At 35.4% G+C, this 62,852-nt stretch overlaps 2 protein-coding genes and 2 pseudogenes across 9 annotated transcripts; 1 reads left to right on the forward strand and 3 right to left on the reverse strand.

Annotated features, from left to right (window-relative positions):
• Positions 1-782: 782 nt before the first annotated feature.
• Positions 783-19,616, reverse strand: LOC104592583 (protein S-acyltransferase 8-like). 4 transcript variants are annotated; one of them, XM_010252033.2, is made up of 5 exons: positions 19,122-19,616; positions 9,575-9,760; positions 8,915-9,220; positions 8,569-8,802; positions 783-1,716 (listed from the first exon to the last, which is right to left on the reverse strand). In XM_010252033.2, the coding sequence occupies exons 1-5, from the start codon at positions 19,158-19,160 to the stop codon at positions 1,219-1,221; spliced, it is 1,263 nt and encodes a 420-aa protein (XP_010250335.1). In that variant the 5' UTR covers positions 19,161-19,616; the 3' UTR covers positions 783-1,218. The 4 variants fall into 4 exon arrangements, with proteins under 4 accessions (XP_010250335.1, XP_088757301.1, XP_010250340.1 ...); XM_088901175.1 differs by having other exon boundaries at positions 9,383-9,760; positions 19,122-19,539; XM_010252038.2 differs by having other exon boundaries at positions 9,059-9,220; positions 19,122-19,531.
• Positions 19,617-27,911: 8,295 nt separating this feature from the next.
• LOC104595014 (plasmodesmata-located protein 8 pseudogene) lies at positions 27,912-29,214 on the reverse strand (annotated as a pseudogene).
• Positions 29,215-29,715: 501 nt separating this feature from the next.
• Positions 29,716-32,844, forward strand: LOC104592607 (protein FAR-RED IMPAIRED RESPONSE 1 pseudogene; annotated as a pseudogene). 4 transcript variants are annotated; one of them, XR_016084359.1, is made up of 3 exons: positions 29,785-30,003; positions 30,131-30,205; positions 30,590-32,844. The product of XR_016084359.1 is annotated as a protein FAR-RED IMPAIRED RESPONSE 1 pseudogene, transcript variant X3 (transcript). The 4 variants fall into 4 exon arrangements; XR_016084361.1 differs by having other exon boundaries at positions 29,788-29,925; XR_016084357.1 differs by lacking the exon at positions 30,131-30,205 and having other exon boundaries at positions 29,716-29,925.
• An 11,730-nt stretch (positions 32,845-44,574) lies between these two features.
• LOC104592623 (NADH dehydrogenase ubiquinone 1 alpha subcomplex subunit) lies at positions 44,575-52,646 on the reverse strand. The gene is made up of 3 exons (XM_010252067.3): positions 52,459-52,646; positions 52,268-52,357; positions 44,575-44,910 (listed from the first exon to the last, which is right to left on the reverse strand). The coding sequence occupies exons 1-2, from the start codon at positions 52,558-52,560 to the stop codon at positions 52,268-52,270; spliced, it is 192 nt and encodes a 63-aa protein (XP_010250369.1). The 5' UTR covers positions 52,561-52,646; the 3' UTR covers positions 44,575-44,910.
• Between the last annotated feature and the right edge of the window lie 10,206 nt (positions 52,647-62,852).

Below are 62,852 nucleotides of genomic sequence, written 5' to 3' on the forward strand. Positions count from 1 at the left end.
GTTACCATTGCAAAATGGTGCATCCGAGAAATTAAGTTTGATGAAAAGCCATCGCAGAGTAGCGTTACCCATTTTAAACCACACTGTTAGCACAACTTAAGCATGTCAATGCTCATATTCACGCTTCTTTCTAAGCAGGAATGCATTAAGTCAGTACTAATGGCTGCATTTATTTGCTCTGCAAGTGAAATTTGCACCAAGTAGATGCGTGGGCCTGTAAGTGAAAATTCTGGTTTACTTCATATTTGACCGTCTTGTTTCTTTTTGGTTTTTTGAGAAGGAAATAGGAAGTAAAATAATGTGATCCCACAGTATGATTAAGGTATGAAAGAGGTAATGCAAATTATACATCAGCTTATCAGATGCAAAATTTGTATTCCCAACAAATTGAAATGAGACAAAGTGCAAATTTTGCATCAGGTAAGAATAAAAACCATGGTGACAAACGAATGGATGCAAAACTGAACCAGATACAAAATCTGATTGACAGGTAAGCCAGGCTCTCCGACTTTTCACCAAACATAGCTTAAAGGCTGTCCGTGTAGGCTCCACGTCCACCTCAAAGCAGAAGCCACTGCACTTCAGCCCTCCCAAACGTAGACAACAAATAGAAGGGCTGATCGCAGACTATCAATTTAGGTTCGTTCATGGTCTAAGGAATGGATACAAAGTTTCAGGATGCAGGTCTTCAAGCACCCACCTCATAGTCTAAACTCTAAACTGATCCACATTACAGATCCTTTACTTGACTTAAAGGCGTCCTATCCTAAGACTAAGACAAATTTGTTTGAACAAACTTCAGAACCATTAACACATTTTCTGTAGCGCTAATTTACACAAAGAATCAGGGCCCATCGCTACATGATTCATAAATCCTCCCTATAGCATACAGTTCGACAAAATAAATAAGGCAACAAAAACAAGGCAAAAGACACTTCCCCTACATTCTTCATTACTTGGACACACATTTGCACTGGCTTCTAAAAGAAAAATAAGAAAATGCACCCTCCCCCCCCCTCAAAAAAAAAAATAAATAAATAAAAGGTAGTACAAGATTTATACCTTAAGTGGGCAATTAAATCATTTCCATGGGCTCGTGTATAAATTTCCAATGTGACTGTTCTACCAAGCAGACTTTAGTGAAGCAATCAGTTCACTGCATTTGTTGCTTGTACAGATAACAGGAAATCAACTGAAAAAGACAACACCTAAATGGTGCTATTCCTTCAGTGCTACAGGTTTCTGCTCAGTGACCCCAGAGTTCATGTTCAGAATATCTGGTGAGATCTCCCAGCTCCCACTCCTCCTACCCCAACTGGAGTGACGTGTTTCTGGTCGAGCAACTGGCGCTTGTGGGTCTGAACCCAGAACAAAGTCAGCCCCTGTGGGCTCGTGGTGTTGACCATTGCTACCTCTGCTGCGTACATCTTCAGCAACTTCCTCAAAGTTATGACGCTGGGAGATCTTCAACAGATCTCCACCAATTTCAAGATCATCTTCTACTTTTGCACGTCGGACTCCACCTGATTCATCTACTTCTGATTCTTGGGTGCGAATAGTGGGAGGCCTAGGTACCTCATCTTGTACAAAAGCACGGAATTTGTTCCTTGAAGGTTTTGTCTTTGTGAAGAACACCTCCAAGAAGTTGTTTAGACAACCTTGGTTATAGACATTAGGCCGGTTGTCAGCTCTGTAACGAAAATTCTCATATGTAGTCTGCACAAATTACACAAGTCTTGAGAAAGAAAGACTGAAGTGGTTGATCAATTCAGATCATAGTGTATAAAAAGCAAAGCAGCAACCACAAGAAATAACTCAAGCACTTTCATCTCTTAAACAGGTTAATCTGCAAAATAATTGGGCTTTCTGGTGGCAGCAACAACTTTTCCAGGTATGCACATGTACAGGCAATGGACCAAGATTTGTAATTCACAGAAACATGAGAGGATTCTTTCTTTTCAAACCATGTTCATAGCACTAAAAATGGTTCTTTGTATTGAAATCTAAACTTTTCCCAATGAATTGTGGCAGATTTGTAAATTTGGTTATTCATGTTCATGCAAGATAAGAATTCCCAGATATTTTAGAGTATTGTTGTTGGTATATCATTACACTGGCAACATAAGCCATAACAAATATTGACAACTTGGCTGAACTCATGTTTGATGTTTATTTCTGACTCAGTTTTCAAGGTGCCATGGCGAGGCTAGGTAACAGGGGTGCACAGCAACCACCAACCATCTTTCACTAGTAATTATATATAATCTTCATTAAAAAAGGTATAAACTTCATATTAAAATATAGAAAATCAACATATTCATGAGAAGAAAAATAAGAAAAAAAAAAGAAAATTCCGAAACTACTGTTTCTGCCCTAGGAAATGAAGAAGAAGAAGAAGAAGAAGAAGAAGAAGAAGGATGTGTTGATTAAACAAAACTTTAAGTTCTTACTCGCTTATTGGTCCAGGTTTTGAAGTCTTTGAGGGTTTAAGACAACATATACCAACATGTCTGTTGATTGAACCCTAACAAACAAGAAATAATAGAAAGAATAATTGAGTTTAATAATATGTATTTTTATTATAATCTCAAAAAAGAGATTATATAAAAAATCCATAGTGCCATGTACAAAATAGCAAGGCACTTTAGTGAGGTAACCCTCCATGCATGCCTTGTCGCCAAGGCATCACCTTGACAAATATGTCCTGACTGTAGGTAAATCCTAGCTAAATGCTTCTAGTGAATCACTTGATCAGTTGCTCCTGCTAGAACAGAAATAAGGTCTTGTTGGGCAAAGTGTTTCTTTATCTAGAAATCACTTTTGGAAAATGTGCTGATTGGGCACATAAACATAATCCATATGTCTACAAAATACATAATTTTACTTATAAAAAATATATATAATTTTAACATAAGAAAAATAAGAGAAATGCAAAAGGGGAGGGAGAGAGAGAGAGAGAGAGAGAGAACTGAATCAATAAAGTGATGGTCGGATCAAAGACATGTAGGTCATTGCTGTTGGAGGAAGCTTTTGTTTTTTGAAGATAAAAAAGAGAAATTTTATTAATTCCAAAAGACATTTTACAAGTTCAGGAACGAGGGAATTGTCATTGCATTTTTCTCGGATCCAAAAGGGGTTGGGGACCCTCTAAGGGCTGAAATTATGGCAGTTATGAAAGGGGTTCAAAAGGCAAAGGAGTTGAACATTAGGAAGCTGATAATTGAAGGTGACTCATAGCTATTAATAAGCTGGCTCCAGAGAGAAGAGGAGGCTGGATGGTGGTTCTATATTTATGAGAAGAGGAAAGTCATGAAACTGTTACAAGGGATAGATGTGACTTGTAATTGGGTCAGAAGATGTGCAAATGCCTTTGGTGATACAGTTGCTAAACAAACAAGGGGATGGGAAGAAATAGTTTATTCTGGGCTGTGTTGTAATTTTTATTTGAGGAGGGGTTAAGAGATTTGCCCTTCCCCCTTTCTCTTCATCTGCACTATTTTCCTTAATATTGAATGAATCTGCTTTTGTTATTGATAAAAAAAAAGTCACCCTCAAGATAAACAAAAATAAAAACAAAATCCAAACAGAATGACCCTGCACAATCAACATCTACAGAAACCACTCTAGAAGTCACACCCACCCCAACCAAACAAATGCAAAATGGACCAAACCATCCCATGACTCAATAGACCTCATGAATGCATATCCAATTCACAGAGCAAAAAAAATCCTCCCACACCCTTAAAAATCAATAGAACATTAAACCTCCCACACCATTAGCTGTCCTGTGAATCCAATTGAAGGAAGCATTCAGATCCTCTTTCAGACTGTCTATCTCCCTTAAGGCATGTCTGTATACCCTAGGCACACTGTGACTGGAAGTGGTTCAAGAAATAACCACTTTTTAGTCTCACTCAACTTCCAGGTTTCTAAAATTGGGTTGCTTAGCAAATTTTAAGCCTTGTAACAGTGTCGTCACTTCAGCTTTTAAAGAGTCCCCTTCTCCTATGGGGTTCCTGAGTACATAGCCAGCACTTTACTTGAGGAGTCTCTAAATACACCACCAATACCTGCCATCCCCAGGTTTCCCATTGAACTCCCATCAAAATTTAACTTTATCTTATCTCTTGCTGGTGGCTTCCATTCCATCATCATCCTTTCCTTTTGTTTTGAAGAGTGTGCCACATCATCCCAAGCCCTTATTATATCAATTGCTGTAAACCATTGGAAGATGTCCAAGGTTTTTATCCAATGAGCCACTTTAATTTTTATTAATTCCACTAACTCCTCCTTTGACCTGAGCTTCTCATTAAATATTCTTGCATTCCTCTCCTCCCAAATGGACCACATCACAGCAGCTCTAACTGCCTTCCACATTGTTCTTCCTCTTTTTGTTGGCTGCCTGAGGAAATTTGGGCTAAAATGACTTGCTATATCCTGAGGAGTTATCCACTTGCAACCAAAAAGAGAACAAAAAGACTCCCAAATATAAAACATAAAGGGACAGGAGATTAGTAAGTGGGGTGAAGATTCTCTTCCTCTTATAAAGTTTCTTAAATTTATTACAAGGCCCTGCTCAGTGTTTTAAAAGTGCAAGGCACACCCCTTTTCGAAGAAAGGCACAAAAGTGCCCAAAAATTAAAAAAAAAAGTAAAAATAAATAAACATAATATTCATTAAAAATATGAACTTAAATTTATTTTAAATTTTAAAATAAGTTTTAAAAAAACTATTATTTCAAATTAAAGTACATAAATGTAACATGTAAAACATATTCAAAATGAAAGTTTAAAAATAATGTGATGTTATTTAGATGAAAAACATTTTGCATTCCTAATTCTACAATCCACCTTTGTCCCAATCCCCTTGAGGAGCAAAATGTGCAAATTTTTAAAAGGTGCACTTGGCTTGAAGTGCAAGGCGCACCAGGTGTGTGCCTTTTAGGTGCGCCTCAGGCATACCTTTTAAATCACTGGCCCTTCCCCACATAACCATTCTTTCAATCTAGAAAAACAATCTTGGTGACATGCAACTGCCCTGAATTTGTGCCTTTTGTTTTCTTTTTAATTCAAAAGGAGATTACTTTTAACCTTTTCCTCTTTCATCCTTCTGTCCTTATTTTATTCAGGCCTCCTACCCAAATCTGTCCAATTTCCCTCCATCTATTTCAACAAAACCTCCTGTGTCAAAAGAATCCCCACCCTCAATGATATTCTTATTTTTGTCCAGAATCCTTAGTCCTTCCCTTCATTTGTATCACCCTCTAAAAACACACTTTCCTTTTTACAGTTACTGGCATAGCTTCAGCAAATGCATGAACCCCCGACTCCCTGCCAGAAGCACAAAACTGCACCTCTATATTCAAGTCTCCTTCCTTTTCAAGATACCTTATATGTTGTTCTCCAGTCACTCTTGTGTTTTCAAAAACCATCTCTATCAGGCTATTTAGCTCAAACAACTTCGACATATGTTCCCCATCTTTCCCAGAAGAAACAACTCACTGTCATTACCTTGAGAATCCCCAACATACTTCTATCATTTGAAAATTGAATAGAAACTTCCCCAAACATCCCGCTACAATTTGAGTGTTGCTAAATCTGAGAATCTGATTCCAACCCTGGCAAAGATTTGTCTGGGCTCTCACACGATTTAGATGGAGAAATTATTCCATCCTTTGATCCAATCGGTACCTTACAACCAGCCGATGACTTCAAAACATCATCTTAATGAATATAGTTACAATGCATTCCCATTTTACTTAGTTAGCCTAACTAACTTAAATAACATCAATTAATCACTTAATTTACTTGATTAAGTACTTAACCTGCAAATTAGTTGAAAAACTTAGGCCATGTTTGGGAGTGCTTAAAAATAAGTGCTTATTTGGGCTGGGACCACACCATTAAGCACTCATTGGTGTTTGGGAAATAAGCCTGAAATAAGTGCTTATTTTAAAATAAGGGCTTATTTTTTAAGCCCAATTTTCCAGCTTTTTTGAGTGCTTATACAATAAGCACTCGTTCAAAATTTTCTTCCAAAATTATCCCTAGTTGAATTTTAAAATACCACTTACAAAACTATCCCTAGTTGAATTTTATAAAAGTACTTTCACAAAAGTGCTTTTATAAAAGTACTTCCATAAACGTACTTTTATAAAATACTTTCATAAACGTGCTTTTATTAAAGTACTTTCATAAAAGTGCTTGTGTAAAAGTACTTTTACAAAAGTACTAGTGCTTTCATAAAAGTACTATAGAAGTGCTTTCGTAAAATTTGAAAGAAAATGAAGGACAAAATAGTCACGAATGCTTATTTAAGTGCTTATTTTTTAAAATAAGCACTGGAAAAAGTAGGGTATCAAAATACCAAATGCAAATAAGTGCTTATTTGAATAAGCACTTATTTTTAACACAAGCACTCCCAAACATGGCCTTACTCTGCTCAATTAGCTTAAGTTACTTAATTAAGTTAATTGTGTAACTAATTTAATTTATTTATATACTTTATTTACCTAATTTTCTTAATTTGCTGAATAACTGAATTAACTTAGTTAGATTAGTTGGCTTAATTAATTTAACTACATTAGTTTTATCGCGTAATTTATGATTCTTCCATGCTAGTGTTTAGTTTTATACTTTTATTCTTATTGAATGTCGTTCATTTTGCAAATGCCATGTTTAGATTTATATTTTCTGTTATGCTTAGTTGCCAATCAAGATAATACAAACTTATGTACTAATATCATATATAACTAATAATACTTTAATTACTTTGGTTAAGTTAATTCAATTAATTAATTTAATCTGAAGCATCAAACAAAATTTAATTTAGTTTAGTTTACTAATTAGCTTATTAAAATAATAAGGGTGAATTACTTAACCTCCCCTACATTTTGATTCTTATAGAAACCTCCCTTCAAATATTAAATCAATATGCAAAGACACCCCTTAATTAACATAATTTATTTATTACATTATTTTGAAAGACACTATTATAATCTAAAGTGGACTTGGAAGACATTTACATGCAAGACAACCCAACAATTTATTACATTGATTACATTGTTTACATTGTTTTTGTACTACAAATTAATGAGCTTTATGATGTAATTTCTATATTTTTAATATCTTCTGTCATCATATTGGATATCAGTCTATAACAAATCCTGTGTATCACACAGGGCCCTACTAGTATAAATATTAAGAAGTGCATTTATTACTTATAAATTTTATACAATTATATATAATATCTATATAAGGTGCAAGGCAAGGCACACACCTTTTTGAAGCAAGTTGCAAATTAAAAAAAAAATTGCAAAAATATTAAAAATCCAAAAAAAAATAAGAAAATACTAAAATTAATATCAATTCAGAATGCAAATTCTAATTTTATATTAAATATTTTAAAAAGCTTATTATCTCATTAAAATATATAACCATAACATATAAACATATTCAAAGTGAAAATGCAAACTACAAAATCAAACATAGCATATAAAACATATTCAAGTATGTTGAATTTTCAATTTCTTTCTTTTATAATTGCATTATTTCAAATAGATAATATGATGTTAAACATATTTTTATTCCTAATTCCATAAGCCGCCTTTGTACCGAGCCCCTTGAGGCAAGCCCAAACAAATCCATGATAGGGTCTTAAAATCTTAATCCCTACAAAAAAATGATTTTATAATTTTAATTATCATTTAGAAAATATCTTTTATTAGGAAGAATGAAAGAACAACATTAGCAAACAAGGGGTTCTAGGAGTTTTGGTGAGCAAGCAAAGCGCGAGATTTAACAAAGGTGCATTCCTAAGCTGAGGCGCAAAGCGTACCAGGTGCACACCTAAGCGCAGTAGGTATGTGCCTGTTCAGAGGGGTATAGTTTTAATTATCTTTTAGAAAATATCTTTCATTAGGAAGAATGAAAGGACGACATTGAAAAATAGGGGGTTCTCGTACCTTTGGTGAGCGACCGAAGCACAAGATTTAACAAAGGTGCATGCCTAAGCTGAGGTGCAAAGTGCATCATGTGCATGCCTAGGCACACACCTTCAAAGGGGCTGTGCTTGGGCCTAGGCGAGATGCAGACCCTAAAATCCTCCTAGCCTTTTAATGGGGTCAAATTTGCATACGATCAGATTATTAAACGGATGCAGGTTTTAATATCCAAATCCACAATAATCAGATCGGATTGGGTTTCAGACTTTTAAAGTCCATTGACAGCCCTAATATTGTGCATTGTGTTTTTCCATTCTTAGGTGTATTTTCAGTTTAAGTATTTTTTTTTCTTGCTCCCCTCTACCATTCCTTGTGTTAAGAAGCTTGTCTGGTGTATTACCAGTCTTGCATTGTTTCTTTCCTTTACCCATAGTTTTGGGCTAAAGGGCTAGTATTGGGTTAATATTATCTGAAAGTGGAAATACTTTGACCTGTTACTGATAAAAATAAAAAGGAAAAATACAAGTCAAGTTGGAGAAAATGACAAGAATTCCAGAAAGAGGGAAGAAAAAAAGTAGAAGGGAAAGCAATCAATGTTGTATGTATATATGGAAACAAAAAAGGACCTGATTTGTGCCTATAAGGTATAAATGAAAGCCAGTGAGACCACCAACGAACCACAGAGAAATGAAACAATAGGCCATAAGCACCACCGATGCAGGAGACTCTTTCATTGCCTTCCAAACTGTGCTATGATAGTTGCCCATGAGGATCTTAATGTACAGTGCTGACATGGCAAACACATAGATACAAAGAATGGTCGAAGAAGAAACAAACAGAAAGAAGTAACGGTAATTGCGCTGCACATTAACACAGGTAGTTGGAGTTATATTAAGGCAATTCTAATATGTAACCAAATGAGACAGCCCACTAAATGAGGAAGAGCTGTAAAGTGAATGTCAAACAGAATACCACTCCAATGCATTGGCCCACCCAAGGGCAATGGTGGTCAAATCGCTCCACACAGTTATTGCAGATGGAACAATGAGAGCAACGTGGAGGTCGATAAAGCATGCATGTATCACAATATTTCACCCTCACAGGCATGTCATTTACCATAACTTCTTTGGTCCGAGGGAATTGTAAGCTTGGTGTCTGCCTTCCACCAACTTCAACTGAAGCACAAGATTCATAAGAGAACTCTTCCTCCGGTGGATGTGAATTACGTGGAATAATACCTGGGTCCCCGGATGAAGTAATAAAAAGAAGCCCCAACACCTGTCAATAATAACATAGGCATTAAAATAACCACTGCCTAAAAACTTCAAAAGACTAAACGAAGAATCCAATACAAGGAAAAATACATAAAAGTAGGTTGTAGGCAAATGTTGATGAACACACAAATAACAAAAATGATAAATGAAAAATTGGAGCTTGTACTTTATAGAGAAAATTGGTGTTTAGGTTACCATCACGGAACTGATTTACTGAAGGGAAAGAAACAATGATAATGACCACATAAACATCCACAAAGAGGAAATACTTGGTGCATGATGTTCTAAGAGGTCCATTTGATGTTGAGGTGATGTAAATACCAACTGAAAAATACACAAGAGGATCAAGAGAACTGACGTAGATGGTAAAGACAATTGCTACCACCAGAATTGCATATCCTGCATTATATGATCGAAATTCATGGCGAAGATGCCTTGCAACAAGTGTGCAAAAGATAATCACAGGAACAAGGATAAGCAATACTGTCACAATCAATGACCTTGCATCTGGTCCAAATATTAACCTCCCACCACAGAAGAATTTCTGCAGGAAAAAACAGAAAAGCATATTAGACACAAAATAAAGTACAAAACCAACAGAGAAAACTTTGGCTTCAAAAATATTCGTAGAATAGAAAACCAATTACAAGGATCTTCCTGAATGCTGATAAGAAAATGTGAATGTACACATACCCAATGCATACAAGTGGGTAGGTAGGTAGGTATGTAGAGATTTTATATCATATTTTCCTCTAACAATGCTAAGAAATCACATCCATACCGATGATCCCTTTCTCTTTTTGTTTTTGAGAATACTACCAATCCCCTCATTCACAGAGATGCAAAACAGATTGAATTCAAAGCTGATATACCTAGATCTGAATTTGATTCATTAATATTCATATTCAAATTGAATGTTATCTGTTGGATTCAGAATAGACACAGTTAGGATTCAGATCGGGATTTTATAATATTATTAAAAAAACAAACTACAAATGATTTTAATATCATGAATAAAATCACTTAAAAGTAACTTATATGAGACTTCAGCCTATGACCCACTAATAAAATGTAAAACTCAAACCAATTATCCTAATAAATGTATGTTAGTTTTATGCATTAGTTTAAAATTTTTAGATATTTCCTTATAGTTCCATGAAATATTTTCATTTTCATAGGTACCAATGCAAAATATTACTAGAACCAAGGTTCAAAATATCGGTACGCCCAATATGCAGGTAGGGGTGTATCAGGCGAATCGATACTGTTTTTTTTTCTGAAACCGGTTCAAGGGGGCCAGTTTAGGGCTCCTCCACCCCCTGAACCGGTCAGACCCCCGGATACACCCACTATAGGAGTGTATCGGAGGGGTCCCGGAACGATACGTATCGGCCGATACGTGTTGATACTTTGAACCTTGACTAGAACATATCTCAACATATTCTCTGTTGTGTTAATATCAGTTATATTGTTTTCAACAAGTTCTAACATCATTTCACATCGTTAGTTATATTAAAAGTAATGTTATCCAAATAATTCGATTTATGTGATTCCTTTTTTAATTTATCATTATAGATGACTCTTTATATTGAATATAACATAAGAGAATAATATTTACAACCGACAAGGCTACAATATCAATAGCAGGTATTTTGTATAAGCGGAGGAAGAAAAAATCTTGGAATGATATACTTATTTTAAAGCATTGTTCTTGTTAATCACTTTATTTATAGTGGTAATGTGAATATTGAGATGGATGGATGGGAACAATGTTTTAAAAGCGCAAGGCAAGGCATGCGCCTTTTTGAAGCAAGGCGCAAAATTACAAAAAAATTGATAAAAAAATTAAAAAATGTCAAAATTTTCAAAAAATGCCCAAAATAAAAAATATATATATTGGACATAATATTAATAAGAAATATAAACTTAAGTTTTAAAGTTAATGGCTTAAAAAACCTATTATCTAAAATTAAAATACATAAAAATAACATGTAAAGCATATCTAAATGAAAATTTAAAAATAAAATCAAACATATAAAACATTTTCAAGAGTAGAAATCACTGATTGTAGATTTAGTTGAATTTCTTGTGAAAGGAAAAGGGGAGGAAGATAAAGATTTCAGTAGTAAAGAAGAAAAGAGAGGGAGAAAAGAGTGGGAAGTCAAATAGGATTCTTGAATTAACCCTAACCGCCAACCCCTCATTATATTTATACTTAACTTAAAGGATGAGATATTACAAGGATGCCCTTGGTAGGGCGGCTACTAATGTAGCTGACCAGTCACAACTTAAAAACATAAACTAATGGGCCTAAAGCCCAACAACTTCCTAACTAAATAGCTTAAAATAAGAATAAAAAACAACGATGCCCAACTCAACACTCCCCCTCAAGTTGAGAGTAAATGTCACACATTCCCAACTTGCGTAGATCATGCTCTAGTTTGTTCTTTGCAACACCTTTTGTGAGAACATCCGCAAGCTGCAGATCAGAAGCAACGTATGGAAGACAAACTTCTCCAGAAGTTACTCTTTCTCTGATAAAATGTCTATCCACTTCAATGTGCTTAGTTCGGTCATGCTGGACTAGGTTATGGGCAATGTTAATTGTTGCCTGGTTATCACAGTATAACATCATAGATTTTTCTGCCTGTACACCAATTTATTCTAATAGGGAACGGATCCAAAGAAGTTCTGAAACTCCATGTGCCATGGCCCTGTATTCAACTTCAACACTTGATCTTGCCACCACTGTTTGTTTCTTACTCTTCCACGAGACAAGGTTACCCCCAACAAGGGTGCACACTCCTGAAGTTGATCTCTTGTCATCAAGGCATCCTGCCCAATTTGCATCTGTATAAGCCTCTAGTTTCAACTGTCCATGATTAATAAACAATATGCCTCTGTCCAGGTGTCCCTTCAGATAAGCAAGAATCCTGTCAACTGCCTCCCAATGCTGGACTCGTGGAGCATGCATGTATTGACTTACCACACTTACTGCATAGGAAATGTCTGGTCTTGTCATACACAAGTATAACAGCCGACCACAAGTCTTTGATATCTCCCAATGTCCTTTACTAGTTCACCTTCTGATGCATTGATTCTATGGTTCTGATCAATAGGGGTACTAATTGCCTTCGTTCCAAGCTTCCCTGTCTCTTGAAGAAGATCCAAGACATACTTCCGTTGAGAGATAAAAATTCCATGTTTTGATCTTGCAACTTCAATGCCTAGGAAGTATCTCAGTTCTCCAAGATCCTTAATTTCAAATCTTTATGTAGATTCCTTTTCAGACAATCAATCTCACTTAGGTCATTCCCCGTGACAACAATATCATCCACATAAACAATTAGGGCTGACACCAAAGATACCCTTCGCTTCACAAACAAGGTATGATCGATTGAGTCTGAATGTATCCAAAAGCAATGAAGGCCTTTCTGAATCTGTCAAACGATGCTTTGTTGGTGTTGTCTGAATGTTGGTTTACCTTTTGTTCTTAATCTGGATGGTAGTTTGTGCACAGTAGTGACTGATTGTGATTTGTTGTGAACCTATCACCTGAGTTTAGAGACTGTTATAATGTTGCATTGGCTACTGTAGTATTTGGTTGGTGACTGAGAGTTCAGCATTAGAGATAGTAGTGGGGGAGACATAATGGCAGCAACGGGAGATGGTTCTAGTGATCAAAAATCGAGTGTGATGATCCCCTCTGATTATTTGGGTGTGCAGATGACTTCCATTAAACTTAATGGTGAGAATTATGTGCCATGGGCCAAGTCAGTGAAAGTTTTCCTCAAGGCAAAGAGGAAAGTAAAACACGTGCAGGAAGATAAACCATCAACTGACTCTCTAGGGTTTGATGACTGGGAACAGGAAGATGCCCAAATCATGACATTGTTATGGAATAGTATGGAACCCAAAATAAGTACCAACTTTATGTTCTTAGATACAGCAAAGGACATATGAGAACATGCCAAGAAGCTTTATTCTGGGCAGGATAATACTACAAGGGTATATCAACTCTATCAAGAGTATTTCGATCTGCAACAAGGGAATAAAACCCTAGAAGAGTATTATGCCAGTATGAAGAACCTCAGAAATGAACTCAATGTCTATCATCCCCTCACTCCAAATGTTAAGGTTCAACAACAACAGAGGGAACAACTAGATGTCACTAGGTTCTTAGTGGGGTTGAAATCCGAATATGAACCAGTTAGGGTCCAAATATTGGGAGGCTCTATTCTTCCTACACTTGAAGAAGTTTTTGCACGGCTTCGTAGGATTTCTTTGGGATCTACAGAGAATCCCACACAATCTGACAGATCAGCATTTGTGATACCCAAAGGAGGTGGACGTGGTACTAGAGGGGAAAGACATGCCTCCCGAGGAGGTCGTGGTGGTTCCGTAATTGGTCGCGGTGGTGGTCGTGACTCAAGGGGAGGCCGTGGTAAAGGAAAAAGTAACTCTACAAGGAAGTGTACCCATTGTGGCAGGGACGGACATTCGATAAATTTCTGTTATGATCTCCATGGCCCTCCTTCTACATGGGCTAATCATGTAGTAGCTGGTGGGGTTGATGTCAGTGATAACCAACAGGCAAATCTAACACCTTCTACATCTACATCTGTTTCGGGGAAAGAGATGGTAAGTGTACCGCGCGATGAGTATGAGAGGTTCCTCCAAGCTACTTCACAGCATACTACAGCCACCCTTGCCCACTCAGGTATAGCTTGTCTGGCATCCAAACCCTCTCCTTGGATTATTGACTCTGGAGCCTCTGATCACATGACCGGGACTCCAGGTGTGTTCTCTTCCCTCTCTGAAACTTCCACATCTCAAACTGTTACCCTTGCCAACGGCTTCTCTTCTCCCATTTGTGGTGTTGGTAATGTTGACACGGCTTCTCTTTCTTTATCATCTGTTCTATATGTTCTAAGTTTCCATTCAATCTTATGTATATTAGTAAATTAACCAAGACTCTTAATTGCTCTATTACATTTTTCCCTTCCTTTTGTGTTTTTCAAGATCTCAAGACGGGGAAGAAGATTGGTGGGGGGCATGAGGCTGGTGAATTGTATTACCTTGACGGTGGTGGATCACCAGTTGCACTTTAGACTTCACTCACTCCTCTACAGTGGCATTGTCGACTGGGACATCCATCTCTCAAGGCACTCAAGATACGGGTTTCGTCTTTAAGTCATGTGTTGCCTTTACAGTGTGAGTCGTGTTAGTATGGGAAACATCGTCGGGTTCCCTTCAATCCTAGAGTTGATAGTCGTATGTTGAGTCATTTTTCTTTGGTTCATTCAAATGTTTGAGGTCCGATTAAAATAGAGTCTTATAATGGTTACAAGTATTTTGTCACTTTTATTGATGATTGTTCAAAGATGACATGGATTTATTTAATGAAAGAAATGAGTGAATTATTTTCTATTTTTCAAAAATTCCATGTTAAAATACGTACACAATTTGGTGTTCCAATCAAAGTTCTTCGTTTAGATAACGGTCGTGAATACTTTCTTACTTCCTTTCAACAGTATTTAGAACAGCACGGCATCATCCATCAAACTTCATGTGCATCCACTCCTCAACAAAATGGGGTGGTTGAACGAAAGAACCATCATCTCCTTGAAACTGCTCGGTCTATTCTTCATCATATGAGTGTTCCTAAACGATTTTGGAGTGATGTTGTACTTACCGCGTGTTTCCTTATTAATCGGGTGCCCTCCTTCATTCTTCATGGTCGGTCTCCCTTTTCTATTTTGTTCCCCACCTTGTCTCCCTTTCTATTAACACCCCACATCTTTGGTTGTGTGTGCTTTGTTCACAATCTGAGTTTTGGGATAGACAAGCTGGATGCACGCTCTATTAAGTATGTCTTTCTTGGCTACTCTCAGACTCAAAAAGGGTATAAGTGTTACAATCTCGTTACTCGGGAGTGCTATGTCTGTCCTGATGTCACCTTTTTTTAGTCAGTCCCCTTCTTCTCAGGACCTGGAGCATCGGTGTCTCCACCTTTACTTCCTCTTCCTCTTCCAATCTGTGATCCCGTTCCGGTTGTTCCAGTTGGGGTTAACCCTTCACCTCCTCCAGTGCAGATCCCTACTGAACGACCACCAATCCGGCACGTGTATACTCATCGACAAACACCGGCTCCTCCTCCAGCTTCTTCCTTGTCCGTGGATCCTGTTGTTGCTCCTGTCCCAGAACCTTCAGGACTTGATCTTCCCATTGCTTTACGGAAAGGTAAACGTAGTTATACCCTTCATCCCATTTCAAATTTTGTTTTAGTCTCTCGCCTTTCCGCTTCACATCGCCAGTTTGTTTCACTGTTGTCATCTATTTCTATACCTAAGAATGTCTAAGAGGCTCTTAGCTCACCTGGGTGGCGGCAGGCAACGGAGGAGGAACTCTCTGCCCTTCAGCATACTCAAACGTGGGAGCTTACTACTCTTCCTCTCGATAAGCATGTTGTGGGTTGTAAATGGGTGTATACTGTTAAGAACTTGCCGGATGGTAGTGTGGAGCGTCTGAAGGCCAGACTTGTTACTAAAGGTTATTCACAGTTGTATGGGGTGGACTATATGGAGACCTTCTCTCCAGTGGCTAAGATTGGCTCTATCCGTGTCTTAATTTCCCTGGCAGTTATGTATGATTGACCCTTATTTCAACTTGACATTAAAAATGCCTTCCTTCATGGTGACCTTATGGAGGAGGTATATATGGAGCAACCACCTGGGTTTGTTGTTCAAGGGGAGGATGGTAAGGTGTGCAGATTGAAAAAGGCAATTTATGGGTTGAAACAATTGCCTCGTGCTTGGTTTGGGAAGTTTAGTGAAGTGGTGAAGAATTTTGGAATGAAACAATGTCAGGTTGACCACTCGGTGTTCAGCTATGATTCAGAAGCCGGAAAGATTTTATTAGTGGTCTATGTGGATGATATTGTCATAACTGGTAGTGACAAATTGGGGATCGATAAACTAAAGGTCTTTCTGCAAAACCATTTTCAAACAAAAGACCTTGGGACATCGAAGTATTTCTTGGGTATAGAAGTTGCTAAATCAAAACAATGTGTAAACATGTGCCAAAGAAAAATATGTTCTTGATCTATTGGATGAAACAAGACTGTTAGGTGCAAAACCGGTTGAAACTCCCATGGAGCCAAATGCTAAGTTGAGCAGTGATACAGGGGAAATATTTGATAATCCTGTAAGGTATAGACGGTTAGTGGGGAAGCTGAACTATTTGACTATCACGAGACCAGACATCTCCTTTGCAGTCAATGTGGTGAGCCAATTTATGCAGAACCCTCGGATACCTCACTGGGATGCAGTTCTTAGAATTGTAAGGTACCTTAAGGGAGATCCAGGCCGTGGGTTATTGTACAAACCAAGAGGAAGACTTGAGATAATTGGGTATACAAATGCAGATTGAGCAGGCTCTGTGTCTAATAGAAGATCTATTACAGGTTACTGCACATTTTTTGGAGGAAATCTTGTGACATGGAAGAGTAAGAAGCAAACGGTTGTGGCAAGGAGCAGTGCTGAAGCCGAATACGGAGCCATGGCACACACTACATGTGAATTAGTATGACTGAGGAATCTCCTATAAGAAATCGGGTTCTCCATGGATAGACCTATGAAATTGTACTGTGACAATCAAGTTGCACTCCACATCTCATCTAACCCTGTTTTTCATGAGAGAACAAAGCACATGGAGATTGATTGCCACTTTGTGAGGGAGAAGGTCCTTACTGGAGAGATAAGTATAGAACATGTGGGCTCAAGTGATCAATGGGCAGATTTGTTTACAAAAGGCTTAAGCTCAGGGAGAGTGAACTATATATGTAACAAGCTAGGATTATATGACATATATTCTCTAGTTTGAGGGGGAGTGTTAGAGCTAGCCGAATAAGGGTAGATTAGTCATTTTATTTCTGTTAAGTTATGTGCTTATGTGGTAGTTTTAATAGAGACTTCATGTCCCATACTTAAGTGGGGGGCAGTTTAGTCTTTGTACAACTAATTAGAGGCTAATTCATATTAGGGTCGACTGATAGGGTTTATGTTATCAGATTCAACAGTTTATGGTAGATTCGACCGATAGGGTTTATGCTTCCTCTGGTTCGAACTACTGAAGCCACTGAGATAACATTATGGAAGTTCCTCCATCTATCTCTGTTGGACCGTTTGGAAAGTGAGGAGTACCAAAATACTTGATGAGAAACCTTTGCGGTGGAAGCCACCACTGGACAAGTGGTGAGTCTTATGCGTTGTTGGGCCTCTACTCTTAAGGTTTTCGAGTAATCATCATCTGAGCCTTGCCCCGACTATATGGAGTCAATTACATGAATCCTGTTTTGCCATTGCATTCTGTTCAGAGTTCAGTGCCGTATCCATTGTCAATTTGTAGGTGCTCAAATCATTTCTTACTACTTCCACCCAAGTCCTTTTCAATTTGACCCTAGTTCTTCAAGCCCCCTCAACTTGTAACAGATCAGTTCTTCTAACAGGTGCTGTAAAGTGTCTCCTATGCACATGACCAGACCATGTTAACCACCTGAGTCTACTTTATCTCGTTTTATCACCTGTTGAAGCTACCCCTAGGGTCCTTTGTATCACTTCACTTCTGGCCTTATCCTTTCTAGTTTTACGACTCATCCATCTAAGCATTCTGTTCTGTTCAAGTCATCTAACTACTCTAGGCAATTTGAGGAGACCTTATTTGATGAAAACTTTGTTGTCTGAGTCTGGTTGCCTTTTGTAATTGAATGTTTATGTTTTCCATGTATATCTTTCAACTGTAAGAGGGCCCCTCCCCCTCTTTTCTATTAATAAAATGCTTTACCACTTAATACACACATACACATTTATATTCACTTGCTAGCTCCCTATACATTAAAACCAAGGAAGTCAGTCATCTCTAAAGCCACTACGCATTGCTCAAACAATTATCTTTGCTTTGAATAGTAAGTCCAAATTCACCAAACCATTTTTCAGGCACAAATTGACTTCAAAGAATAATATATCGGAAATAATCAGACCACCTATATTAAAACCAACATCTGGAAGAGATGCACATGCACGTCTAACTACCAAAAATATATAAATATACTATGCATAAAACAAACTCCATACAGATTGATGTTGAAGCCCCGACCAACTTCTGCAACTCAAGCATTATTGAGTTCTTTGAAACCAAAAGGAAGTACAAATAACAAACCAGATAAAAAAGAAGTCTTTCTTGAAGCCCAAGCTTGCACAGTAAAGACTATTACCAGACCAGCCAACGACTTTGAAAATTAGGATTCCAAAACTACTGTCCAAACCAACTTATAGCAACTTAGCAAAAATTAATAACAATTAAAAAATAAGACCAAATCTGTTACTACTTCTACGATTTAAAAGATATATGTTTCGAACCCCACCACCCCCACCTTTCCAGTATATCTAGTATGTGACGCGAGGTCGAGGAATCACTAATGTATGTCATTTTCATTCAGTGGTTCTACGACAGACCCGGTCAGTAACAATTCCATGGCACATTAAAGTTCCCTCTTGAAGAAAAACATCTAAACTGACATGTCGAAAACAAACAAATGGCATCCTGTTCCCGAAAAAAAAAAAGAAGCCAAAAACCAAACTACAAGGTCGCTAAATTTTAGACCCAATTCAAGTAATAACAAAAAGGACCTTCAAATGAACAAAACAACCTTATCCCAGAAAGAACCAAGGAAAACAAAACTTACCCAAGTACTAAAATCTATCAAAACCCCCAAATCCAACAAAACCCAATTCAAATACCACCAAAACAATCAGAACCCAACCTTCCCATTTCGATCCGTAGATACCCAAGTGATTCAAATGCAAACGACCCTGAAAACAATGAAAAATTTAGAAGAAACTTACATTGCTTCCCTTCCAAGCTTCATATACTCGCTTTGCCATGAGAAATCCTTCTGACTAGGCCGGAAGAGAATCGAATATTTGAAATTTCTGCTTGTTCATCTTCTCGGCATCGAAATTTGTGAAAGAAAAGAAAAAGGGAAAGAAACGCGGTTGGGGTTTCAAGACAAACAATTCTCCCTCGCTCGATGGATTGGTGGGGTGTTGGCCCTGTTGGGTTTACTAATTACTATGGCTTTTCGAGCTCTTAAATGCAGGAAAAACGGGAGATTAATTTCCCTCTCGCAGTGCTTTTCCGATTAAATGCATTTTGGATTGTGGAATGTTTTAGGTAATGTTTCCGGGGATATAGCAGCAAGAAAAACAAGCAGATTCTGTCTCTCCCCACTTTCTGTTCTCCATTTAATTAAAACTAAATGACTATTTTAACCCTAAAGTCTTAAGAGACTGCCCTTTTATTTGGCTTTCATTCAACACGGAAGAAATAGTCATAGAAAAATCAACGCTGGAAAGGTGTTTGGGTCCAACGTGTTCTATGTAGCCACCAGCCTGAACTTTCTTCTATTTCTCTTCTGCTCAGCTTGTTTGGATTTTGGAAGTCTATATCTCCTCTCAATAAAAAATCGTTCTGACATTATTTTTGTCCGCACATCTCGAATATGGTGGATCCCAATCTTGGATTGATATGCATAGATATAAATCATGTTAGAAGAGTGTTGGGACAGTTTTTTTGGTTGGAAGGAGATCCCAACTTAGATTTTGGAGGGCAAAATGTAGACTGCAACTTGTGTTGTATTATAGTTGGGGAGTTCGGATCTGCTCCTTACAAAGCTCCTCGTACCAATCTCACAGCATGTTCTAACTGTACATCGATAACATTTTTCCTACTTGTATGTTGTCATTCTTGAAGAGATGTTTCAAATACATGGCTTTTTTATACTGTGAGGTTGGTGTGAGGAGCAAATCCGAACTCCTAATTAGACCCCTATCATGCGCGGTGAATAAAATTAGCCCTCTAACATCTCTTAGCTTTTCATGTATAGACAAATATTAACTTTTTATATAATAAATAAAGTTTATTAAAAAAAAGAAAGGTGACCAAAAGTCACTCAAGAGGAAAAAAAAAAAAAGAAAAAAAAACTCCAAACCCCCAATGAAGAACCAAGCATACAAGAGAAAAACACTGACAATCAAACTATCCAACCTAGGGAGAGCCCTAGATTGATGATTTATTGTTTTCTTGATAGTAAAAGTCATCTTGAGTTTCATATGAATATTTATTAATAATTATTAATAATAATTAATAATAATTACTTTTTCTCTAACTAAATTTAAAGTCAAGTTAGTGTAAATACTAAATTTAATTTAACTTAACTTTAACGTAATTATTTTTCTATTTTAGCTTAATATATTAAGATTAAGTACTTTTAATTTTAATTTCCCAAGTTATAAGTCAATTAAGTATTAATATATTATTTTAATAATATCCTTATTATATATTAATTGTAACTTGTTTGGTATTAACTTATTTGATATCAATATAATTAATTTAACATTAATATTATTATTAATTCAAGAGGTGGTGATCTACAGACCTCCGATAGGATCTACACAAATTGTACCTCTACAACTTCTTTACCATTCTTGCCTCTCATGGTACCATCAAGCATCATTTGGTATTAGATTTGGAGAAATTGATATTTAAGCTAAGAACCAGAACCTCAACAAAGAAACTAATTGCACCATTGTTGAGATTCAATTTGATCGTTTCCCTTCTAACCTTGATGACATTGTTGAAATTGAAATCAATCTTAACATCACTTACACCCTTGGGCCTTGGCCCCAATTCATTGTTTGAGATCCCTCTATTTACTTGGTATAAATGTGGCTTCTTTATTTTTTAACCACGATTTAGTTATTGTATTAGTTAGTACTATATTTATTATTTAGCTAACTTAATTATCTTTAGTTAATTAGGTTAATTATATAGTCATTTTAGTAATTAGTTTTTTAGTTGTTTAAACAATTTATAATCTTTTTATCAATTTAATAATTAATTATTTTTTATTGTTTAACTATTATACTCCTTATTTAATTAATCATTTGTATTTCCTAACAATTTTATTTAAGTTAATTAAGTTAAAATGGGAGATGCTAATGTAGGGATTTTCATGTTGTTACTTGTTAAAGAAAATAAAGGAAAATAAAAAAAGACAAAATTTAGAGGGGTCTAAGGAGAGAAAAGAGGGCATGTGATGTGGGTGGGACCGGAGAATAGAGAGGGTGTCATGTTGTTACTTGTGAGAGAAAGAAAATAATAAAAGGATAAAACTTGGTAAGGGACCTCTAACATGGAACCTTTTGCTTTAGTATATAGATATAGATTATACAATAAGTTTGGAAACTTAAAATCCCACCTAGATTCAAAGTCTTTATTGTGAAAGATTATTTAGGATTTTGTGCTATTGAAAGACAGATGTCTTGTATAAAAGAAGCATTACTTCTAATAGAGTTGGTCTTATGTATAGTTCCTCTCATGAAACATCAATTTGTTTGTTTTACTCATGTCCTTTTACAAAAGCCATTTTGCTTACAAGCCCTTGGGGTTTTTATTTTCTTGATGTTCATTTTTCTTTTGTACCCCAAATTTTACTCCCAATGAAGGGATGTAAAGCCTTACCCCTAGAGAAGCAATACAAAGGGCCATTAGTTCATGATAAAAAAAGATGGTCACACCCAAACCCAGGCTCAAATATATACAAAAAGTACCTCATTTGCAAGAGCAATACCCAATCTATTTATATACATGAGAGTTTCAATCCTGTCAGGAAGCTTGGCAAAAGCTATGAAAAGTCCTATGATGAGCAATGTCACTCCCTAACTTTGAAAGGGCATCTGCTACTTCATTTGTTTATTTGTAAATATGCACAAAAAATGCCTCAAGACTTTATGTTGTCCCCTTGAATCTCACTCTTCGATACTATAAGCTCCATGGTAAACAATAAACATCTTGAATTATATTGTAGAGAACTTGGGAATAAGTTTCCACCACTAACTTTTGAATTCTCAAGGTTCTACTCAGCTTTAGCCATCCAACAGGCTTGGCAACTTCAGAAAATAAAACTATGTTGTTTGGGAGAAGTTTTCTAGAGAGGGTTATGTACATAGGTTAAATAATCAAATGTGAAGGAATATGATAGATGAAGGAAAATGGCATATACTTATTTTTTATCCCTCCTTTAATTTTTATTTTATTTATTACAAGGGAACATGTTATGCATATGTGCAAGTAAAAGTAAAATTAAAAGTATTGACCATATATGATTTGACAATCTAATTTAGCTTTTATGGATTATATCTAAATGAAAGAATTGGCATTATATATATGTATGTATGTATGTATTCTTTTATGATATATTATAGGAGATGGGATTTCAAGTTTTATGCACAACCCTAACAAGGTGCAATTACCTAATTTATTCATGAGCCAAATTTCGTAACAAATTACCTTGATAGCATGAAAAAAGCTAGTCAATTGTGGTTGTATGCCTAAGGAAAGAAATTGCACATGTTTTATATGAATAGTCATCTAGAATGACAAATTGTTAAGGAAAAGTATGGAAATTATTACTAGAAGTATTAGAGGGTTACATAGAAGCTTAAAGAAACAAATGTTAGGTTTTGTGACAAATCATAGCTGTTTAGGAAACCTATGCCTTTAAGTTTTATGTAGGCTAGTGTAAGGGCATGTGTTATGCATGCCTACAAGGGTAAAATATAAGTTGTCATGATATAATCAAATTTAACTTTTACTACACCAAGACCAAGGAAATTATCCCTTTTATAATAGTATAAATGGTTATATAGGTTGGTTAAAGAACATAGTTTGTGAAAAGAATAAATGAAAAAATGGTCATTTTTTATTTTTATTTAGTTTTATTTTATTTATTATTAGTATAAGGACATGTGCTATACATGTCCAAGTGATGATAAAAGTATTAACCTTATATGATATTATAGTATAATTTAACTTTTATTACTAGCACTATGACAAAGGCTAGTATCAGCATTATATGGTACTAGTATAAGGATAGGTGTTGTGTATGTTTATATGAAAAGATAAATGGATAAAAATATATGAATACTAACCTTGCATGCCGCTACCATACTATAATTTAGCTTTTATGAACTGCACTGAAATCAAGGTAAGTATTGGCATTTAATATAGCCTAAATTGATGCAAGGCAAGTATCACCATTATATGGTACATGTCATTCATGTCTGCTAAAAAAGTTGAAAGAATAAATTACATGAACATTTATTAAAAAAAAAAACCCCTCATATGATACCATGAAGATATACTAAAATAGAACATATTAGATATTATTTTAGTGTAAATTATATTGTTTTGTAAGAGATGGGTTTTGAAGTAGTCATAGCAATAGCCACTAAGGTGTTATCACTTCTTTCATTCACCAATTAGATTTTGTAACAAGTTAGTTGATAATATATAAAAGATAGTCGACTATGGTTGTCTTAATATAGAAATTGTAGGTTCAATTTGATTATTTATCTAGAATTGTAGAATTTAAATAGTTGTGACTAGTTTTATATAAGGAGTTATGGTAGATATGTCAAAGAAACGAGATCAAATCAACCCCCCACAAGATTGCCCCCCACAACATCCTACAGCACATCTCCGCTGTGTATTGGGAACATCTCCCAATGATAATACCAGAAATGATGATGTCATCATCGGGAGATGTTCTCAATACACGGCAGGGATGTGTTGTGGGATGTTGCGGGGGGCTGATTAGAACTCCAAAGAAACAAAAGAAAGAAAAAAATGACAAATGAAGAAAAAATGGAATGCTCTTGTTTTTCTCATTTCTATTATTTTTATTATTAGTGTAAGGGCATGCATGCAAGTAAAGATAAAATTATTGACATTATATAATATGGTATTCTAATTTAACTTTTATGACTTGCATCATAATGAAAGCAAGTATCAATATTCTATTATTTTTATGACATTAAATAATATGGTAGTCTAATATAACCATATATATATGATACTATAATTTAATTTAAGTTTTATGACATACACCAAAATAAAGGCAAGTATATGCATTTAATGTGAACTTTTTAAAAACCAAAGCATGTATTATCAATATATGGAACATGTGTAAGGCACATGCTATGTATGAGTGTAAGAAAAGGACAAAAAAGTTATGAAATGCCATTTACCATGTATGATTGCACTGAAACCAAAGCAAGTATTAGTATTTAGTACAAATATAATACATTATAAAATAATAGACATTCTTCTAGGGTGAATTGTTTTTTACTAGTTTTCAAGTGTAAGTATTCACAGCAATAGCTAGTAGGGTATCATCACTAGACTTGTTTATCGGCCGGGTTTGAGCTTGATTTTGCCAAAATTTTAATGGGTTTGACCCGAGCCCAAAGCCCAGTCTATGAATAAGTCTAATCATCACCTAATTCATTCACGAGTTAGATCCTATGACAAGTCACATTGATAGTATAATAAAGTCAGCTATAATTGTATGGCGAGAAATAGATTGTAAATTATGTGTGACAAGTTGTTAAATTTTTGCAAGAGACATCTATAGCATAATTATGATTATTGTAGGTGGGGTTGATATTCATGATATCAATGTAGGACTACAACATTTACTAATCATTTTTTTATTATTAATTATGAAACATGTACATATAAAATGTCTAATAACAAATATACAATATAAATACGTGGAACTCACACCAACAAAGCCAAAATTAACAATGTGGGTACCACATTAGTGGCACATGAAATTATGTCAATCTTTTCATTTGATAAGTAAACTAACAAAATAATCAAAATATAGAGTTTACAAGACCAATAATTAATCAAGGCCTGTTTCGCATGTCTTTTTATACGGTTTGTTGGCTGTTTATAAGTTGGGTAGACCGATTTTTTGTCTATTCCCATTTGGTTCGCGAAAGATCTAGTCGTCAAAAGTCAGAGCATCGAAAAGATGCGAAAAGTTCATTTTAGGCTAATTTCAGGAAGCTCCAAATAAAGCTTTTTGCGTCTTTTGTGTTTTATTCTTGTGCGGAAAGACATGCATCTTCCAAACTGCAATGTATCTTTTGACTGTCAGAGCTACCAGAAAATCTGCCCAAAAAACTTGCTAAGTTAAACTCATTCCAACTAAACATAGAAAAATAGCCTCTTACCTTTTGAAATACAACATCAACATTCCAATTCAAATTCCTATTTATATATACAAACTTAACAAATTTAAAATTTCCAAACAAATTTGATATTATCCAAAAGATCCTAGTGCTATTAACACAAAGAAGAGCCTCAAAAATAACTATTTACTCTTTCTCTGGTACTTCTCTACTCATATGAAACGAAGAACTTGCAACAACAACAAATTTATCTTCATCATCAAAACTTAATACAAACCCAAAGAACCAACATAATTACCAATAGTACCACCATCACCATAAATAGTATAATTGCTACATTTTTGTATTTTTTATTTGGGGAGTGCTATAGGACTTTCTTCTTGTACATGTAATATGTAGTGGCAATATTTAAAATGAGATGGCAAAAAAAAATTCTATAGTTTGGGGCCTTGGGCTAATCATGGGATAGAAAAAGCCCAACATTGTCCAGACTAATTACTTTTGATCAAAAACATGATTAAATGAAAATTTGAAATTGTTTTAGTATTTTTAACAGAAAAGTTGAAATTGGCATTTGAAGCTTTTTTAACAGAAAAGCTTCTGCATTTCTATAGACTTCGCTCTTCTTGTTTGCATCTTATATTGGCATTTGATGACTTATTACCGATCCGGGTGCTTGAGAATTCCAATAAGAAGGAATGGGAGAGCGGTGAGGGAGAAAGCTTGAGGTTTAGTGTTGAGACATAGACTTGTTCGCGGGGTGGGTTTTTGGCCTGACTTTACGTTATGTTAGGTTTTGGATCAAGTTTATTTAAAATTTGACAAAAGCCAAGCTCGAACTGACCCATAAACAGGTCTTGAGAGTTATTGTTTGAGCAGGATTTTTATTGTGTCATGTGCCAGGTGATGCCTTAGGATTATGTTAGGGTAGTTGTTGGGAGCAAATCAGGACTCAATATCTATATCTCCCTATTTCAGGAGTTCACATCTGCCCCCACAGAATGCACCCCAAAACGCCCCACATGCACATCTCAGTGTGCATTGAGAGCATCTCCCATTCTTGTCATTGGGAGATGTTCCCAATACATGATTGGGATGTACTGTAGGAAGTTTTTGGGGCCCATTCTGTGAGGGGGCAGATGTGACCTCCTATTTCAGATGTAGGGTCAGATATTGTGCTGTTAGAGTAATAAAAAAGCCTTTTGCAATCAGCAGATCCAAACTCATTCCCTATGGCCTATGCTAGTAGCATCATGGTCAAAACTAGGGGTGCAAGCTGGACAGCCTAGGTTGGGTTTAAGGTCAACCTAGGCCTAACTTTAAAAATTGGGTCTACTAAACAAGTTTGGCCCAAGATTGAGGTTAAGACCAAATTATTTAATTCATGCTTAGGTGGCGTTTGATAAATCTGAAATCTGAAATCTGAAATCTGAAATGTTAAAAATGTATTAAAAGTGAAAAGAGAGATAGTTGCTTTTGGCTTTTTAAAGGCTTTGAATAAAGAAAGTTCTTTGTGTTGGATCAAACCTTCAACATCTTAAATTCATTGATTTTACTACTTTACCCCTAAAATAGGCTATTTGGTAATTTTGAGTTCAATGTGCATTATTTCATAAAAAATAATTTATTAAAATAAAAATAAAATTAAAAAATACATATCAATTTATAAATTAAAAATAAATTATTATGAGTTAAAATAATAATGAAAATAGTAATAAAGAGCATAAAGCAATAAAAAATTTAATAATTATCAAATTAATACCTTAAAACTATTAAAATATTTAATGATTAATAAAAAACAAAATATTTGATAATTAATGCAAATATAATTTACAAAAAATAAAAAAAAAACTTATTAAAATAATATTAAAATTGGAAAGAACCACCGCTACTGCTGAGAGTTGCAGTGGCAGTGGCTGGAAGATAGGAGAGAGAGAGAGAGATTGAATGTGGTAGGGGTAATTTCAACTTTAGGCCACAGATGAAACGTGCCTGAGTGCATTAAGTGACGGACCTAAATCTTACAATTTTAGATCTGAAAAAACTTTTCAAATCTTTTTCAGATACAACACCAAATAAGCATTGCGTCTGAAAAACATATATTTCATTTCATACTTCAAAGGTCTGAAAAGTGTTGTCAAATGCCACCTTAGTCTATATTGAATTTTGATGCACTTGGATTGGGTTCATATCTAGTCAAGGTGACAAGCTTGAATTGATCAACTGATACATACTAAAATTTGATATAAGTATATGCCCCCGTACGTAAACTTGTATGCATATAATATGATTTATTAAAGAAATTAAGGTAAATTACAAAGACTCTCCCGTACTATGGGGTCTGTGACAAAGACCCCCCTATACTATGACTATGAGACAAAGACCCCCCTTGATCGTTAAGTCAGATGACGGAATGCATTAAATTACCAAAATACCCACTAAACTTTTTCTATTTTCTTTTTTTGCCCTTTTTCTTTTAAAACCTATTTAACCTATTGTTTTCCCTTTCTTCTCTTCTTTTCCCCTCCCTCACCGTCTTCTCTCATTCTTTCTCTCTCAACTCTCCCAAATGAAAGGATAGAAGAAACCCATTTCTCATCTTTCCTTTATTCTCTTCTTCTCTTTAATCTCGTCTCTATAGCCGTACTGACCACATGCTTTTTGCATAAAGGAAAGGAGGATGATGAACAAAGCAAGTGCTGCCAGTACTCCAACGATTATTGCCACCGTCCTTCTGGTTTAGTCATCGGTGGAGGTATGTGTAGGCATGCAGCCATAAAAAGCAAAGTAGTAAGGGGAATTTTTCTACAACTAAGCAAGTCTACTTGATGCCTTTCTCTCTCATCCATTGGTTTGTTGGGGTGCGATGAGAAAGCCAAAAAACCATCTTCATCAGAGAAAAGGAAATGCAGACACATATACGTATCTTTAAGAAGCACTAATTAATTATTTCGATATTTGAATGAAAGTGGAGGAGCTAATTAATGCCTTAAAGCTTTATAAAAGGAAGTCAATGGTAACCCTTCAAACATAGTTCTGTAAGATTTTTCTCTAGAAATGACTGCTCTTGCTGCGTAGTGGATATGACCTTATTGATCATCAACTGAAGCTTAGCTGCTTCTACGTCTAGCGGTACTAATTTATCTCTCTCTCTCTGTGAGATTTTTCTTATGAGGTTTCTACTTAACACACTCACAAGCAAAAATACAAGGAAAAATGCAAAAGAAGTAATACAAAATTATGAATTGCACCTGAAGGGAAATCATAGTAGCCAGAGGCCCAGTGTTGAGCATAGCACTGGGCCAAGTAGACATCGGTTGCTAACGCCGACCTGCATGCATTCTTCAGCTTCCCGACGGCTTCCGAAAGACATGAAGAACAATCGGCATAACTCAGATCCCCCAAACACTGAGCAAAACCCTCCACAGACCCCAAGATGCTAACTCGAAAACCATTTGCTCCCTGCAAGTCAGCAAGAACATCGTCCTTGCGCTTAAAGAACTCAACATCACTACTAGCATCGTGACTACATTTTTTGTATACCTGTGCCATGTCGAGTTTCCCCAGGAAGTTGGCATTGTCGTATCTTAGAAAGCACCCATCTAATTGTAAACTAGCTGCTATTGAGTAAGGGCACACCAAACTATTCTGGCTAATGGTGTTTTGGACACACCACAAACAATCACTTGTCTTCAAATCACCGCTGCATCCGCCGGCATTGAGGTGCCATTTGCTACTGTAAACTGTTATAAGCAGATTGAGAGGTTGAGATTGCAATGGAGGACAGTAGGGAGTTGAGGTTGGCTTCAAAGAGTGAGCTGGGTTGGTATTTGTCTGGAGAGCAGCGCCCCGTAGATGAAAGTATGAGGATTACCGCCTCACGATCCCATTCCCACATGGGGATTACCGCCGCTGTTCGTGAGGTCGGGGAAGATGAACAGTATTTTTTCATCCAAAATAGTTATTAATACGGAGATTAAAAAATATTGCAATGACCATTGGACGGAAGGCTAACGGAAAGGAATCTTTGTTTCACGGTAATAGTACAGGGGGTCTTTGTCACAGACCCCATAATACTGGGGGTTTTTGTAATTTATCTAAGAAATTATGCATATATAAAGAAATATCCATAGAGAGAGAGAGAACATATATGTACATAATTGGGCCTGCTGATTTGATTTGGATTACCAGAGACTAGGAGAGGGGCGAACCTAAAAAGTAAAAGACCCCAACTTTTGAGTCCATGTTAGCCCGATGACGGAAAGCCCAAGCGCAGCAGTCGTAAAATTGCGGCCTGGGTCGGTCCGAGATCGGGTTGGGCCCGTCCAAGTTACACCCCCAAGTCCAGGACGGACAACGGGACAAGGGAATAAAAAACACAAAACGATAAAATATTATCACGGGCATCGGGAGCCCATGACTCCATGATTTGCTTCTGTGCTTTTGTGGTTTTTACTCCGCCATCTTCGTCGCGAGCACTTCGACTTCGAGCCATGACTAGCATTTGCTGAACACAATTTCTGCGTTCTGCCTTAGCCCTCTATCCCTTCTCTATAGTCGTCGGTTGTCTTTGTCGCTGCTGATCGATTGCAATTATTGCTGCCGGCAGGTACCCCTTCATCTCTCTCTCCTCCCTTTAAATCACATAGCTGTGGCCGTCTACTCAAGTGTTCCTGGTGATTTATAGGTTTGTATCTGTATTGTCTTTGTCACCCTTATCAGTTCTTTGAGATCTAATTATCCTATTTTCTAATTCCATTTTTCGTTATTTATTTGTTGTTGGCGAGTTTTCATTTTCATAATTGATATTTCAGGTAGAGAAATCTGCATATTCTTGGCTATTTAAAATTCGTGTATCAATCAGTCGTACCTAAATATTGGCGTTTAAAGTTTGTTTTCTTACTCAACACCCATCACTTTTTTGTTCTTTTGTAATTGATATAATTTTTAGTAATTTTTTCTTCCTAATTGATAAATTCATTCTTAAATTATGTCTTACTTGCAGTCGTAACCTGTTTGTTTTCAGTCACTCTTTTTATTCTTTCCTTTTCTATTGTTTTGCTTACTGACAACTCGAGATTATGCGTGTTTTTCCCCTTTCATGTCAAATTAGTATTTAAGCCCCCCCAATCCATGTTGCCTTGTACTTTTTTCAATTTGGTTACTTTCTCAATCTTGTTTTACTTTTTTATTTTCTGGGGAAAATCTTGTTAACATTGCATTACTAATAATTTCTAACTCCATCCTTTTTTTTTTTTTTCATTCTTCCATAGATAAAGCAACTCCCAACTAATGAGACTGAGCTTCTCTTAATGGAAGTAGATCTTGATGTGTCTGTAGATGGAAGTAAAACTAATGATGTTGGGCAGAATGTGGATGGAATTATAATGAATGACGGAGATATTCATGGTGAAGATGAAGGTGGTGTGGATTTTCCTCTTCCATGCAAAGGAATGGAATTTGGTTCACTTGAGGAAGCATATTCCTTTTACAGAGAATATGCTAGGATTGTAGGATTTGACACTTTAAAGAAAAGCACTTCATGCGGAAGGAATAGGGAATTCACCCATGCAACTTTTGCATGCTCTAGAGAAGGGAAAAAGAAACAGACAATAGGAGTCAGAAACCCAAGACCTTGCTATAAGGTAGGTTGCAAGGCATCAATGCATGTCAGTAGAAGGAAACATGGAAAATGGGCAATAAATAACTTCAACAATGAGCATAACCATGAGCTCCAGCCAATCCAAGCACGTTATCTTCGTGGCCGGAGGAGTACAAATCCAACTAGCAAAGATAATACAGATATTTTACATGCCTTTGGGGTTCATATTAGTAACATTTATGCTGCAATGGTGAAACAATGTGGTGGGTATCAAGATGTTGATTTTTCAGAAGACATGGGCGATCATTTCGACAGAGAATGCCGACTAGCAGTAAACAAAGAGGAGGCACAGGTTCTGCTTAATTACTTCACAAATATGCAAGAACACAATTCAAGCTTCTTCTATGCAATTGATTTGAATGATGAACAATGCCTACGGAATGTACTTTGGGTTGATGCTAAAGCGAGGCATGATTATGTTAATTTTGGTGATGTAGTATGTTTTGATACAACATATCTTACGAATAGGTATAAAATGCCATTTGCCCCATTTATTGGAGTGAATAATCACTGTCAGCCTACATTGCTTGGATGTGCTTTAATTGCAGATGGGACTACATCAAGATATGTATGGCTGATGAAGACATGGCTTAGAGCAATGGGTGGAGTAGCTCCAAAAGTAATTGTTACTGACCAAGATGATGCCATAAAAGCAGCAATTACACAGGTTTTTCCAAGTGCACGCCACCGGTTTTGTTTATGGCATATTCTTAGTAAGGTACCTCAGAATCTCAGTCATGTAATCAAAAGACATGTAAACTTTATGGGGGAATTTAAGAAATGCATTTATAGGTCATGGACAGAGGAAGAATTTGAAGACCAATGGCTCAAAATGATTCAAATATTTGAGCTTGGTGAAGATGAGTGGTTAAAATCTTTATATGAAGATCGTAAACTATGGGTGCCAACTTACATGACAGATACATTTTTCGCTGGGATGTCCACTGTGCAACGATCTCAAAGCATCTATGATAAGTATGTCCACAAGGAAACAACAGTGAAAGAGTTTCTAAAGCAATACAAAATTGTCCTGCAGGACATGTGTGAAAAAGAATATAGAGCAGATTATGATTCATGGCATGGAATACCTGTTCTACAAACTTGTTCACCTTATGAGAAACAAATGTCAACAACCTACACAACTGAAGTATTTAAGAAATTTCAAGTTGAGGTTTTGGAAATTGTTTCTTGCCAGGTAAGAAAAGAGAAAGAAGATGGGACCACAACAACATTTAAAGTCAAAGATTTTGAAGAACAAGACGACTTCATAGTGGCATGGGATGAGACAAAGTCGGTTATCTCATGTTTATGCCGTTGTTTTGAATATAATGGCTTTCTCTGCAGACATGCTATGGCTGTTCTCCATACTTCGGCTGTACCTAAAATTCCATCACACTATATATTGAACCGATGGACCAAGGATGTGAAAAGTGGGCAAGCCATGAATCAAATATCAGGGGAGCTGCAATGTAGGATACAAAGATGCAATGATATATGCCAACGGGTTCTCAAGTTGATTGAATATGGGTCAATATCTCAAGATAGCTACAATGTTGTAGTACGTGGAATTGTAGAAACTTTGATGCATTGTGAAAGCTTTTGCAATCCCATATAGAATGTTGCAAATCGTAATATATTAGCAAATCATGGTCCCCATGGCAACAAGAATCGTTTATATTCTGTTCCCTTTTCTTTTGAAAGAACCTTCTTTTATTTTTCATGAATAGCCTTTATAGGTTGATCCATTCATTCCCTTTTAGCTATAAGTAAGTTAAAACAATATGAGCTTGTTTTCTTCTCCATCAAAGTACTTAACATGTAGAACTGTAAAGGTAGAAGTTCAGTAAACTGGCATGTTACTAGAGATATTGAGTACCAAATTTGAGATGCTAGAATGTTTTGTTTGATTTTTTTCCCTTTTTTTACTGAAATTGGGCTTTCATGTTTCTTTGGCATCTAATGTATTTGGAGGCTTGGTTTAAGGTTTTATAACTCTCATTAGCTGTAGCTTTGGTTTTCAATTAATATAACCATTTTTTTATAATTGACATAAATGGATTTCATTCATTAAATGAAGAGAGAAAGAACCCCACTGTCACCAGACAGACAGTGTTGGCAATGCAAGACCAGATTTCATCTGTAATACAAGTTGATAATATAGTTGGCCTACAATTTACAGATCATTCCCTGGCCCTCGTAAGCCCCATTCAAGTTCTTGCCTCGACATCCCTGCTTTTGCTAAAAAACAATAGCCAGCCCATTTGCCATCCTAGGCATCAACTGATCCACCTGAATGAGCAATTCAGGTACCTCCCTGGATATTTAACTTCTCTTACTAAGAATCAGAACATCCATGGAGGTGGTTCTTCTTCTGTTGTTATCCATGAAATGACCACTTCATAGTTACCTTCTATAATCAAGTTCCTCCAGTTACGATGGTCAATCAATTTCAGCCCTTTAATCGTAGCCAAAGTTTCATCTCTCAAGTAGTTTCCAATTCCCACAGGCTCTGAGAAACTTAGCAAAATTCTACCTTATTCATTTCTTACCACACCTCCCACACCTGAGGCTCCTGGGTTGTCAAAACTGTAGTCATCGAGGTTAAATTTTAGCCTTCCTTTGGGGGCTGGTTCCCAGCTGGTATCTCTTGATGCAAGCCTATTGACAGCTCTAGCCATTACTATCCTATCATGAGATCCTCCATCTTGATGCCTTTTAATTCCTCCCAAATCAATACCCATTGCCCAATGTTCTATTTCACTTTGATTAACTTGATTAGATCCTCCACACTATGTTCTTTTGTAATTTTTCATTCTTCTTCACAAGCATGGTTCTGCATGAAACTTGTACATTTCAGCTGGTGTATAAATGCTTTGATCTAGTGTTTTAAAAGGCGTGAGAGGCGTACGTCTGGAGGCGCGCCTCCAGGCGAGGCACCCCCAAAACACCCTAAGGTGCAGCTGTGCAGGCCAGAGGCACTGACACCTCTGGGGCATACGTCTCAGGTGCAAGAGGCGTACGCCTCATGCACACCTCATATAAAAAGACAAAAAGAAAAAAGAAAAAAAGGAAAGGGAAGGGAAAGAAAAAGAAAAAGAAAGAAAGAGAAGAAAAGAAAAGAGAAAAAGAAAGAAAAGAAAAGGGAAGGGAAGGGAAGAATAGATAAGGGGAAAGAAAGTGGGCCAGAGGCTTTGCCCCCAGAGTCCCCAGCCCCCCTTTTCAGTGCAGCCCAATTTGTTTTTTTTTTTGTGTTCTCACTCGCTCACCTCCGCTTCGACAAGACCCCCCTTTCAACTAGTGCTATTCATCTTCATTCTTTTTAATATAAAAGATTTTTATTAAAAATAAAGAAAAATGGGATCCTCCTTCCTCTTCTTCCTCTTCCCCTTCCTCCTCCTTCCTCCTCATCCCTCTCCTCTTAAGGAGGCTTACACCTCTTACGTTCTGAGCTATGCCTCACGCCTTTAGGTAGTGGAACGCCTTGTGTCACGCCTCCGCGTTTTAAAAGATTGCTCTGATCTGCACCATGTACTTTATTCTCAGCAGTACTGCCTTCCCCCTCTCAAATTATATTGGCAAAATACTCCCACTGACATCAGCTTTCTTGTTATGTTTTTTCTTTAACTTACCAGCATGGATTAATGGATCCATGCTGGCACACTTTACAATATCAGACCAAAAACACAAAACACTCCCCAACTCTCATGATCCCTTTTCTTTTCCCTTCTTTTCCACAGTTATCCTCTCTCAAAACCAGACTAGTCTGGACAAGGGAATCCAAGACAGGATTGTGATCTCTTCTCTTCTTTGTTCTTTTCCCTCTCTCCTTTCCCCTTATCGTCTTTGTCATGAGTCTTCTTCCTTCTCTCAAACACTAACCGGTCTGCATGAGAGGCTCAAACAATTACAGCTATTGATTGAGGGTTTCCTTCTGATGTGTTGCTATGACAAAGAATCTGCCATTCTTTGAGCTGCATGAAGGCATGAACATTTTATTCCTTAAATAAATTCCAAGTTGATGGGTTAGGGTTCCTTATGCAGATGAAGATAAAACAAAGAATTGAGAGGCAAAGGGAAGGAAGAAGAAGACACTTATTAGGTGAAAACTGAAAACAGAGTTTTAGTAACAGAACAAAACAGAACACCTAGATGCTTTTTATCCCCTTTTTTTTTCTTTTTCTTTTCCCAGAAATTCTTGGTGGGGACAAATGTGGGTTCTGAGACACAAGCTGAAACCGAAACTGAAATTCAGAGTTGGGAATGAGGGTTCAAAGATTCTTTCTACAGAAGAGTGATAATTTTAGCTTCCCTTTTTCTTTATTTTTGTTAATTTATGCATAAATACATATACATATTTGCATCTAATTATTTAATTATAAAAATATATGCATAAGAATTAAGAACAAGTCAAGATTAGAGTGGGCTTCTCTTTAAAGATGTTGGCTAGATTCTAATTGATGTTTTGTATTCTAATTTGTGGTGGAATACTTCTAAAGAGTGGGCTGATTGTTCACAGGAGTTTTTCTTATTTCTTTTTTTTTTATTTTTTTTCTTTCTGGCTATTTTTTTCAACTTTCAGTGAAATAAGGAGCCTTGGAGAGTGGAAATTTCTGTGAGTTTATTTAGGATAGCTTAACTGTTGTTTTATTTATTTTACACTATAATTAAGTTTTCTGGTTTATAAGCATTGCCTTAATATCAGTTGGCTGATGGTATTTGAAATTTGTTTTGAAGTCAATGAAGTAGGATATTTTTTAGCTGCATGAGGGTTTCCTTCTGACGCATTGCTGTGACAAAGAATTCCTTTGAGGGCCGCTGAGATATGAAACTTTTATTTCTTAAATAAGCTCCAGGTTGAGAATTTATGGTTCCATATGCAGATTTTGCCTTGTTATTTTTCACCATTATCTTTGAATTCGTTTATGCAGCTGGTAAATGATGCCAGACTTTGAGACTTATTGAGGTATGAACATTTCTCCACTTGCATTTAAATTTTTCTGTAGTTTTTGAAGAGTTATAGGGGAACCGGGAACCTTGTATTTTCTGTGTTTAGAAAATGGGGAGACCATTGTTCTTTGGGTGTTGAAACATGAAGCTATAATGGCTATACATTCAAAACCCATTGGATATGGAGAATCCACAAGGGCTATGATTGGAAAAAAACCCTCAAATACAAGCACATTTGGGTGGAGGGTGAGTCAAAAGTAGTGGTGGGCTGGTTCAGAATTCAGACAAAATATTTTGGGAACTTGGAAATATAGATATTACATAAGAGAAGTTCAAGATTGGCAGCTGAACTGAATGCCACCTTCCATTAGACATATCAGAGTGCCAATTCCATGGCAAATGCCTTGGCTCAGCAAGGAGTCCATAGGCTCAAATGTTCTCGGGGGAAATTGAACTGGGGAATTAGTTGTGAACAGTCCTCAATAACAAGGGGTAGGGAGGTAACTAGCCTACAAAAAAAGAGGTGCTTGGCACATTTCTGTTGTATATAACTATTTTAATGCTATAATAAAATTTTATTGTTCACTGATCAAAAAAGAAAAAAAAAATAATTGATCTATAAGAAGAATATGGATACAAAAACACTATAATTTTGTCAGTTAAAGCTTACAAATGATATTATATTGTCCTAACACACGAGAAAATATAAATTTGGGAATGATGAACATGTAGCTAGTGGGGGTCATGCAGAAGATGAATTTCCAGTAATCAATTCTTCTAGTCTCACCTAGGAGATCTACTAGACTGACAATTTCCCATCCTGACAGATTACTCTAACATCTGGAAACCTTTTTGATACTGTTGCACTGCTGTAAAAGTATGTGAGGCAAATGATTTGAGCATAATATGTTGTGGGACCCAGGACCTAAGGAAGTCTAGAAGTTCATCTAGTGAACTAAGAGGTGGTTCTCAAGAACAGAGGAAGGTGCTCAGGATAAGGGTTGGATGGAAGGAGACAAAGCGTTATTGCTTGGAAAATGGTAATAGATATTTCCAACTTAACAACAGAATGCAATATTTAATGGTCAAAAGCAAATTTTGCCTTTACCGAAATTATAGTATTTAGAATAGAGCATCTCTTGTTTTACCTTGTAGTTGGAAATTAATCAGTTCTTCCATTCTATTTTTTCTAATCACATCATATTACATTTATGACATTGACTCCTGTAATAAAGCTAGATTCTGGGAAGACATGGATGGGTGAAGTTTCCCTCTGCTAGAAATTTTGTGACTTCACTCAGTTTTCCTTTGCAATTTTGCATTTCAAATCTGGAACCAGTAATGCTTCCTTTAATATCCAACTTTCTTCTCATAAGAAAGACTTGCCTCTCTCTCTCTGAGTGATCCATTGGGGTACAGACTGTTCTGAACGTCTTTGTTCATGAAAAGTGGACCACAGTGATCAGATCGCATTCATATCCTCATAGGGCATGGCGTTTGTATTATGTCCTTTCATAGTGTGAACTCAAGCTAAAGATTGATAGTAGATTGGTATTTAATTTCTAGAAAAGGCCATGTCTAAGTTGGGGTTTGGGAGCAAGTGGATAAAATGGGCCATGGAGTGTGTAACATCAGTTTCCTATACCTATCAAAAAAACATCAGTTTCCTGTCAAATCTTAATAAATGGTAGCCCAGGCAACAGATTTAAACCTGAGAGAGGGCTTCGGCAAAGAGACCCTTTTTCCTTTTGTTCCTCTTGTGTTCTGAAGTTCTCTTTGTCAGGCTTTCTAGAATGGGGACTCAAAAGAAAATCTCTGGCATAAAGATTACTGGAAATTGTCCTTCTGTATCTCATTTATTTTAAGCAGACAACAGCTACATCTTTTCTAAAGCTGACTTGAAAGAGTGACAACACCTATTGGATACTATCAGAATGTATGAGCCTCAGGTCAACAGGTAAATTTTTCAAAATCTGAGGTTTTCTTTAGCAGAAATACGCACCCAAAACCGCAAAAAATGTTGCTCGGTTTCTCAATGTTAAAAAAGTGGCAGCCATCCATTTATTTGGGGCTGCCAACTGAGATTTGAAGAACAAAAAAAGGCCCTCTTTAACCACTTAATCAAGAGAGTGGAGAAAAGATTGTCCACTTGGCAGAGTTTGTTTATCTCTCAAGCTGGGAAATAAGTCTTATTGAAAGCTGTGGTTACGGCTATTCCAGCCTACACCATGTCTTGTTTCTTAATTCCCAAGAGTGTCTAATGAATTGCAGAAACTCCAAAGAAAATTTTGGTGGGGAAAAACCTCCACAAAGAAAATCCATTGGGTTAAGTGGTCCACCATGAGTAAAAATAAGCTGAATGGAGGCCTGGCTTTAGAGACCCACATTTATTTAATATTGCTTTATTAGCTAAGCAAGCTTGGGGAATATGCACTGAGGAGGATAATCTTTGGGTTAAAATCATAAAAGCTAAGCATCTCAAAGGTAAAGATTTCTTGTCGTCAAGACTCCCTAGAAAAGGCTCTTGGGAGAGCCTTCTGGCTGTGAGGGATATCATTCAAGGAGGAGCTTGCTGGGCTATTAACTCGGGTACTAAATTCAAAGTGTGGGATGATCCCCGGCTTGGCCACATTTCTGGGTTTAAAATTATGGGACCTTGACTCAACAACCCAAATTTGATTTGAGTTAAGGATCTCATGTTGTAGGGGCAGAGAGGATGGAATGAAAGGTTAATTAAAGAAAATTTTGATGAAGTGGTGGCTAATAATATCCTAAGCATTAACCTGGCAATTAGCCAATGGGATGACAAACTTTGCTGGAAACTGAACCCAAATGGACTCTTTACTGTCAAATCAGCTTATTTTGTTGCCAATAGACTTCAAGATAAGGCCACTTCAGTAAACCTTAACCGGCCTGAAAATGTTTTTCTAGGGAAAAACCAATGGAGGGATTTATGTAAGTCCAAATGTGATCCAAAAATTAAAAATTTTGTGTGAAGTGCTGTCGAAACGGGTTATCAGTGTTGAATAAACATCACCAAATACCACCAACTTCCAGCCTTGCTGCTTAGCAAAAGAGAGTGTTGAATACACATCACCTAGCTTGGCTTAATTACTGTAATCATATAATCCAAAAAGCCATCTGCAGCCACAACAAATTTATCAGAAGCCAAATGTTCCTTGCACATCCTTAGTAATACCTGCATCGCATTCAATGATTAAATGGTTTTGTGCCTCACGTACCATATTCATGGACCTAGATATATATTCTTTTTTATTATATGATTCAGAAGGAGACATCACTCCGGAAAATAGTTTGAGGAACCTGATTCAAAACCCACTCGCAATAGCGATTTACCTTATTAAATAGGATTTCATTAGGAGCCATCCAAATATACAACGATCCAACACATGACAGAAGTAAACTCAGAGCTATCAATTGATAAGTCCTTGAGGCTCAGTTTGGAAAGAGTACAAATGTAAATATGTAGAGTGCAAAACTTTATATTTTGTATTAATTTGTATGCATTTGTACTGTACATATTTGTATTTGTATTCCTTTCAAACTGAGCCTAAAGCTCACTTTGGGTGGAGTATAAATATAAATATGTAGAGTGCAAAACTTTGTATTTTGTATCACTTTGTGTGTATTTTTACTGTACATATTTATATTTATACTCTTTATATTGCGTTTGTAAACGTTGCAAATGGAGTGTAAATTTCAGTTTAGGGTAAATTTGCGTTTTGTTTCAGTTTTGACTGTGTTTGGAAATAATGCATTTATGTGTTTACAAAGACAGAAAGCACATTTTCCAATGCATATTTACATTGATAATGAGATGTAAAAGTACATCAATAAAAAAGAAGTAAATTTGCATTTAAGTGGGCTTTTGGTAAAAAAAGGCATATTTTATTGGAATTCGTATTTGCATCCATTAAAGCTAAAAGTCTGTTTGGTAAGAAGGCAAATTTGTAGGTGCAAAACTAACCCAACTTTGCAATTTGTATTGACTGTTTTACACTCTACATAATTTGCATTGTTTCCAAACGCAGCATTAGGCTCAGTTTGGAAGGAATACAAATACAAATATGTACAGTGCAAATACAGGTTTAGAAATATAATAATGAAACACAAGACTTTGCATTGTAGATATTTGTATTTTCACTTTTTCCAAACTGAACCTAACTGGAAGAGAAAATATCAGCTACAAATTTGTAATGAACAATGGGAAAAGAAATACGCCAAGGACTTGTAAACAAAATGGTTCTTCCAAGGCGACGAGCAAAACGAATCAACAACAATTTCATTAGAAGAAATACACATAGGGCAAACTCTATTAGAGACAATTCATCTTTCACAAGCACAAAAACCCTAGTAATGTTAACAACAATCCACCCATCCTCCTGATTCAATCCCATCAAAGGTCCATATTGATCGGGTAATATATTAAATTGTTCACTTAATTTTATTATTTAAATTGTAAAAATACTATAGTTTAAATTTTAATTATATAAGATTCATATGGGGCTGAGCCAATCTCATTGTCAAGGACTACATCCATGATTACAACACTTGTTCATACAAACCATTTGTTAGTTATATCTAGCTATTCAATGTATAAGATGATTTTCTCAAATTGTTATTTTTGTTTGTGTATGATTTTGTTTTTAAAACTAAAATCTGCCACATCAACAAAACTATATATATTTATGCTGATATGGTAGTTGTGTTTGTTTTCAAAAACAAAATAATACACATTGCCGAACACCCCTAAATTTTTAACATGGTCAGTTAAATGTGAATCCAAACAAAGTATCAACACTATATTAGGAATGGTGGAGAAAAGCTTTTGTTCATTTTTGAAGAGAACATGGTCATATTCATATTTTATGGCAAGGCCGTGCCTCCTTGTTTCTGAAAATTTATGTATCTTTGGATGAGATGGCTGGACCACTCTTTCCTTTTTTTTTAAAAGAAGAGAAAGTCAATTCCAAATGATGTTTTTGACATGTCTGTGTTTTATTTGGAGGTTCCAAAAAAAGTGTTGTGATTTTTGTATATCCTTGAAATAAATCCTAAAATAATTTTGAGGATGTGAAGATTTTGAACCCAAACACTCATGGTTAAAAGGCCATTGGGTCATTTAGGTGATTTGATTTTTTTTTTTCATTTTGAATATTTGCATGTGAATAATAAACAACGCAAAAGATAATATTTACAAAATTTAAATTATAATAATAAATCTACATATTAAATTACTCAAATCAATAAAAATAATATAAGTTTTGAACTATATATTATTATTGTTGAATATTATTTTTAAATAACATGTTCCTTTTTTAATTAATTAAAAATTACCAAAATACTAGTGTAGAATGCATTAATATATTGTTATTTATTTAAGTTAAATTATTAATTAATAATTACCAAAATATAATTAATCTAAAAAAGTTGATCAAGACATTACTCTAAGTAATTGTTATATTTTAAATACTAAAAGGTTATTCTATATTTTATTGTTTTTATGTATTTATATTACCAAAACAATAAGTCAACATAATGTTAAATTCTTAGTATGTAAGCTAATGGCTATATTATATAGCGTTTCAGAAATTGCTAAGTAAACCAAGTATGCTATTATTTATTGTAAACTATATCACTACTAAAAAAATTCTAGAAATTTATAATGTTAATTTGAAATTGAAAAGTATATAAAATCCATTATAATTTCAAAGATACATCATGCATATCAAATGCTATTAATAAATTTTAATCACTAAAATAATTATTTTGTTTTTATTATTTTTATGTGTAAGTTACTAAAAAATTAGAAAGCATTTTTGACATAAATAAAAAACATTTATATTATTTTATTTTTGGGTAAGCTCTTAAACTACCCCTACTATTCACGAAATTGACAAACTGTACCCTTACTATTTAGATATTGTCTTAAAGTACCCTTAATTGTCTAAAACCTCCATTGCCGTTAATTTTCTGTCACACTCAGTTCACATGTGAAATCACATGAGTGGTAATTATTTTAAAATTCCTAAAATACCCATATTGTTCACCGCCGCTGTCGGAAGTTGTAGCGGTAGCGGTGATCTTGGTATCGTTGTCGCAAGAAACGATGGCCACTACAACTTCCGAATGGCAAAAGTTTGGTGATCACACAACACTGATCAATACCCACCCATTCATTGCATCAGATCTAAACGCCGATCTGGATTTCCAACGCCTCAGGAAAACTGGAATCTTTGGACTTTTGTGCCTATCTTTTTTTTCTCCTTTGATTTTTGTTTATACGGATGGATTCAAGGACCCTTGTCCATTGTGTTTGAAGGTCGGCCATGGCTAGCGAGGAGCGAGGGCAGGAACCAGAGCAAGAATGTCTTTACAAGACGAAGGTCGTACAGAGCAAGAATGCCTTTACAAGATTTATCTTCTGTTTTTAATGAGAAACCTTTCTTCACTCAACTCTTTGTTCTGTTTTTGTTTTATTTGTTTTTTATATTTTCCCCTTTTCTCTGTATTTTATGTTGCTATGTTTGATTAGGTTTTTGTCTGATCTGGGTTTTCTCTTCTCTTTGGGTTTTCGTTATACTTCAAAATTATGAGTTCATATCTAAGTATCTTTACTACTATTTTTGCGTGAGATTTTTTGACAGAGCAATCAAATATCAGATATGAGTACGACGAAAGCTAGGGTTTTTGAGCAATCGCGCCAATGGGAAAATGTACAGGAAGCTTCTGTGTAAGGTGCTAGAGCCGCAACTTTCACATTCAGAAGAGCACATGCACCGCTTGCGGGTTCCCTTCGAGTTGTATCAAGAAGTATAACTGGAACGTGAAGGCGATCTGAAGGAAGACCATCGAAACAGGTTGGATGAGGTACCTTTGTCATCTCCCGCGTATATTCAAGAGTAACAGGCTTGGCCAATCTAGAATGGGATTTGACCTGCGTTCATGCCAAACAGGCCTAGCCCATAGACCTCCTCCTTGACATTGAAGTTGGAAACTTGATGCAAGATGAGGTTTTCCTCCGTGACATTGAAGTTGGAAACCTGAAAAGCCTAGAATCACGGCTGGAGTTCATCAGGGTAGTTGGGGATGGAGTAGTTGAAGGAATTCCTAAAGCAAAATGAGGAGGGAGTCCACTTTTGGCTGGAAAATGTCACCGCCGCCACGATATGATTTTGGGTTTATTTGTTCATCAATTGGGTTTTATTTTGAAAATTTGATGAATAATTTATTTTTTCGTTAGTATTTACCGGCGTGTCAATTGTCAGAAAACTTAAGAATAGATTAAGACAATAGATAAACAATAAGGGTATAGTTTATCAATTTCGTGAACATTAGGATAGTTTAAGAGATTTACCCTTTATTTTTATTTATGAAGTTCAATGTAATGATCATTAAAAATCCATTATCATATCAATGGAGATGGCTTAGGCTGCATTTAGCATTCCTTATTTTAAAGACTTATATCTGTTTTGCAGTTAAAATTATATTAAACAAAGTCAAAACTAAACTTGTGATGAGTCCAGATTGGATCCTCAAACCAATCGCACAGCATATTCCAGCTGCACATCAGGAACATCTCCTGATGTGTAGCTGGAAGATGTTCCCAATACACAGTGGGATGTGGTTGGAGTGAGGAGGCCTATGAGCATGTACACATTTTTTTAAGCCCGAACACATTACGCTCCCCACAATGACACACGAAGATTTAAAACTACGGATGTTAGCCTTTGATGCATTGTTGTGGCCCCACCACAGACGTCACTTCATCAAATTGAAGGTGAGGCCAAAACAATTCATGAAAGGTTATGAGTTTTGATGTCATGGATTCCTAATTTCCGAAGCTCCAAGGATCCGTTGAGGGGTCGAAAACCTAATCTTCAATCCACGATTTCACTCGGGTATAATCCCCCCATTGGGAAACTCCCTTGAAACCAGAAAACCGATTTCACTCCATTCAGATAAATGAGAATAGAACTCTGATAAAGCTTTTCATTACTGAAAAATTACTTAAATAGATTCCGGTCTATAGGGCCCAGATTCATACCACAAAAAGGTTTGTTCATGTGCAAGTTCTAAATGCACATAATCTTGGATAATGGTCAAACCTAAATAGTTTTAGTATCAGTTTCTTTCTGTATATAATAATAAAATGCCAATGGTGACCCTTTGTCAAATATACGGGGTAATTGGATATTGCCATAAAATATGATTGAATAAGTTGTTTTGGTACCACCTTGCGTATACATGTTTGCATACTTGTAGGAGAAATACATCCTCGTCTCAAAAGAATAAAAACAAAACACAGAAATATGTTCAAAAAGAATATAAGTATGATTATATGGTGATGTTTTAGATTGGTAGGGCCTATCAACAGACAAGTCTGAAAAAGAAAAAGTTGCAATGTGAAAAAAACGGGAAGAAACGATCAAAACGACATTCATTATCTTCCATTTAGATTGAAAATAAGCCGGTAAATGGTACATAACAGGTAGAGTGGTGACTAGCAGGGTTTTACTCATCAGAGTGCATCACCCAGACAAACTATTATTGAAGCTCAGAAAACAGCATCATCAAATTGTGACAAATCATGAGGCTTGGGCACTCTTAATCAGATGGACCTTCCGATAACAATAAGTCAACACAACAGTCACTTAAATCGCGGAATATGTGCTCAAATCCAACAGAGTAGCTAATACTCAAGTTATGTAACAGTAATTAAAGACAGTTGCAGAATGTCCAATAGCATCTGTAAAAGCTAGTAAATTTGACAAGCCAGCTTTTAGGATGACCTGAAACAGCATGGTTCTCAAATTGTCTACAAACATCTAAAGATTCATACCATCCAAAACAATAGGGAACTGAATCATCGTATGAAATGTCTTTAAAACACCTCTTACAACAATTCTGAAAGATTGCAGGAGCACCTTATTCCTTTCTAAACGAGACAATTGGAACCACTTCCTGCATAACATGAACTGGATGCCATAAGAATGTAGGTAGAATACACATTAGATAATTGAATAAGACAGGTGAAAGTTCATAGAAAAGTTGGCACCACACATAGCAAAGAATGATCCGGTGAGAGAAATTAACAAAATAGCATAAAAAATGGGGCTCCTGAAGGCATATTCCAAATTGAGTAAATGATCCCAAATAATCCTGGAGCTCATGTTACTACTAGTTGGAATACATCCTAATATCAATCAAGAGAGATTAAGAATTCTTTAGTTATTTAGAAGTAGACCAGAAGCCTTAAATATGAGCAACCTTGCCTCAGTCAAGGCGTGTAGGAGACACCCAAGGCATTTTGGTCTGCGAAGTGAGATCCATGAAAGGAGACCTTGTATCAAAGATAATAGAATGTTCTAGAAGCAAAGCAAATTGGGACTTCGATAATGATGGTGATCATTCAGCACAGACCTAGGGAACAGAATCTGTTGGCCCATTAATTAGCAGCATTTTGTTTAAATCATCAACAATGTTTAAGCTGGAAACATCAAACCCAGGTTGTATTGGGGGCCTCTTTTCTATATTATTAATAAATCACAATTTTTATTTGAGCCAGACAAAAACGTTGAGCTAAGATATTGCACATATAAATGTTAAAACCAAAAACTGAAAACTTCTTTTTTTATCCCTAATTCTGATATCTTTATCTCGCCTGTCCTCCCTCACATCTGGGTGAGGAACTAAATTACCATGAACCTTAAAGACTCTATTGATAATTATTTAGTTATTTTAGTTATATAATATAACATACTAAAAATTCTTTTGAAAAACATACAATATTGTCAAGCAACAATGCATATGACTTTCTTTTCTTGGTAACAAAAAAGTGTTAATTGCAAGTCTAGTGCAAAAAAAGGAAATATCTAAAAACCTCAAGCAATGAACATTGGGAATACATCTAATGACTTCAGGTCTTTACCAGCAAAGCCAGTTATACATTCATATAATGAAGGTGGGGTGCAATGTTGCCTTTATTTTTGTATGCATGGGGGGGGGGGGACATGAATGTATTAGCAAATAAAAAGAGGGTAAAGGAAAACTGCCCCAACCATAGAATAAATGCTAGACTCATTATGGAACAAGCTTAAAAAGAATATCAAACAAAGATGTGCCCTAGATTCTGCAGATGTGTACACATATTAATTTTCAACCCTCCTAAAACTTCTTCAGAAATGAAACTCGCAAAATTATGTATAATTATAAAAAAAATCATCAAACAATTGATTTGTATCTGCATTGAGTCTAACATTTGGCTCTATAGGTGATTCAACTAGTTTAGCACCCAACAACCTTGTTCCTTCAATTAGATCAAGAACATACTTCCTTTGACACAGGTTTCCTAATACCCCACAAGAAGATTGATCCCTCTCTTCATCCACAGGCCTGCACATAGTAGATAATAATAGTAAATGTCAAATCTCAAGTGCCCACCTTTCACTTGAAGAGTAACAGCTTGACCTGCCTTCTTATGGTTTTAGTTTTAGAATGGGATTGAGTTTAAAAATGGAGACTGTATTATTTCACACTCTCCTTACCTTGTGAGCTTCTGGGTTCTATTGCCTTGTTTCATGAGTTCGTATTCCATATTTTCTACGAATTTGCTCCTCAGTTTTGAATTTTGGGTTTGATGGGTTCTTAGAACCTCCTTTCTTTATGCTATTAGCTACCCCCTCATGTTTATTTTCTCCCTTCATCTGAGATTTTACATGTGATCAATGGTTTTTGTTTTTCTTCTGGTACTCCCTTCACTGGGTCTGATTTTTCCAGTTAAAATGGAACTTAATTTTGTCAGTATGTAAAGTTTTACTGGTTTTCTAATGCCTATTTCAAATTTTCATATCTTTATTCATGTTTCTCCTGGATTAGTCATACAAAATGACATTTAAAGGATACTTCAATCTTCCATTCTCATTTTTGCCCTTGGGTTTCATTTCCTTTCCCACCTTAGTGTTCTTTAGGTTCATTGTTGCCAAAGAACTGACATTTTGGTTTATAGACTTAGTGTGGCAGGTTTGCATGCCAGTGAGAGCATGAGTGAGGTAAAGGGAAGAGCGGAGAAATGGTGAAAGAGGAGCATGTTAGGGAGAAGAGAAGCTCTTGTTAGGGTTTAGGTTGAAAGTGAAAATGTGAAAATTTTAGTATCCGCACAAATAGACATTTTAGCATGTCTAGGACAGGTAGTGCCACATTAAATATTGCTAGTGTTGTTGCTAGCATCTTGTGGCCAGCAAATCTGAACACTCCTATCAGACAACTATCTAGGGTTGAACTCTACATTTATTGCCCTAGTCCCAAACAAGAGAGAGGCATCACAACCGAAGGATTTATTGGAAAAGTGCCATATCTTAGTATGAAGAAAGTTCTCCCTACTATTATTGTACCCAACCAAGGAGGATTTGTGAAGGAAAGACAGATCACTAATAAAATCCTGATTGCAAATGAGAGTCTGGAGAGTTTTAGCAAAACAAAGAAGGGAGTGGTTTGCAAGCTAAACCTAGAAAAGGCTTATGACTTGGTTGACATTTTTGTTGCAGGTGTTGAGATGCTTTGGGTTTGGGGATAGATGGTGCAAATGGATTTGGGTGGAGTTGCCACCATTCTATTTTGGTGAATGAAACTGTGGTGGATTTTTCCCTGCCTTAAGAGGAACAAGGCAAGGTGACCTACTTTCTCCCTTTTTATTCACATTGATTGCGGATGTTCTTGGGAGATTGATTCATATAGTTGATTCAAGGAATTTACTAAGAGGATGGAGAGTAGAAGGGAGGAAATTCCACTTACACACTTGCAATTTGCAAATGATAAAATTCTTTTCCGTGAAGGTGGGGACTTAAATTGGATTAGGAACTTAAAACTGGCAATACAACTCTTCAAGCAAATGTCTAATCTCAAGGTGAACTTTGATAAGAGTTGTATAGCGGGGGTGAACATGGAGGAGAGGGAAATAAGAAATTATGCAAGTGTGTTAGGTTGTGCAATTTCGGATTGGCCTTTGAATTACTTGGGCCTCCCCTTAGGAGATAATCCCAAAAAAGAAAGCTTTTGGAACCCGGTGGTGGAAAGATCCAAGAAAAAACTTGCTTCCTGAAGGAAAAATTATCTATCAGAGGATAACTTTGATTAGGTCTACCCTAGCTAACTTACATGTTTACTTCTTGTCGGTGTTTAAGATTCCCACCAAGGTCTCCAACATGTTGGAAAAGTTAATGAGGGACTTTTTGTGGAAGCCAGGAGAGGAGAAGAGGGATCATAGGGAGGGTTGGGAGGTGGTAACTAGAAGTAAAAAACTGGGAGGTCTTGGGATGGAGAATATTAGGAAAAGAAACATGGCTTTGTTGGGGAAGTGGTTGTGGAGGTTTCCTTTGGAAAGGGACAAATTGTGGACGAAGATAGTGGCTAGCATTCATGGCTCTCTGGGGAGAGCCATCCATGATATTTTTCCAACTTTCTCCCCTTGGATCAGGTATGGCATGAACTCAGGTAACCTAATAAAGTTTTGGGAACAAACTTAGGTTGGGGGTTCCCCTTTGATGGAACAGTTTCCCTCTTTGTATGCTTTGTCAAACCTCAAAAAGAACCTATCTCTTCTTTCTTAGTTCCTTCAGACTCAACTTCTAGCTTTGGGTGGAACCTGGGACTAGGAAGGGCCATTAGGGATACAAATATGGGCTACATTTTGACTTTGTTAAATATTCTTGAAAATGTTTTCCTGGACCCCACTAAGAAAGATACCAGAATTTGGACCCCCTCCTCCTCGGGTACCTTCCCTTGTGCCTCCTTTGAAACCTTAACTCAACCCCTTGAACCTCTTGGGTTGCCCTTCCTTGTTAAAGAGGTATGGAGTAAGCCCATTCCTCCTTGAGTTAGTAGTTTTTGCTGGGAAACTTTCTTGGAAAGAATTAACACAAGTGACCTGCTTCAAAGAAAGAGACCCAATTCTTGTTTATCCCTGCATAAGTGTTCTCTCTGCAAGGTTGATGAGGAAATTGGCTACCACCTTATGGTTACTTGCCTATATGCTAAAGCTATTTGGAAGTGGGCTTTCTCCCTTTTTGGGTGTAATTGGAATCCCCCTTTGAATGTGCAAAGTTTGTTCTCTCCTTCCTATTTCAGCAGGCCTAAGAAAAGAGGGAGGATTATGTGGAGATGCATTAGGGCAGAAGTTTGTTGGTCCTTATGGGAAGAAAGAAACTCACGTATTTTTTTAGACAAGGAAAGAACAGCTGAGAGATTAATAGATATGCCACACGTAAGGCTGGTTCACTGGCTGAAATCATTGGACCTTTTTACAGATTTTTCCATGACTGACTTGCTGAGAAATTGAAAAGAGAGTTAACTATGCTAAGTTAAGAAGATTTCTAGCCCCCTTTGAACTTCCCCATCCTCTGGATTCATAAAACTGAACTTTGATGGGAGTAATTTTAGAAATCCAGGGCCTTCTGAGATTGGGGGTGTGTTCAGGAATGAGGAAGGGATTATTCTAGCTTTGTTTTCAGGCCTAATTGGAGAAGGTGACTCTCTCAGGGCTGAGATCTTTGCAGCTCTAGAAGGAATCCAAAAAGCAAGAGAGTTGAACATCAGAAGATTGGTCCTTGAAGGTGATTAGACGTCTTAAGGAAGACAACAATAGCATGCGGAGCTATAGAAATGAAAGGAATAAATTCAAATGGCTTGCTAGGGACAATGAGGTGAAGTACAGCTGGGTGAAAAGAAATGCCAACTCATTTGCTGATGGGTTAGCCAAGCAAGGGGCGAATAGGGTGTCTTTGTTTTGAGCTAATTTTTAATTCATCTTTCTTTGTAATTTGTTGGTGGGGAGTTAAGCCATTTTACCTACCCTATCTCTTGTATTAATTCTTCCTATCTTAAAATAAAGCTTATTGTTATTGATAAAAAAATGTGATACACTTGAAATCACTTTTCTCATAGGTGACGTGCCTGGATTATTATTAGTAGGTATATAGGACTTTTTCAATCAATCAGCAAAATGACTTCTGAATCTGCACCCTTCAATCAAAGTTTGATTGATCACCCCCTTGGTATATTTCCCTATGTAGATGTTAGCTTCTTCTCTACTTTCTGGTTTTTATGATTCCATGTGATTTTCAACAATACATCTGCACAAAAGGAGCTTCTTTTCATAGGTCAAGTATTGAGAAGAATCTCCCATCTTTTTGGTTTATTGACTGATGCATAGCCAAATGGTATCGTGCAATTTGCATTCCTAGGAGGAAACCACCCATACCACAGTGTTCATTGCAAATATTCTCACTTTGATAGATCTAGGGATGGAGGCCAACTTTATTTTGAGCAATTTTAATCTTAGCCATGAAAAGATTTATAAGGTTTTTTGTTTCCTCAGAAATACCTAAGTACCCACCACTTAGACCATCCAAGTTTTGTAATTTAATCTCTATCAAGTCTGAATATTACTCTTGGTGACCAGTGATAGAGAGCAATGTTATCATGGTGGTAACTCAAATGGCAGGAAGATAATTGCACCACTAGTTTTAAATGGTCTAATGGTTTGCAATGCATAACCACTCAGATGATTCTTCACAAAGAAAAACACCTCATCCCACCTTTAATAATGTCTTGAGAGCAAAACCACCACCCTTTCCCCTGAGTCAAATATTGGGTTACTTTCTACTAGTACAGGAGCAAGTTGGGTTGGGTTAGGTCAGGTTGAGGTTAACCCTAACTCACCCCGAGTTATTGAATCCCTATCCTAACCCAACTCAAATTGGGTTGGGTTCAGGGTTTGACTTGATTTCTTGATTTCTTTTTGCTAAAATGATCTTTGCTTATAACTACATACTCATATAATATTTATGTTTACAAATACAAAAACATGCTGGGTTTGGGTTGGATTGGGTTGCCCAATGCCTCAACCCTAACCTAACTCAAAGTTAATCCAGGTTCACAATTTTTAACCTGAACTTCAACCTGATCCAACCCAATCCAATTTCTTTGGGTTGGACTCAGACTAATCTGGCCCAAGTTGGACTCCTAACAACTGGCCTCGTCATGGTCACTACCAGAATCGTGTTTTCCCCCATCATTTGCAGTGAACCAAGTGAATGAATGACTTTCCTTGGGCTCACAAGGGTTATATTTGCTCTTTTGGAACAAACAAATTCAACCTATTGCATTTGCAAAGGATAACCAACAATTGATTCTTTCAAGGACCATTCACCATTTAAGCAGTAACTCCTATTATCACCATCGATGACCCACTTCAACTTCATTGGCAATTTAAGGACTCACCACTTTGCCTCCATCCCAAGAATTCTTAACTCAATAAGTCACCTCAAAGAGGTTGGCCCCAACCACAATTTCGTGTTTCCCCCCATCATTTGCAGTGGGCCAAGTGGGTCAATGACTTTCTTTGAGCTTGCAAGGGTTATATTTGCTCTTTTGGAACAGAAAAATTCAACTAATGCATTTGCAAAGGATAACCAACTATTCATTCTTTCAAGGACCACTCACCATTTCATCAGTAATTCCTATCATCACCACTGATGACCCACTTCAACTTCATTGGTGGACTCACCAGTTTTTGGGCCTGACAGAATGGCAATTATCAACATTTCATTAATCCACATCTAAAAGTGGACAATGTTTTCCAGTCAATACTCGATAGAGTGACAATCAGGAGCTCGATTTTGTTCATGTGCAATTCCTCAAACATTCTTATTTTGTTCAGTAGTAGGAGTCCCATATGTTATGCAAGAACCCGTTACCAAAAATCTGAACAGTCCAGCTAAGGTGCATTCTGGGTGCTGGATCTAAGCTTTCCAATAACAAAAGGTTTTACTTTTGCAATCATATAAAAGGGCAGTCTTCAAAATAAACGCTTAAAAGAACATAGGACGCCCCAAATTTCAGAAACCCCAAGTGGTTTAAAACCAAAAGCAGCAGGTACGACTGAAGAAATTGATTCAATATCAACCAAAACCAAGCACCAATTCAATAAAACTGCAGCAACTCAGAAACAGGAAATAGATGATAAATGAACCATCTACCCGTCCAATAAAAACAGACTCCTTAAATCCAACTTCAAGATGGCAAAAGGAGTAGGACGCATCAAATTGAAACCCTGACTAGAGAAACAAGCACCCATAAAAACAAGATTAATCAAACTCCAACATCAAATCAGAGCAAAACAAGTTACAAACCTAATCAAACGTGCCAATAAGTTATTTCAAATGAATTGCATTCACAGAAAATAACCCTAAAATGATCCCAAATTGAAAAGAGACAAATCAATAGGTTGCAAGGTTAATAGAATCTAGAATCAAAATCTGACCTAATCGCGAGAAGCAGCGAATTTCTCCACCAACTTCTTGTCTCGTCTCTCCATGGCCACATCCCATACATCGTTTCCAATGTGCTTCGGCTGAAGATTTCAACAAAATTTTTCTCTCAAGTGTTTACTTTTCTAATAAAAAATCAACTCAGAGAGAATTTTTAGTTTCAATTGACAATTTTTTTACTTACCCTGCCATGAGCAGCTTTGTGGATGTAATATTGAGCATTTCCCATCACACAGAGCATTCCAGCAATGATTCCCAAAGGAAGAACAGCTTCCAACCAGATCATCGTGGCCGAACACAACCGAGTATCAAAAGAAAACAGGGAAAAACAAGAGAATTTCTTCCTTTCTCTTCTCGGTACATCGCCGATACTTGGTCAATTTATAGCCTGAGAAGTGCTAGCAATAACATAGGGCTGAAGATGGATCGGGTTTAATCCCGTCAGAATTCGGATCCTATTGATTTAAGACCGACTCGGATAGTCAGATATCCATTCAAGTATGTAATCATAATCGAACTGAATCAAATCAACCACAAAATGTTATATCTTTTTTTTTTGGTAGAACCAAAATGTTATATCCAGTTATTAATCGAATGAACCTAAAGAACTTACGCCCCGTTTGGTTCGCAGGAACAGGGGTCCGGAATTTGGTTGGGTGGAATCAAATTCAATGTATTTGGTTGCTAGAATAACACTCTCTCATTTGAGGGAATGGCCATTCGTTACCCTCTCCCTTGAGAATGAAATCTCATTTCTATTGATTCCAATTTTCATTCCTCTTCCTATCTATCAAATAGACTATGTAAATAAATCATTTCGATTCCAATTCCAACTACAAGCCAAACAGACTTTTAAATATTAGTTAATTCAATGGACAAGACAAATAAGACTAGGGACATATGGGTTGTAAGACAAATTCTCCACCAGGATTAGATATGGTGCTTAGAATTGCCATTTGGGTTATAAGACAAGTTGTGCTTTTTTAGGGTGCAAATAGATCGAATTGAATTTGAATTGAATATAGGTAGGTCTAAATTTGATTTATTTATATTTGAATTTGAATGGAATCATATCTATTGGATGTCTAATGGATTCAAATTGAACTTGAATTACAATTGGATGTTAAATTGTAAATGAATTAGACTAAAATAATCAAAATCTTACATTTTATTTATAAAAATATAATAATTTAATGGGTCATTTATTAAAACACCCCTATAGTTTCATGAATTTACTAAAACCTATCATATAGTTTGTATTTTACTAAAACATCCCCTTTAGTTTGCAATTTATTTACTTAATCGGCCTTCTATTAGATGAAAGTGGAAAATAAAAGTTTGAACCCTAACATCCATTCAAATAAATTTAATCAAAGTAAACTAAAAACAAAAATTCCATTTTTGCCCCTAATAAAACACGGACAACCACTATTTTTTTCTATTTGGTCAATTTTGTTTTATATACAAAAAAGTGTTAGGGGTACTTTTGGAATAAACAACCATAGATCCACTTAGTTTAGGGGTATTTTTGGAATAAACAACCATGGGTCCATGCCCTTAAACATTTTCCACTTAATTTAAGTGATCATGTTACTATTTCAGATGGCAAACCAAAGAGTTCTTAATGAAAGGTCGATTACATAAATAGGTTGCAAATTATAAGGTGTGTTTTAGTAAAATGCAAACTATAGGGTAGGTTTAAGAAAATTTGTGAAACTATAGGGGGTGTTCTAGTAAATGACCATAATCTATTTATATTTACCAAAAATTTCTATGTACAAACTGAACTAAAAATGACATTAATATTATATTTTATGAACAAAATGAATTAAAAAATCTTTTATGAAACTTGGACCTATGAATATCTAGTGATAGGGGTGAGTAGAAAAAACCAAAAAAACCGAACCAACCAAAACCAAACCGACTGGTTCAGTTAAATGGTTTGGTTTCGGTTCGATGTTCTTAAAAAATCGATAGTTTTGGTTTGGTTTTGGTTAACCATTTTAAAAATCCGGCAGCTAACCGAACCGATCGATATATACAATAATATATATTTTATATAAATAATATAATATTATATATATTATATATTATATTTTTTAGTTTTGTTGAAAATCGAATAAAAGATTTCGGTTTATTCGGCGCCTAGTCGCCTATCAATTTGTTTTTTTGAAAAGCGGCATCATGAGAGACTTTTAGCAGTTCAAATTTCAATATTTTTTTTGAAATTTGAACCTTTCAATTGAAAGTTAAGTCGTCTGCCTCTGCTAGAGCGCCAGTTCTCTTTTGTCTTTTCCCCAGACTCCCAAAGTGCCAGTTTTCTCCTTTGTCTTTTGTCTTTTTTCTCTTACTCTCTCAGTTCTCTCAGTTTTCTCTTCTCTTCATTTTCTCTCTTGTCTTCTTCTTTGACTCAGTTCTCTCAGTTTTCTTCTCTCACTCCATCAGTTCTCTTCGTATTCCTCACTCTAGAGTCCAGGCGGCTGCACAGCCCCTGCCAACCACCAGCATGGCAGCACCAAGCGGCAACGCTGGTCGCCGCCTCGTTGGCAAGCAAGCACCAAAGGTCTAACCAGTCCGACAAGCAAGCACCAATGTCGCTCTCTCTCACTCTCTCAGTTCTCTCTTCTCTCTCTCACTTCTCCTCTTTGCGTCTCCGTCAAGCGCTAGCCGCGCCACCTCTCAGGCTCTTATTCAGGCGACACTCGATGGCAACCATCGGCACCAACCAATTTGGCATTGACAGCAACCAACGGCACTAGCAGTCCAACACCAGCAACCATCGACAGTTTTAGTTATTTTTTTTTATTTTAAGTGCATAAGAAAAATAAAAAAAACAAACCACGGTTAATCAGTTAACTAATTGCATCAGTTCGGTTTCGGTTTAAATATTTAAAAAACCAATCAGATTGATTCAATTTGAAAAAATACCCCATGGTTCAGTTAACTGATCTGTGAGCACCCCTATCTAGTGAAAATACAACATCCAAAGCAACTTTACTAATAGTTCTAATATAATTTTTAAGTATGGGGGTGTTCAACAACACGGTTGGTTTTGTTTTTGAAAACAATAACAATTTTCACATAAAAAATCAATACAATTTTGCTGATGTAGAAGTTGTTTTTGTTTTCAAAAACAAAACCAACCATGCAGGTTGTTGAACACCTTCTGTATATATGTGTGCGAACACACATATTGGATTGGATAGGGTGAATCCATGGTTGATCCAATTATAAATGGTTCAAATTTGTATCACCCTTAAAAGGATTGAATTTGAATTCAAATTCAAACAAATAATGGAAATTGAAAATTTATTGATTCAAGTAATTCTTGGGCAGGGACTGCTACCAACACAACACTACCAACGGTATTCCAACATGCCACTTTACCTATACATTGGGAAAATCTCTATTGTCATTCATGAGGAGATGTTCCCAATACACGGTTGTAATTGCCAGTTGGGACATGTTGGCAGCAGATCTGAACCCATAATTCTTATAGAGGTTTTGTTCAGATAAGATTAGCCATGGGTTAGAAGGAATTGACATTGAGGTCTCTTGCTAATATTTTAATAACCACTAGCGGGGACCCATGCATGCGATGCACGGAATTTATTAAGTGAAAGCTAAATAATAGAAATTGTTATTTACTAAAATACCCCTTATAGTTTCATGGATTTACTAAAATCTACCCTATAGTTAGCATTTTACTAAAACACCACTTATTTGCAATGGATTTAATCAATCTTCCATTAGATGGCAGTGGAAAATGACATTGTTGACCCTAATATTCATTTGAATAAATTTAATCAAAAGAAAATAAAAATACCATTTTTGCCCATACTAAGACATGGGCAACCACTCTATTGGCTAATTTTTGGTTAATTTTGTTTTCTATAAAAAAAGTGTTAAGGGTATTTTTGGAATAAAAAATAATGGGCCTAAAGGCAAAACAAAAACTTCTTAATGAAAGGTTGATTAAGTAAATAAGTTGTGAAATATATGGGATGATTTAGTAAAATGAAAACTATAAGGTAGGTTTAAGTAAATATGTAAAGCTATAAGGCGTGTTCTAGTAAATGACCCTAATAGAAACACATAAGAGTATACAATTATTTTATATTTTCAACTTTTAAATAATTAATAATTATTCATATTTTATATACTACTTTTAATAATTTTTTATAATACAAAAATAACAATAATTAATTTCAATTAGTTTTATTGATCAAATTGTTGAAACCGCCAACCCGATCAACTCGACCAAGTTGGTCGGTTTTCTAGCATTTTAGGTCGGATTTGGTTCAAATAATTCCCAATTCGACCAAGTTAGATCAGCTTCACTTTAGTCATTTGTAAATCGACCAAAATCGAACAACCTAACCATGGATATATATTAATATTTTATATTTTAAATATAATTTTTAATGTGAAAAAGTGAGAAATTTCTCATATTTCTTAGTCTAAGATGTTTTATATCATAAATCTAATTTGTAAATTCATTTTTAACAATTGCACAGTAATTTTTAAAATTAAATTTAATTTTAAAGTTTAAATCTTTTGAACCGTCTGACCAAACCAACAAATCGACCCAAATTGATACAACTTGAGTGGGTTGGTTTTCACAAAAGGTCAGTCGGTTTCAGTTGACCAACTCCCCAACCTAACTAGGTCAATTTGGTTGGCCAAATAGCCCACGACTGAACCAAACCAACTTATGAACACTCATAATTTCAGCTAAATTAATAGTCTCATTTCTAATAAATAACAATAGTTTAATCTCTAATAATTATTGAAAATTTATAGCAAAAATACATAATTATTGAAACTATATTAATAATGAAAGTAATAAAATAATTACAATAATTAAATAAGTACTAAAAATATATGAGCTTAGTTAATAAATAGTATAATCTCAAATAATAGTTTAATCTCTAATAAATATGAATCAATAAGTTATAACAAAAATACAATAAGTACAATAAATTAAATTTAAAAAGTTCAATAATAGTAGTTTAATCACCAATAATTATTGAAAGTTTTCAGTTCAATAACAAAACAAAATAAATTTATACATAATCATTGAAAACATTTATCACAAAAAACAATAAATAATTACTGAAATACAATAAGTATTAATTTAGTATGTATAATTACATAATAAATACAGGTTAAGAGTTTAAATTTTTTATTAATAAATATTAATTTTTTTGAAAGTTATTTTCTCGAATTATTACTTGATATAAGTGAAATTAGTTATTTACAATATTATGTAAATATATCAAATTATTATTAATTTCAATATTATGTTATAATTATTTTTCTACTTTTCAGATTTTTTTTTTAAATTTATTACATAATTTCTTTATTTTAACTATTTAAAATCTAGTCATGTTAAATATTTTGTTATTTAAAATATTTAGTTATTTAAATACTTAAATAATATGCAAAGTATTAATTATTTATTGAATTTAACTATCCATAAAATCATAATTTATACTATTATAGCATAATTCCATTATTAATTTTGTAATATATTAAATTATTATTAATTTCAATATTATGTTATAATTATTTTTCTACTTTGAAGAAAATTTTTAAATTTATTACATAATTTCGTTATTTTAACTATTTAAAATCTAGTTATGATAAATATTAGTTATTTAAATATTTAAATAATCTATAAAATATTTAATTTTTTTTATTTGAATTTTCTTTATTTAAAGCTATTACATATTATTAAATATTTGAAAACATTTAAATTGATAATCCACAAAAACATAATTTAAATTGTTAGTACATAATTTCTTGATATATTTTATAAAAATATAAAATTATTTTTTGTGTTTTTATTAAATATTTTAAATTTATTTTATAATTTTATTAGAATATTTAAATAATCCTTAAATTTTTTAATCCAAACTTTCTTTAGATAGATATAGATAAAAACTAGGGGAGAGGATAAATAGGAATTAGAGATAATTTAGAAGATAAATTAGGAATTATAGATAATTTTGGAGAAAGTGGGGGATAGTGGGGGAGGTAGTTTAAGAGAACATGTAAGAGAAAATATTATATAGGTTATAGGAACATCTCATTGGTTGTTTCAAAAATGACATGGAATAAAAAAATAAAAATTTCAAAAAAGGAGAAAATTCTGGATAGATGAGGACTAAGAAATGCATTAATTTTTTCAATGCCCTTATGCAAAATTCTGGATCTGCTACCCACAAACAATTCCCACATCCCTCCCCATAGAACACCAAAAGGGAGATATTCCTTGCACAAATGTAATATTTGGTGGGTAGGGGTGTGGGTAGCAGATTCGAGTCCTTATGCAAGGACTATATAGTTTACCTCTACGTGGGGAATTGTTAGGGCCTGTTTTGGAAATTCTAAGTCAATGAATGAAACTCCTCTAAGTATGCTTCCTCAATTACTTGGGCCCTGTTTGGTTCATGGAAATATGGATTTGGAATCGGAGCCGGAATGAGCTATTACGATTCCAACTGTTTGGTTGGATGGAATCGAAACCCCATTCCCATTCCTGCTGGAATGACATTCCTCCATTTGAGGGAATGGCCATTCCTTGCCCCTTTCTTGGGAATGAGGTCCTATTCCTGCTGATTCCAATTCTCATTCCCATTCTTGTCTGAACCAAACAGATTATGGGAATGGACCATTCCGATTCCAATTATGGAGGATTTTGATTCCGATTTCAATTCTGATTCTGATTCTGAGTGCAAACCAAATGGATCCTTAATGCATAGCTGAAGAAGGATTTCCTCTCTTTGAGGTGTATTTTATTGGGTGTTCAGTTTTCTCCTCAATGGGTTATAAATAAGCATAACTCTATGCTCCAAGTGTTAAGTTGCCTTGTAATTCATGATAATCATCTACAACTCCCTTTTTGCCTCGAGTCTTTATCTATCAAGTCATAATGTAAAAACTATAATGACATTTTTATATAGTTACTAGCAGGGATCCATGCGATGCACGTGATTTATTAAGTTAAAGATAAACAATAAAAATATGTAAGAGTATACAATTGTTTTATATAATAATTAATAATCATTTATATTTTATATACTACTTTTAATAATTTTTTTACAATACAAAAATAACAACAACTAATTTTAGATAGGATTGTTTATCAAACTTAGGGAAGACAATTTTCCCCATTCCCCCGATCCCCGTGGGGATATGCCCCGAATGGGGTAAGGATGGGGATGATTTTCCCCCCACGGGGATAGAGATGGGGAAATTTTCATCCCCATTGGCGGGGACGGGGAGAGCACTCCCTGCCTCGTGTGGACCTTGATCCCCACTAATATATATGTATATATACGCATACGCTTATATATGTATATATGTACACATACGCCTATATGTTAATATTTTTAACAATATGGTTGGATAAGTTTGAATATTTTCTAATAGGATTGAAAATTTTAATTATTTTATTTTTATTTGTTAAATAAAATAAAAAAACAAAAACAAAATGGTTGACATTATAAAGTCACGGGGAATGGGGATCCCTATGGAGATGGGGATGGGGATAACTTTATCCCCGTTAGTGGGGATAGGGATGGAGACGTGGATGAGGATTTTTGTGGGGACGGGGATGGGGAGGGGCTTCTTGTCCCCACCCCGCCCCGTTATTATTCCGAATCAAACTAATGAAACTGACCAACCTGATTTCTAGTATTTCTAGTAAGCTTTGGTTCAACAATTTTCGAACCCGACTGGGTTGGATCGGTTTTGCGTTGGCCATTTTTAAATTGACTAAAATTGAATGACCCGACCATAGATATATATTAATATTTTATATTTTAAATATATTTTTTAATATGGGAAAGTGAGAAGATTCCAATACTTCTTAGGCTAAAATAATTTATATCATAAATTTAATTTTAAAATTTATTTTTTTAATAATTCCATTATAATTTTTTTAATTTAAACTTAATTTTTAAATTTAATTCTTTAAGTTTAAATCTTTTGAACCAATTGACCAAACCAAAAATTGACCCAAAATGATATAACTTGAATGGCCAACCCCCCAACCCGACTAGGTCGATTTGGTTGCCCAACAACATACAACTGAGTCGAACCAACCCGTGAACAATTGTTTAATGTCCAATAATTAAAAAATTATAGCAAAAATATACAACAAATTAAATTTAGAAAGCTAAACAATAGTAGTTTAAACTTCAATAATTATTGAAATTTTTCCATTAAATAACAAAACAAAAATAGTTTTATACTTTTTTAAATATATTTATACATAATTATTGAAAATATATTTATCACAAAAAACAATAAATAATTACTAAAACACAATAAATATTAATTTTAGATAGATAAATATATAATAAATAAAGATCAAGTTTTTAAAATTATTATTAATAAACAATAAATTTTTTCAAAGTTATTTTCTATACTTATTAATTGGTATAAATGAAATTAGTTATTTACAATATTATTTATTTATTGAAATAATATCATTATTTAAATTTTAAAATATCAATTACTTGTTGAATTTAATAATCCATAAAATCATAGTGGTATTAATACGTAATTTTGTTATTTTGACTATTTAAAATCTAGTTATGTTAAATATTATGTTATTTAAAATATTTAGTTATTTAACTAAATATTTAAAATCTTAATCTATTTATTGTAATTGAAAGTTATTCAGTAACTATTTAAAATATATTATTAATTGATTTAAAATATTAATTTTAATATTTTGTTATTTAAGATATTTAGTTATTAAAATATTTAAATAATATTTCATTTTTAATGTTAGATTTTCATTATTTGATTAACATTTAGATTGAATAATCTAGATAATCATAATTTATATTGTTTGTACATAATTTTGTGATGAGTTTTGTAAAAATATATAATTATTAATAATATGGATATTATTAAATCAATTATAATTATTTTTTGTATTTTTAGTAAATATTTTGAAGTTATTATATAATTTTGTTATAATATTTAAATAATTCTTAAATTTTTTAATTCAAACTTTCTTTAGATAGATGTAGATAAAAAGTGGGGGAGAAGATAAATAAGAAGTAGAGATAATTTAGGAGAGAAAATCTCAACTAAATTAGAGATAAGAGAAAGTTGGGGATATTGGGGGAGGTAGTTTAGGAGAAATTTTAAGATATTAGATTATTTAGGTTTTTGGAACATGTATGTGTGTGTGGGATAGAGAGAGAGAGAGAGAGAGAGAGAGAGAGAGAGATTTTAGGAAGATTTTTGGGGAAAGTAGAGTTTATAATTGGTAGTTTCGAAAATGACATGGATTAAAAAAATTAAAAATTTCAAAAAAGGAGAAATTTTCTAGACTTCCTTGTTTTCATGGTTGTTGCAAGTGGAAGGTTTTTGATCTTGTTGTATGAGTCGATTGAAGCAAAAGTAAGGGCGGTGTGCATGTGGAATTGGGAGTCCCAAGTCGCAATGGAACTACTTTTTAGGAATCTTATGGGGTCCCCTAGGATTGCTTGTATATTGTGGACAAAATTGGAGTTGTTAGTAGGAGAAGCAAAGGAATAATAACTCATGGGATCGCTTAGGAGATGAAATCTGGGTTTAGGTAGTAAGAGATTGGACTCCATGACTTGTGCTTTTATGCTGGTAAGTTAATGGGTTCAGCAATGATACTGAAAACTTATAACCAATCACCCGACTCATATCATAAAAGCGGTGACCAATTAGGTGGTATTTATTAAAATTCATGGGGGAGGGGTGTTTAAGGGTGTAAATGGACCAGTTTTGGATTGGCCTCTATCCAGTGCAAAATCAATTTGGATGGATTGGACGGACTAACAAGACATAGTGGATTGGACCAATCTGGTCCAAAATATATTAGATTGGATTGGATTAAGCCAATATCTGGTCCACTGATATAAGATAAGAATATAGGTGTCAATGGACCGGGTTTCGGTTGAAACCAATATAAATCAAAATGAATTTGAACAGATTGGACGGTCCAGACATTGAATTGGACCGGTCCAAAATAGTCTAAAATATTCATTGGATTAGATTGGACCTGATCCATTTATAATGGACTCACATTGGACTGAATCAGATTAAACCAAATTCAGTCCAATTAACACCCCTTAGAGCTGAAGATAATGAGACTGGGGCATTCTCAAACAAGACCTTGTTTCGAAACTTCCAAATAAACCACAAAGTCACAATCCCCATTGTAGGTGTGGTGGTCTCCTTGAAAGGCGAAGGAATGCTAGGAGCAAGAGTAGGCTATGAGCTTCTATTGACAGAGAGTTGTGTTTCCGTTATGATCCGCACCCCCTTTTATAAAGGGAGATCCCGAGGTCCTGAAAGGAAGGAGCCAAAAGGGATTTGACTCCTGTTTGGAAAGGGGATCTTTGATTCAGTGTCAGCTGACACGGGGACACTACTAGGGGTTTGCCACGTGTCTCATGAGACCTTTCTAAGATGCAGTTTTCTTTCATCCGAGGATTCTCATACTACATGTTTGTTACTTCCCTTTGCGGGTCTCCTGTAGTGACGTGGCACGGGTGGCATTAGAACTAATCTGACATG

The sequence above is a fragment of the Nelumbo nucifera genome, chromosome 3 (genome assembly GCF_055504915.1).
Source record: "Nelumbo nucifera cultivar China Antique chromosome 3, China Antique-T2T, whole genome shotgun sequence".
In the NCBI taxonomy this organism is placed as follows: domain Eukaryota; kingdom Viridiplantae; phylum Streptophyta; class Magnoliopsida; order Proteales; family Nelumbonaceae; genus Nelumbo; species Nelumbo nucifera.

What these genes read in the sequence shown, in the direction of transcription:
- LOC104592623 (XM_010252067.3), bottom strand. Translation starts at nt 52,560, where the DNA reads ATGATCTGGTTGGAAGCTGTTCTTCCTTTGGGAATCATTGCTGGAATG. An exon ending in ACAAAGCTGCTCATGGCAGG is followed by an intron (nt 52,358 to 52,458) that starts GTAAGTAAAAAA and finishes TGAAATCTTCAG; the next exon opens with CCGAAGCACATTGGAAACGA.
- LOC104592583 (XM_088901175.1), bottom strand. Translation starts at nt 19,160, where the DNA reads ATGGCAAAGCGAGTATATGAAGCTTGGAAGGGAAGCAAT. An exon ending in AAGCTTGGAAGGGAAGCAAT is followed by an intron (nt 9,761 to 19,121) that starts GTAAGTTTCTTC and finishes TTTTTCCTGCAG; the next exon opens with AAATTCTTCTGTGGTGGGAG. An exon ending in ACACCAATTTTCTCTATAAA is followed by an intron (nt 9,221 to 9,382) that starts GTACAAGCTCCA and finishes TATTATTGACAG; the next exon opens with GTGTTGGGGCTTCTTTTTAT.